The following is a 71,131-nucleotide window of genomic DNA, read 5'->3' as shown; positions in this document are numbered from 1 at the left end:
CTGGAGTCGATTCGGCCCTGGCGACGTCCCTGGACCGAACCCTAACCCTAGCTAAGGCTCCCTCCCCATGGGGACCCCATGCCAAAGTCTGACAAGACCACGCGCCTGGGGTCCAGAGGCGGTGCAGGCTGACTCGGCATGGAAGCTGCAAGCTCACCATGTGGTTTCCCAGGCCCGTGTGCAGCTGACCGAGAGGATTCCGGAGGCCTCCTCGAACAGGGGCCGAACGACGTCTGTGGCCTTGGCAGCCAAAGACGGATCCTGACCGGCACGGTCCCTTGTGCCCTCAACTCAGGCCTTCGGGAAGACCACTGCCCTGCTGTGGTTTCGGCGCCTGGAGCCTCCTGGGACCTAACCCTAACCCTAACCCCACACCGAACGGGGACCCTCCACCGAAACCTAAGCCGGCCTCGACCCCCAACCCTGCACTTGAGCCGCCTTGCCGCATGGGCCCTCACTTCAGCCCTCGAGGGAGATCACGAGACCGGAGTCGCTTCGGCCCTGGCCACGTCCCTGGACCGAACCCTAACCCTAGCTAAGGCTCTCTCCCCAAGAGGACCCAATGCCAACGTCTGACAACACCACGCGCCTGGGGTCCGGAAGAGGTGCAGGCTGACTCGGCATGGAACCTGGAAGCTCACCATGTGGTTTCCCAGGCCTGGCTGCAGCTGCCCAGAGGATTCCGGAGGCCTCCTCGACCAGGGGCCCAATCACGTGTGTGGCCTTGGCAGCCAAAGACGGATCCTGACCGGCACGGTCCCTTGTGCCCTCCACTCAGCCCTTCGGGGAGACCACTGCCCTGCTGTGGGTTGGGCGCCTGGAGCCTCCTGGGACCTAACCCTAACGCTAACCGTACCCCGAACCGGGACCCTCCACCGCAACGTAAGCCTGCCTCGAACCCTAACCCTGCAATGGAGCCGCCTTCTGGCATGGGCCCTCACTTCAGCCCTCCAGGGAGATCACGAGACTGGAGTCGATTCGGCCCTGGCGACGTCCCTGGACCGAACCCTAACCCTAGCTAAGGCTCCCTCCCCATGGGGACCCCATGCCAAAGTCTGACAAGACCACGCGCCTGGGGTCCAGAGGCGGTGCAGGCTGACTCGGCATGGAAGCTGCAAGCTCACCATGTGGTTTCCCAGGCCCGTGTGCAGCTGACCGAGAGGATTCCGGAGGCCTCCTCGAACAGGGGCCGATCGACGTCTGTGGCCTTGGCAGCCAAAGACGGATCCTGACCGGCACGGTCCCTTGTGCCCTCAACTCAGGCCTTCGCGAAGACCACTGCCCTGCTATGGGTTCGGCGCCTGGAGCCTCCTGGGACCTAACCCTAACCCTAACCCCACACCGAACGGGGACCCTCCACCGAAACCTAAGCCGGCCTCGACCCCTAACCCTGCACTGGAGCCGCCTTGCTGCATGGGCCCTCACTTCAGCCCTCGAGGGAGATCACGAGACCGGAGTCGCTTCGGCCCTGGCCACGTCCTAGACCGAACCCTAACCCTAGCTAAGGCTCTCTCCCCATGAGGACCCAATGCCAACGTCTGACAACACCACGCGCCTGGGGTCCGGAAGAGGTGCAGGCTGACTCGGCATGGAACCTGGAAGCTCACCATGTGGTTTCCCAGGCCCGGCTGCAGCTGCCCAGAGGATTCCGGAGGCCTCCTGGACCAGGGGCCCAATCACGTGTGTGGCCTTGGCAGCCAAAGACGGATCCTGACCGGCACGGTCCCTTGTGCCCTCTACTCAGCCCTTCGGGGAGACCACTGCCCTGCTGTGGGTTGGGCGCCTGGAGCCTCCTTGGACCTAACCCTAACCCTAACCGTACCCCGAACCGGGACCCTCCACCGCAACGTAAGCCTGCCTCGAACCCTAACCCTGCAATGGAGCTGCCTTCTGGCATGGGCCCTCACTTCAGCCCTCCAGGGAGATCACGAGACTGGAGTAGATTCGGCCCTGGCGACGTCCCTGGACCGAACCCTAACCCTAGCTAAGGCTCCCTCCCCATGGGGACCCCATGCCAAAGTCTGACAAGACCACGCGCCTGGGGTCCAGAGGCGGTGCAGGCTGACTCGGCATGGAAGCTGCAAGCTCACCATGTGGTTTCCCAGGCCCGTGTGCAGCTGACCGAGAGGATTCCGGAGGCCTCCTCGAACAGGGGCCGATCGACGTCTGTGGCCTTGGCAGCCAAAGACGGATCCTGACCGGCACGGTCCCTTGTGCCCTCAACTCAGGCCTTTGCGAAGACGACTGCCCTGCTGTGGGTTCGGCGCCTGGAGCCTCCTGGGACCTAACCCTAACCCTAACCCCACACCGAACGGGGACCCTCCACCGAAACCTAAGCCGGCCACGACCCCTAACCCTCACTGGGGCTGCCTTGCTGCATGGGCCCTCACTTCAGCCCTCGAGGGAGATCACGAGACCGGAGTCGCTTCGGCCCTGGCCACGTCCCTGGACCGAACCCTAACCCTAGCTAAGGCTCTCTCCCCAAGAGGACCCAATGCCAACGTCTGACAACACCACGCGCCTGGGGTCCGGTAGAGGTGCAGGCTGACTCGGCATGGAAACTGGAAGCTCACCATGTCGTTTGCCAGGCCCGGCTGCAGCTGCCCAGAGGATTCCGGGGGCCTCCTGGACCAGGGGCCCAATCACGTGTGTGGCCTTGGCAGCCAAAGACGGATCCTGACCGGCACGGTCCCTTGTGCCCTCCACTCAGCCCTTCGGGGAGACCACTGCCCTGCTGTGGGTTGGGCGCCTGGAGCCTCCTGGGACCTAACCCTAACCCTAACCGTACCCCGAACCGGGACCCTCCACCGCAACGTAAGCCTGCCTCGAACCCTAACCCTGCAATGGAGCCGCCTTCTGGCATGGGCCCTCACTTCAGCCCTCGAGGGAGATCACGAGACTGGAGTCGATTCGGCCCTGTCGACGTCCCTGGACCGAACCCTAACCCTAGCTAAGGCTCCCTCCCCATGGGGACCCCATGCCAAAGTCTGACAAGACCACGCGCCTGGGGTCCAGAGGCGGTGCAGGCTGACTCGGCATGGAAGCTGCAAGCTCACCATGTGGTTTCCCAGGCCCGTGTGCAGCTGACCGAGAGGATTCCGGAGGCCTCCTCGAACAGGGGCCTATCGACGTCTGTGGCCTTGGCAGCCAAAGACGGATCCTGACCGGCACGGTCCCTTGTGCCCTCAACTCAGGCCTTCGCGAAGACCACTGCCCTGCTGTGGGTTCGGCGCCTGGAGCCTCCTGGGACCTAACCCTAACCCTAAACCCACACCGAACGGGGACCCTCCACCGAAACCTAAGCCGGCCTCGACCCCTAACCCTGCACTTGAGCCGCCTTGCTGCATGGGCCCTCACTTCAGCCCTCGAGGGAGATCACGAGACCGGAGTCGCTTCGGCCCTGGCCACGTCCCTGGACCGAACCCTAACCCTAGCTAAGGCTCTCTCCCCAAGAGGACCCAATGCCAACGTCTGACAACACCACGCCCCTGGCGTCCGGAAGAGGTGCAGGCTGACTCGGCATGGAACCTGGAAGCTCACCATGTGGTTTCCCAGGCCCGGCTGCAGCTGCCCAGAGGATTCCGGAGGCCTCCTGGACCAGGGGCCCAATCACGTGTGTGGCCTTGGCAGCCAAAGACGGATCCTGACCGGCACGGTCCCTTGTGCCCTCCACTCAGCCCTTCGGGGAGACCACTGCCCTGCTGTGGGTTGGGCGCCTGGATCCTCCTGGGACCTAACCCTAACCCTAACCGTACCCCGAACCGGGACCCTCCACCGCAACGTAAGCCTGCCTCGAACCCTAACCCTGCAATGGAGCCGCCTTCTGGCATGGGCCCTCACTTCAGCCCTCCAGGGAGATCACGAGACTGGAGTCGATTCGGCCCTGGCGACGTCCCTGGACCGAACCCTAACCCTAGCTAAGGCTCCCTCCCCATGGGGACCCCATGCCAAAGTCTGACAAGACCACGCGCCTGGGGTCCAGAGGCGGTGCAGGCTGACTCGGCATGGAAGCTGCAAGCTCACCATGTGGTTTCCCAGGCCCGTGTGCAGCTGACCGAGAGGATTCCGGAGGCCTCCTCGAACAGGGGAAGATCGACGTCTGTGGCCTTGGCAGCCAAAGACGGATCCTGACCGGCACGGTCCCTTGTGCCCTCAACTCAGGCCTTCGCGAAGACCACTGCCCTGCTGTGGGTTCGGCGCCTGGAGCCTCCTGGGACCTAACCCTAACCCTAACCCCACACCGAACGGGGACCCTCCACCGAAACCTAAGTCGGCCTCGACCCCTAACCCTGCACTGGAACCGCCTTGCTGCATGGGCCCTCACTTCAGCCCTCCAGGGAGATCACGAGACTGGAGTCGATTCGGCCCTGGCGACGTCCCTGGACCGAACCCTAACCCTAGCTAAGGCTCCCTCCCCATGGGGACCCCATGCCAAAGTCTGACAAGACCACGCGCCTGGGGTCCAGAGGCGGTGCAGGCTGACTCGGCATGGAAGCTGCAAGCTCACCATGTGGTTTCCCAGGCCCGTGTGCAGCTGACCGAGAGGATTCCGGAGGCCTCCTCGAACAGGGGCCGAACGACGTCTGTGGCCTTGGCAGCCAAAGACGGATCCTGACCGGCACGGTCCCTTGTGCCCTCAACTCAGGCCTTCGCGAAGACCACTGCCCTGCTGTGGGTTCGGCGCCTGGAGCCTCCTGGGACCTAACCCTAACCCTAACCCCACACCGAACGGGGACCCTCCACCGAAACCTAAGCCGGCCTCGACCCCTAACCCTGCACTTGAGCCGCCTTGCCGCATGGGCCCTCACTTCAGCCCTCGAGGGAGATCACGAGACCGGAGTCGCTTCGGCCCTGGCCACGTCCCTGGACCGAACCCTAACCCTAGCTAAGGCTCTCTCCCCAAGAGGACCCAATGCCAACGTCTGACAACACCACGCGCCTGGGGTCCGGACGAGGTGCAGGCTGACTCGGCATGGAACCTGGAAGCTCACCATGTGGTTTGCCAGGCCCGGCTGCAGCTGCCCAGAGGATTCCGGAGGCCTCCTGGACCAGGGGCCCAATCACGTGTGTGCCCTTGGCAGTCAAAGACGGATCCTGACCGGCACGGTCCCTTGTGCCCTCCACTCAGCCCTTCGGGGAGACCACTGCCCTGCTGTGGGTTGGGCGCCTGAAGCCTCTTGGGACCAACCCTAACCCTAACCGTACCCCGAACGGGGACCCTCCACCGAAACCTAAGCCGGCCTCGACCCCTAACCCTGCACTGGAGCCGCCTTGCTGCATGGGCCCTCACTTCAGCCCTCGAGGGAGATCACGAGACCGGAGTCGCTTCGGCCCTGGCCACGTCCCTGGACCGAACCCTAACCCTAGCTAAGGCTCTCTCCCCAAGAGGACCCAATGTCAACGTCTGACAACACCACGCGCCTGGGGTCCGGTAGAGGTGCAGGCTGACTCGGCATGGAACCTGGAAGCTCACCATGTCGTTTGCCAGGCCCGGCTGCAGCTGCCCAGAGGATTCCGGAGTCCTCCTGGACCAGGGGCCCAATCACGTGTGTGGCCTTGGCAGCCAAAGACGGATCCTGACCGGCACGGTCCCTTGTGCCCTCCACTCAGCCCTTCGGGGAGACCACTGCCCTGCTGTGGGTTGGGCGCCTGGAGCCTCCTGGGACCTAACACTAACCCTAACCGTACCCCGAACCGGGACCCTCCACCGCAACGTAAGCCTGCCTCGAACCCTAACCCTGCAATGGAGCCGCCTTCTGGCATGGGCCCTCACTTCAGCCCTCGAGGGAGATCACGAGACTGGAGTCGATTCGGCCCTGGCGACGTCCCTGGACCGCACCCTAACCCTAACTAAGGCTCCCTCCCCATGGGGACCCCATGGCAAAGTCTGACAAGACCACGCGCCTGGGGTCCAGAGGTGGTGCAGGCTGACTCGTCATGGAAGCTGCAAGCTCACCATGTGGTTTCCCAGGCCCGTGTGCAGCTGACCGAGAGGATTCCGGAGGCCTCCTCGAACAGGGGCCGATCGACGTCTGTGGCCTTGGCAGCCAAAGATGGATCCTGACCGGCACTGACCCTTGTGCCCTCAACTCAGGCCTTCGCGAAGACCACTGCCCTGCTGTGGGTTCGGCGCCTGGAGCCTCCTGGGACCTAACCCTAACGCTAACCCCACACCGAACGGGGACCCTCCACCGAAACCTAAGCCGGCCTCGACCCCTAACCCTGCACTTGAGCCGCCTTGCCGCATGGGCCCTCACTTCAGCCCTCGAGGGAGATCACGAGACCGGAGTCGCATCGGCCCTGGCCACGTCCCTGGACCGAACCCTAACCCTAGCTAAGGCTCTCTCCCCAAGAGGACTCAATGCCAACGTCTGACAACACCACGCGCCTGGGGTCCGGAAGAGGTGCACACTGACTCGGCATGGAACCTGGAAGCTCACCATGTGGTTTCCCAGGCCCGGCTGCAGCTGCCCAGAGGATTCCGGAGGCCTCCTGGACCAGGGGCCCAATCACGTGTGTGGCCTTGGCAGCCAAAGACGGATCCTGACCGGCACGGTCCCTTGTGCCCTCCACTCAGCCCTTCGGGGAGACCACTGCCCTGCTGTGGGTTGGGCGCCTGGAGCCTCCTGGGACCTAACCCTAACCCTAAACGTACCCCGAACCGGGACCCTCCACCGCAACGTAAGCCTGCCTCGAACCCTAACCCTGCAATGGAGCCGCCTTCTGGCATGGGCCCTCACTTCAGCCCTCCAGGGAGATCACGAGACTGGAGTCGATTCGGCCCTGGCAACGTCCCTGGACCGAACCCTAACCCTAGCTAAGGCTCCCTCCCCATGGGGACCCCATGCCAAAGTCTGACAAGACCACGCGCCTGGGGTCCAGAGGCGGTGCAGGCTGACTCGGCATGGAAGCTGCAAGCTCACCATGTGGTTTCCCAGGCCCGGCTGCAGCTGCCCAGAGGATTCCGGAGACGTCCTCGACCAGGGGCCCAATCACGTGTGTGGCCTTGGCAGCCAAAGACGGATCCTGACCGGCACGGTCCCTTGTGCCCTCCACTCAGCCCTTCGGGGAGAACACTGCCCTGCTGTGGGTTGGGCGCCTGGAGCCTCCTGGGACCTAACACTAACCCTAACCGTACCCCGAACCGGGACCCTCCACCGCAACGTAAGCCTGCCTCAAACCCTAACCCTGCAATGGAGCCGCCTTCTGGCATGGGCCCTCACTTCAGCCCTCGAGGGAGATCACGAGACTGGAGTCGATTCAGCCCTGGCGACGTCCCTGGACCGAACCCTAACCCTAGCTAAGGCTCGCTCCCCATGGGGACCCCATGCCAAAGTCTGACAAGACCACGCGCCTGGGGTCCAGAGGCGGTGCAGGCTGACTCGGCATGGAAGCTGCCAGCTCACCATGTGGTTTCCCAGGCCCGTGTGCAGCTGACCGAGAGGATTCCGGAGGCCTCCTCGAACAGGGGCCGATCGACGTGTGTGGCCTTGGCAGCCAAAGACGGATCCTGACCGGCACGGTCCCTTGTGCCCTCAACTCAGGCCTTCGGGAAGACCACTGCCCTGCTGTGGGTTCGGCGCCTGGAGCCTCCTGGGACCTAACCCTAACCCTAACCCCACACCGAACGGGGACCCTCCACCGAAACCTAAGCCGGCCTCGACCCCTAACCCTGCACTGGAGCCGCCTTGCTGCATGGGCCCTCACTTCAGCCCTCGAGGTAGATCACGAGACCGGAGTCGCTTCGGCCCTGGCCACGTCCCTGGACCGAACCCTAACCCTAGCTAAGGCTCTCTCCCCAAGAGGACCCAATGCCAACGTCTGACAACACCACGCGCCTGGGGTCCGGAAGAGGTGCAGGCTGACTCGGCATGGAACCTGGAAGCTCACCAGGTCGTTTCCCAGGCCCGGCTGCAGCTGCCCAGAGGATTCCGGAGGGCTCCTCGACCAGGGGCCCAATCACGTGTGTGGCCTTGGCAGCCAAAGACGGATCCTGACCGGCACGGTCCCTTGTGCCCTCCACTCAGCCCTTCGGGGAGAACACTGCCCTGCTGTGGGTTGGGCGCCTGGAGCCTCCTGGGACCTAACCCTAACCCTAACCGTACCCCGAACCGGGACCCTCCACCGCAACGTAAGCCTGCCTCGAACCCTAACCCTGCAATGGAGCCGCCTTCTGGCATGGGCCCTCACTTCAGCCCTCGAGGGAGATCACGAGACTGGAGTCGATTCAGCCCTGGCGACGTCCCTGGACCAAACCCTAACCCTAGCTAAGGCTCCCTCCCCATGGGGACCCCATGCCAAAGTCTGACAAGACCACGCGCCTGGGGTCCAGAGGCGGTGCAGGCTGACTCGGCATGGAAGCTGCAAGCTCACCATGTGGTTTCCCAGGCCCGTGTGCAGCTGACCGAGAGGATTCCGGAGGCCTCCTCCAACAGGGGCCGATCGACGTGTGTGGCCTTGGCAGCCAAAGACGGATCCTGACCGGCACGGTCCCTTGTGCCCTCAACTCAGGCCTTCGCGAAGACCACTGCCCTGCTGTGGGTTCGGCGCCTGGAGCCTCCTGGGACCTAACCCTAACCCTAACCCCACACCGAACGGGGACCCTCCACCGAAACCTAAGCCGGCCTCGACCCCTAACCCTGCACTGGAGCCGCCTTGCTGCATGGGCCCTCACTTCAGCCCTCGAGGGAGATCACGAGACCGGAGTCGCTTCGGCCCTGGCCACGTCCCTGGACCGAACCCTAACCCTAGCTAAGGCTCTCTCCCCAAGAGGACCCAATGCCAACGTCTGAAAACACCACGCGCCTGGGGTCCGGAAGAGGTGCAGGCTGACTCGGCATGGAACCTGGAAGCTCACCAGGTCGTTTCCCAGGCCCGGCTGCAGCTGCCCAGAGGATTCCGGAGGCCTCCTGGACCAGGGGCCCAATCACGTGTGTGGCCTTGGCAGCCAAAGACGGATCCTGACCGGCACGGTCCCTTGTGCCCTCCACTCAGCCCTTCGGGGAGACCACTGCCCTGCTGTGGGTTGGGCGCCTGGAGCCTCCTGGGACCTAACCCTAACCCTAACCGTACCCCGAACCGGGACCCTCCACCGCAACGTAAGCCTGCCTCGAACCCTAACCCTGCAATGGAGCCGCCTTCTGGCATGGGCCCTCACTTCAGCCCTCGAGGGAGATCACGAGACTGGAGTCGATTCAGCCCTGGCGACGTCCCTGGACCAAACCCTAACCCTAGCTAAGGCTCCCTCCCCATGGGGACCCCATGCCAAAGTCTGACAAGACCACGCGCCTGGGGTCCAGAGGCGGTGCAGGCTGACTCGGCATGGAAGCTGCAAGCTCACCATGTGGTTTCCCAGGCCCGTGTGCAGCTGACCGAGAGGATTCCGGAGGCCTCCTCGAACAGGGGCCGATCGACGTGTGTGGCCTTGGCAGCCAAAGACGGATCCTGACCGGCACGGTCCCTTGTGCCCTCAACTCAGGCCTTCGGGAAGACCACTGCCCTGCTGTGGGTTCGGCGCCTGGAGCCTCCTGGGACCTAACCCTAACCCTAACCCCACACCGAACGGGGACCCTCCACCGAAACCTAAGCCGGCCTCGACCCCTAACCCTGCACTGGAGCCGCCTTGCCGCATGGGCCCTCACTTCAGCCCTCGAGGGAGATCACGAGACCGGAGTCGCTTCGGCCCTGGCCACGTCCCTGGACCGAACCCTAACCCTAGCTAAGGCTCTCTCCCCAAGAGGACCCAATGCCAACGTCTGACAACACCACGCGCCTGGGGTCCGGAAGAGGTGCAGGCTGACTCGGCATGGAACCTGAAAGCTCACCATGTCGTTTCCCAGGCCCGGCTGCAGCTGCCCAGAGGATTCCGGAGGCCTCCTCGACCAGGGGCCCAATCACGTGTGTGGCCTTGGCAGCCAAAGACGGATCCTGACCGGCACGGTCCCTTGTGCCCTCCACTCAGCCCTTCGGGGAGAACACTGCCCTGCTGTGGGTTGGGCGCCTGGAGCCTCCTGGGACCTAACCCTAACCCTAACCGTACCCCGAACCGGGACCCTCCACCGCAACGTAAGCCTGCCTCGAACCCTAAACCTGCAATGGAGCCGCCTTCTGGCATGGGCCCTCACTTCAGCCCTCGAGGGAGATCACGAGACTGGAGTCGATTCAGCCCTGGCGACGTCCCTGGACCAAACCCTAACCCTAGCTAAGGCTCCCTCCCCATGGGGACCCCATGCCAAAGTCTGACAAGACCACGCGCCTGGGGTCCAGAGGCGGTGCAGGCTGACTCGGCATGGAAGCTGCAAGCTCACCATGTGGTTTCCCAGGCCCGTGTGCAGCTGACCGAGAGGATTCCGGAGGCCTCCTCGACCAGGGGCCGATCGACGTCTGTGTCCTTGGCTGCCAAAGACGGATCCTGACCGGCACGGTCCCTTGTGCCCTCAACTCAGGCCTTCGGGAAGACCACTGCCCTGCTGTGGGTTCGGCGCCTGGAGCCTCCTGGGACCTAACCCTAACCCTAACCCCACACCGAACGGGGACCCTCCACCGAAACCTAAGCCGGCCTCGACCCCTAACCCTGCACTGGAGCCGCCTTGCTGCATGAGCCCTCACTTCAGCCCTCGAGGGAGATCACGAGACCGGAGTCGCTTCGGCCCTGGCCACGTCCCTGGACCGAACCCTAACCCTAGCTAAGGCTCTCTCCCCAAGACGACCCAACGCCAACGTCTGACAACACCACGCGCCTGGGGTCCGGAAGAGGTGCAGGCTGACTCGGCATGGAACCTGGAAACTCATCATGTCGTTTCCCAGGCCCGGCTGCAGCTGCCCAGAGGATTCCGGAGGCCTCCTCGACCAGGGGCCCAATCACGTGTGTGGCCTTGGCAGCCAAAGACGGATCCTGACCGGCACGGTCCCTTGTGCCCTCAACTCAGCCCTTCGGGGAGAACACTGCCCTGCTGTGGGTTGGGCGCCTGGAGCCTTCTGGGACCTAACCCTAACCCTAACCGTACCCCGAACCGGGACCCTCCACCGCAACGTAAGCCTGCCTCGAACCCTAACCCTGCAATGGAGCCGCCTTCTGGCATGGGCCCTCACTTCAGCCCTCGAGGGAGATCACGAGACTGGAGTCGATTCAGCCCTGGCGACGTCCCTGGACCAAACCCTAACCCTAGCTAAGGCTCGCTCCCCATGGGGACCCCATGCCAAAGTCTGACAAGACCACGCGCCTGGGGTCCAGAGGCGGTGCAGGCTGACTCGGCATGGAAGCTGCAAGCTCACCATGTGGTTTCCCAGGCCCGTGTGCACCTGACCGAGAGGATTCCGGAGACCTCCTCGAACAGGGGCCGATCGACGTGTGTGGCCTTGGCAGCCAAAGACGGATCCTGACCGGCACGGTCCCTTGTGCCCTCACCTCAGGCCTTCGGGAAGACCACTGCCCTGCTGTGGGTTCGGCGCCTGGAGCCTCCTGGGACCTAACCCTAACCCTAACCCCACACCGAACGGGGACCCTCCACCGAAACCTAAGCCGGCCTCGACCCCTAACCCTGCAGTTGAGCCGCCTTGCTGCATGGGCCCTCACTTCAGCCCTCGAGGGAGATCACGAGACCGGAGTCGCTTCGGCCCTGGCCACGTCCCTGGACCGAACCCTAACCCTAGCTGAGGCTCTCTCCCCAAGAGGACCCAACGCCAACGTCTGACAACACCACGCGCCTGGGGTCCGGAAGAGGTGCAGGCTGACTCGGCATGGAACCTGGAAGCTCACCATGTCGTTTCCCAGGCCCGGCTGCAGCTGCCCAGAGGATTCCGGAGGCCTCCTCGACCAGGGGCCCAGTCACGTGTGTGGCCTTGGCAGCCAAAGACGGATCCTGACCGGCACGGTCCCTTGTGCCCTCCACTCAGCCCTTCGGGGAGAACACTGCCCTGCTGTGGGTTGGGCGCCTGGAGCCTCCTGGGACCTAACCCTAACCCTAACCGTACCCGAACCGGGACCCTCCACCGCAACGTAAGCCTGCCTCGAACCCTAACCCTGCAATGGAGCCCCCTTCTGGCATGGGCCCTCACTTCAGCCCTCCAGGGAGATCACGAGACTGGAGTCGATTCGGCCCTGGCGACGTCCCTGGACCGAACCCTAACCCTAGCTAAGGCTCCCTCCCCATGGGGACCCCATGCCAAAGTCTGACAAGACCACGCGCCTGGGGTCCAGAGGCGGTGCAGGCTGACTCGGCATGGAAGCTCCAAGCTCACCATGTGGTTTCCCAGGCCCGTGTGCAGCTGACCGAGAGGATTCCGGACGCCTCCTCGAACAGGGGCCGATCGACGTCTGTGGCCTTGGCAGCCAAAGACGGATCCTGACCGGCACGGTCCCTTGTGCCCTCAACTCAGGCCTTCGCGAAGACCACTGCCCTGCTGTGGGTTCGGCGCCTGGAGCCTCCTGGGACCTAACCCTAACCCTAACCCCACACCGAACGGGGACCCTCCACCGAAACCTAAGCCGGCATCGACCCCTAACCCTCACTGGGGCCGCCTTGCTGCATCGGCCCTCACTTCAGCCCTCGAGGGAGATCACGAGACCGGAGTCGCTTCGGCCCTGGCCACGTCCCTGGACCGAACCCTAACCCTAGCTAAGGCTCTCTCCCCAAGAGGACCCAATGCCAACGTCTGACAACACCACGCGCCTGGGGTCCGGTAGAGGTGCAGGCTGACTCGGCATGGAACCTGGAAGCTCACCATGTCGTTTGCCAGGCCCGGCTGCAGCTGCCCAGAGGATTCCGGGGGCCTCCTGGACCAGGGGCCCAATCACTTGTGTGGCCTTGGCAGCCAAAGACGGATCCTGACCGGCACGGTCCCTTGTGCCCTCCACTCAGCCCTTCGGGGAGACCACTGCCCTGCTGTGGGTTGGGCGCCTGGAGCCTCCTGGGACCTAACCCTAACCCTAACCGTACCCCGAACCGGGACCCTCCACCGCAACGTAAGCCTGCCTCGAACCCTAACCCTGCAATGGAGCCGCCTTGTGGCATGGGCCCTCACTTCAGCCCTCCAGGGAGATCACGAGACTGGAGTCGATTCGGCCCTGGCGACGTCCCTGGACCGAACCCTAACCCTAGCTAAGGCTCCCTCCCCATGGGGACCCCATGCCAAAGTCTGACAAGACCACGCGCCTGGGGTCCAGAGGCGGTGCAGGCTGACTCGGCATGGAAGCTGCAAGCTCACCATGTGGTTTCCCAGGCCCGTGTGCAGCTGACCGAGAGGATTCCGGAGGCCTCCTCGAACAGGGGCCGATCGACGTCTGTGGCCTTGGCAGCCAAAGACGGATCCTGACCGGCACGGTCCCTTGTGCCCTCAACTCAGGCCTTCGCGAAGACCACTGCCCTGCTGTGGGTTCGGCGCCTGGAGCCTCCTGGGACCTAACCCTAACCCTAACCCCACACCGAACGGGGACCCTCCACCGAAACCTAAGCCGGCCTCGACCCCTAACCCTGCACTTGAGCCGCCTTGCCGCATGGGCCCTCACTTCAGCCCTCGAGGGAGATCACGAGACCGGAGTCGCTTCGGCCCTGGCCACGTCCCTGGACCGAACCCTAACCCTAGCTAAGGCTCTCTCCCCAAGAGGACCCAATGCCAACGTCTGACAACACCACGCGCCTGGGGTCCGGACGAGGTGCAGGCTGACTCGGCATGGAACCTGGAAGCTCACCATGTGGTTTCCCAGGCCCGGCTGCAGCTGCCCAGAGGATTCCGGAGGCCTCCTGGACCAGGGGCCCAATCACGTGTGTGGCCTTGGCAGCCAAAGACGGATCCTGACCGGCACGGTCCCTTGTGCCCTCCACTCAGCCCTTCGGGGAGACCACTGCCCTGCTGTGGGTTGGGCGCCTGGAGCCTCCTGGGACCTAACCCTAACCCTAACCGTACCCCGAACCAGGACCCTCCACCGCAACGTAAGCCTGCCTCGAACCCTAACCCTGCAATGGAGCCGCCTTCTGGCATGGGCCCTCACTTCAGCCCTCCAGGGAGATCACGAGACTGGAGTCGATTCGGCCCTGGCGACGTCCCTGGACCGAACCCTAACCCTAGCTAAGGCTCCCTCCCCATGGGGACCCCATGCCAAAGTCTGACAAGACCACGCGCCTGGGGTCCAGAGGCGGTGCAGGCTGACTCGGCATGGAAGCTGCAAGCTCACCATGTGGTTTCCCAGGCCCGTGTGCAGCTGACCGAGAGGATTCCGGAGGCCTCCTCGAACAGGGGCCGATCGACGTCTGTGGCCTTGGCAGCCAAAGACGGATCCTGACCGGCACGGTCCCTTGTGCCCTCAACTCAGGCCTTCGCGAAGACCACTGCCCTGCTGTGGGTTCGGCGCCTGGAGCCTCCTGGGACCTAACCCTAACCCTAACCCCACACCGAACGGGGACCCTCCACCGAAACCTAAGCCGGCCTCGACCCCTAACCCTGCACTGGAGCCGCCTTGCTGCATGGGCCCTCACTTCAGCCCTCGAGGGAGATCACGAGACCGGAGTCGCTTCTGCCCTGGCCACGTCCCTGGACCGAACCCTAACCCTAGCTAAGGCTCTCTCCCCAAGAGGACCCAATGCCAACGTCTGACAACACCACGCGCCTGGGGTCCGGACGAGGTGCAGGCTGACTCGGCATGGAACCTGGAAGCTCACCATGTGGTTTCCCAGGTCCGGCTGCAGCTGCCCAGAGGATTCCGGAGGCCTCCTGGACCAGGGGCCCAATCACGTGTGTGGCCTTGGCAGCCAAAGACGGATCCTGACCGGCACGGTCCCTTGTGCCCTCCACTCAGCTCTTCGGGGAGACCACTGCCCTGCTGTGGGTTGGGCGCCTGGAGCCTCCTGGGACCTAACCCTAACCCTAACCGTACCCCGAACCGGGACCCTCCACCGCAACGTAAGCCTGCCTCGAACCCTAACCCTGCAATGGAGCCGCCTTCTGGCATGGGCCCTCACTTCAGCCCTCCAGGGAGATCACGAGACTGGAGTCGATTCGGCCCTGGCGACGTCCCTGGACCGAACCCTAACCCTAGCTAAGGCTCCCTCCCCATGGGGACCCCATGCCAAAGTCTGACAAGACCACGCGCCTGGGGTCCAGAGGCGGTGCAGGCTGACTCGGCATGGAAGCTGCAAGCTCACCATGTGGTTTCCCAGGCCCGTGTGCAGCTGACCGAGAGGATTCCGGAGGCCTCCTCGAACAGGGGCCGAACGACGTCTGTGGCCTTGGCAGCCAAAGACGGATCCTGACCGGCACGGTCCCTTGTGCCCTCAACTCAGGCCTTCGCGAAGACCACTGCCCTGCTGTGGGTTCGGCGCCTGGAGCCTCCTGGGACCTAACCCTAACCCTAACCCCACACCGAACGGGGACCCTCCACCGAAACCTAAGCCGGCCTCGACCCCCAACCCTGCACTTGAGCCGCCTTGCCGCATGGGCCCTCACTTCAGCCCTCGAGGGAGATCACGAGACCGGAGTCGCTTCGGCCCTGGCCACGTCCCTGGACCGAACCCTAACCCTAGCTAAGGCTCTCTCCCCAAGAGGACCCAATGCCAACGTCTGACAACACCACGCCCCTGGCGTCCGGAAGAGGTGCAGGCTGACTCGGCATGGAACCTGGAAGCTCACCATGTGGTTTCCCAGGCCCGGCTGCAGCTGCCCAAAGGATTCCGGAGGCCTCCTGGACCAGGGGCCCAATCACGTGTGTGGCCTTGGCAGCCAAAGACGGATCCTGACCGGCACGGTCCCTTGTGCCCTCCACTCAGCCCTTCGGGGAGACCACTGCCCTGCTGTGGGTTGGGTGCCTGGAGCCTCCTGGGCCCTAACCCTAACCCTAACCGTACCCCGAACCGGGACCCTCCACCGCAACGTAAGCCTGCCTCGAACCCTAACCCTGCAATGGAGCCGCCTTCTGGCATGGGCCCTCACTTCAGCCCTCCAGGTAGATCACGAGACTGGAGTCGATTCGGCCCTGGCGACGTCCCTGGACCGAACCCTAACCCTAGCTAAGGCTCCCTCCCCATGGGGACCCCATGCCAAAGTCTGACAAGACCACGCGCCTGGGGTCCAGAGGCGGTGCAGGCTGACTCGGCATGGAAGCTGCAAGCTCACCATGTGGTTTCCCAGGCCCGTGTGCAGCTGACCGAGAGGATTCCGGAGGCCTCCTCGAACAGGGGCCGATCGACGTCTGTGGCCTTGGCAGCCAAAGACGGATCCTGACCGGCACGGTCCCTTGTGCCCTCAACTCAGGCCTTCGCGAAGACCACTGCCCTGCTGTGGGTTCGGCGCCTGGAGCCTCCTGGGACCTAATCCTAAACCTAACCCCACACCGAACGGGGACCCTCCACCGAAACCTAAGCCGGCCTCGACCCCTAACCCTGCACTTGAGCCGCCTTGCTGCAGGGGCCCTCACTTCATCCCTCGAGGGAGATCACGAGACCGGAGTCGCTTCGGCCCTGGCCACGTCCCTGGACCGAACCCTAACCCTGGCTAAGGCTCTCTCCCCAAGAGGACCCAATGCCAACGTCTGACAACACCACGCGCCTGGGGTCCGGAAGAGGTGCAGGCCGACTCGGCATGGAACCTGGAAGCTCACCATGTCGTTTGCCAGGCCCGGCTGCAGCTGCCCAGAGGATTCCGGAGTCCTCCTGGAACAGGGGCCCAATCACGTGTGTGGCCTTGGCAGCCAAAGACGGATCCTGACCGGCACGGTCCCTTGTGCCCTCCACTCAGCCCTTCGGGGAGACCACTGCCCTGCTGTGGGTTGGGCGCCTGGAGCCTCCTGGGACCTAACCCTAACCCTAACCGTACCCCGAACCGGGACCCTCCACCGCAACGTAAGCCTGCCTCGAACCCTAACCCTGCAATGGAGCCGCCTTCTGGCATGGGCCCTCACTTCAGCCCTCCAGGGAGATCACGAGACTGGAGTCGATTCGGCCCTGGCGACGTCCCTGGACCGAACCCTAACCCTAGCTAAGGCTCCCTCCCCATGGGGACCCCATGCCAAAGTCTGACAAGACCACGCGCCTGGGGTCCAGAGGCGGTGCAGGCTGACTCGGCATGGAAGCTGCAAGCTCACCATGTGGTTTCCCAGGCCCGTGTGCAGCTGACCGAGAGGATTCCGGAGGCCTCCTCGAACAGGGGCCGATCGACGTCTGTGGCCTTGGCAGCCAAAGACGGATCCTGACCGGCACGGTCCCTTGTGCCCTCAACTCAGGCCTTCGCGAAGACCACTGCCCTGCTGTGGGTTCGGCGCCTGGAGCCTCCTGGGACCTAACCCTAACCCTAACCCCACACCGAACGGGGACCCTCCACCGAAACCTAAGCCGGCCTCGACCCCTAACCCTGCACTGGAGCCGCCTTGCTGCATGGGCCCTCACTTCAGCCCTCGAGGGAGATCACGAGACCGGAGTCGCTTCTGCCCTGGCCACGTCCCTGGACCGAACCCTAACCCTAGCTAAGGCTCTCTCCCCAAGAGGACCCAATGCCAACGTCTGACAACACCACGCGCCTGGGGTCCGGACGAGGTGCAGGCTGACTCGGCATGGAACCTGGAAGCTCACCATGTGGTTTCCCAGGCCCTGCTGCAGCTGCCCAGTGGATTCCGGAGGCCTCCTGGACCAGGGGCCCAATCACGTGTGTGGCCTTGGCAGCCAAAGACGGATCCTGACCGGCACGGTCCCTTGTGCCCTCCACTCAGCCCTTCGGGGAGACCACTGCCCTGCTGTGGGTTGGGCGCCTGGAGCCTCCTGGGCCCTAACCCTAACCCTAACCGTACCCCGAACCGGGACACTCCACCGCAACGTAAGCCTGCCTCGAACCCTAACCCTGCAATGGAGCCGCCTTCTGGCATGGGCCCTCACTTCAGCCCTCCAGGGAGATCACGAGACTGGAGTCGATTCGGCCCTGGCGACGTCCCTGGACCGAACCCTAACCCTAGCTAAGGCTCCCTCCCCATGGGGACCCCATGCCAAAGTCTGACAAGACCACGCGCCTGGGGTCCAGAGGCGGTGCAGGCTGACTCGGCATGGAAGCTGCAAGCTCACCATGTGGTTTCCCAGGCCCGTGTGCAGCTGACCGAGAGGATTCCGGAGGCCTCCTCGAACAGGGGCCGAACGACGTCTGTGGCCTTGGCAGCCAAAGACGGATCCTGACCGGCACGGTCCCTTGTGCCCTCAACTCAGGCCTTCGCGAAGACCACTGCCCTGCTGTGGGTTCGGCGCCTGGAGCCTCCTGGGACCTAACCCTAACCCTAACCCCACACCGAACGGGGACCCTCCACCGAAACCTAAGCCGGCCTCGACCCCCAACCCTGCACTTGAGCCGCCTTGCCGCATGGGCCCTCACTTCAGCCCTCGAGGGAGATCACGAGACCGGAGTCGCTTCGGCCCTGGCCACGTCCCTGGACCGAACCCTAACCCTAGCTAAGGCTCTCTCCCCAAGAGGACCCAATGCCAACGTCTGACAACACCACGCCCCTGGCGTCCGGAAGAGGTGCAGGCTGACTCGGCATGGAACCTGGAAGCTCACCAGGTCGTTTCCCAGGCCCGGCTGCAGCTGCCCAAAGGATTCCGGAGGCCTCCTGGACCAGGGGCCCAATCACGTGTGTGGCCTTGGCAGCCAAAGACGGATCCTGACCGGCACGGTCCCTTGTGCCCTCCACTCAGCCCTTCGGGGAGACCACTGCCCTGCTGTGGGTTGGGTGCCTGGAGCCTCCTGGGACCTAACCCTAACCCTAACCGTACCCCGAACCGGGACCCTCCACCGCAACGTAAGCCTGCCTCGAACCCTAACCCTGCAATGGAGCCGCCTTCTGGCATGGGCCCTCACTTCAGCCCTCCAGGGAGATCACGAGACTGGAGTCGATTCGGCCCTGGCGACGTCCCTGGACCGAACCCTAACCCTAGCTAAGGCTCCCTCCCCATGGGGACCCCATGGCAAAGTCTGACAAGACCACGCGCCTGGGGTCCAGAGGCGGTGCAGGCTGACTCGGCATGGAAGCTGCAAGCTCACCATGTGGTTTCCCAGGCCCGTGTGCAGCTGACCGAGAGGATTCCGGAGGCCTCCTCGAACAGGGGCCGATCGACGTCTGTGGCCTTGGCAGCCAAAGACGGATCCTGACCGGCACGGTCCCTTGTGCCCTCAACTCAGGCCTTCGCGAAGACCACTGCCCTGCTGGGGGTTCGGCGCCTGGAGCCTCCTGGGACCTAACCCTAAACCTAACCCCACACCGAACGGGGACCCTCCACCGAAACCTAAGCCGGCCTCGACCCCTAACCCTGCACTTGAGCCGCCTTGCTGCAGGGGCCCTCACTTCATCCCTCGAGGGAGATCACGAGACCGGAGTCGCTTCGGCCCTGGCCACGTCCCTGGACCGAACCCTAACCCTAGCTAAGGCTCTCTCCCCAAGAGGACCCAATGCCAACGTCTGACAACACCACGCGCCTGGGGTCCGGTAGAGGTGCAGGCCGACTCGGCATGGAACCTGGAAGCTCACCATGTCGTTTGCCAGGCCCGGCTGCAGCTGCCCAGAGGATTCCGGAGTCCTCCTGGAACAGGGGCCCAATCACGTGTGTGGCCTTGGCAGCCAAAGACGGATCCTGACCGGCACGGTCCCTTGTGCCCTCCACTCAGCCCTTCGGGGAGACCACTGCCGTGCTGTGGGTTGGGCGCCTGGAGCCTCCTGGGACCTAACCCTAACCCTAACCGTACCCCGAACCGGGACCCTCCACCGCAACGTAAGCCTGCCTCGAACCCTAACCCTGCAATGGAGCGGCCTTCTGGCATGGGCCCTCACTTCAGCCCTCCAGGGAGATCACGAGACTGGAGTTGATTCGGCCCTGGCGACGTCCCTGGACCGAACCCTAACCCTAGCTAAGGCTCCCTCCCCATGGGGACCCCATGCCAAAGTCTGACAAGACCACGCGCCTGGGGTCCAGAGGCGGTGCAGGCTGACTCGGCATGGAAGCTGCAAGCTCACCATGTGGTTTCCCAGGCCCGTGTGCAGATGACCGAGAGGATTCCGGAGGCCTCCTCGAACAGGGGCCGATCGACGTCTGTGGCCTTGGCAGCCAAAGACGGATCCTGACCGGCACGGTCCCTTGTCCCCTCAACTCAGGCCTTCGCGAAGACCACTGCCCTGCTGTGGGTTCGGCGCCTGGAGCCTCCTGGGACCTAACCCTAACCCTAACCCCACACCAAACGGGGACCCTCCACCGAAATCTAAGCCGGCCTCGACCCCTAACCCTGCACTGGAGCCGCCTTGCTGCATGGGCCCTCACTTCAGCCCTCGAGGGAGATCACGAGACCGGAGTCGCTTCTGCCCTGGCCACGTCCCTGGACCGAACCCTAACCCTAGCTAAGGCTCTCTCCCCAAGAGGACCCAATGCCAACGTCTGACAACACCACGCACCTGGGGTCCGGTAGAGGTGCAGGCTGACTCGGCATGGAACCTGGAAGCTCACCATGTCGTTTGCCAGGCCCGGCTGCAGCTGCCCAGAGGATTCCGGGGGCCTCCTGGACCAGGGGCCCAATCACGTGTGTGGCCTTGGCAGCCAAAGACGGATCCTGACCGGCACGGTCCCTTGTGCCCTCCACTCAGCCCTTCGGGGAGACCACTGCCCTGCTGTGGGTTGGGCGCCTGGAGCCTCCTGGGACCTAACCCTAACCCTAACCGTACCCCGAACCGGGACCCTCCACCGCAACGTAAGCCTGCCTCGAACCCTAACCCTGCAATGGAGCCGCCTTCTGACATGGGCCCTCACTTCAGCCCTCCAGGGAGATCACGAGACTGGAGTCGATTCGGCCCTGGCGACGTCCCTGGACCGAACCCTAACCCTAGCTAAGGCTCCCTCCCCATGGGGACCCCATGCCAAAGTCTGACAAGACCACGCGCCTGGGGTCCAGAGGCGGTGCAGGCTGACTCGGCATGGAAGCTGCAAGCTCACCATGTGGTTTCCCAGGCCCGTGTGCAGCTGACCGAGAGGATTCCGGAGGCCTCCTCGAACAGGGGCCGATCGACGTCTGTGGCCTTGGCAGCCAAAGACGGATCCTGACCGGCACGGTCCCTTGTGCCCTCAACTCAGGCCTTCGCGAAGACCACTGCCCTGCTGTGGGTTCGGCGCCTGGAGCCTCCTGGGACCTAACCCTAACCCTAACCCCACACCGAACGGGGACCCTCCACCGAAACCTAAGCCGGCCTCGACCCCTAACCCTGCACTTGAGCCGCCTTGCTGCATGGGCCCTCACTTCAGCCCTCGAGGGAGATCACGAGACCGGAGTCGCTTCGGCCCTGGCCACGTCCCTGGACCGAACCCTAACCCTAGCTAAGGCTCTCTCCCCAAGAGGACCCAATGCCAACGTCTGACAACACCACGCGCCTGGGGTCCGGAAGAGGTGCAGGCTGACTCGGCATGGAACCTGGAAGCTCACCATGTCGTTTGCCAGGCCCGGCTGCAGCTGCCCAGAGGATTCCGGAGGCCTCCTGGACCAGGGGCCCAATCACGTGTGTGGCCTTGGCAGCCAAAGACGGATCCTGACCGGCACGGTCCCTTGTGCCCTCCACTCAGCCCTTCGGGGAGACCACTGCCCTGCTGTGGGTTGGGCGCCTGGAGCCTCCTTGGACCTAACCCTAACCCTAACCGTACCCCGAACCGGGACCCTCCACCGCAACGTAAGCCTGCCTCGAACCCTAACCCTGCAATGGAGCTGCCTTCTGGCATGGGCCCTCACTTCAGCCCTCCAGGGAGATCACGAGACTGGAGTCGATTCGGCCCTGGCGACGTCCCTGGACCGAACCCTAACCCTAGCTAAGGCTCCCTCCCCATGGGGACCCCATGCCAAAGTCTGACAAGACCACGCGCCTGGGGTCCAGAGGCGGTGCAGGCTGACTCGGCATGGAAGCTGCAAGCTCACCATGTGGTTTCCCAGGCCCGTGTGCAGCTGACCGAGAGGATTCCGGAGGCCTCCTCGAACAGGGGCCGATCGACGTCTGTGGCCTTGGCAGCCAAAGACGGATCCTGACCGGCACGGTCCCTTGTGCCCTCAACTCAGGCCTTTGCGAAGACCACTGCCCTGCTGTGGGTTCGGCGCCTGGAGCCTCCTGGGACCTAACCCTAACCCTAACCCCACACCGAACGGGGACCCTCCACCGAAACCTAAGCCGTCATCGACCCCTAACCCTCACTGGGGCCGCCTTGCTGCATGGGCCCTCACTTCAGCCCTCGAGGGAGATCACGAGACCGGAGTCGCTTCGGCCCTGGCCACGTCCCTGGACCGAACCCTAACCCTAGCTAAGGCTCTCTCCCCAAGAGGACCCAATGCCAACGTCTGACAACACCACGCGCCTGGGGTCCGGTAGAGGTGCAGGCTGACTCGGCATGGAACCTGGAAGCTCACCATGTCGTTTGCCAGGCCCGGCTGCAGATGCCCAGAGGATTCCGGGGGCCACCTGGACCAGGGGCCCAATCACCTGTGTGGCCTTGGCAGCCAAAGACGGATCCTGACCGGCACGGTCCCTTGTGCCCTCCACTCAGCCCTTCGGGGAGACCACTGCCCTGCTGTGGGTTGGGCGCCTGGAGCCTCCTGGGACCTAACCCTAACCCTAACCGTACCCCGAACCAGGACTCTCCACCGCAACGTAAGCCTGCCTCGAACCCTAACCCTGCAATGGAGCCGCCTTCTGGCATGGGCCCTCACTTCAGCCCTCCAGGGAGATCACGAGACTGGAGTCGATTCGGCCCTGGCGACGTCCCTGGACCGAACCCTAACCCTAGCTAAGGCTCCCTCCCCATGGGGACCCCATGCCAAAGTCTGACAAGACCACGCGCCTGGGGTCCAGAGGCGGTGCAGGCTGACTCGGCATGGAAGCTGCAAGCTCACCATGTGGTTTCCCAGGCCCGTGTGCAGCTGACCGAGAGGATTCCGGAGGCCTCCTCGAACAGGGGCCGATCGACGTCTGTGGCCTTGGCAGCCAAAGACGGATCCTGACCGGCACGGTCCCTTGTGCCCTCAACTCAGGCCTTTGCGAAGACGACTGCCCTGCTGTGGGTTCGGCGCCTGGAGCCTCCTGGGACCTAACCCTAACCCTAACCCCACACCGAACGGGGACCCTCCACCGAAACCTAAGCCGGCCTCGACCCCTAACCCTCACTGGGGCCGCCTTGCTGCATGGGCCCTCACTTCAGCCCTCGAGGGAGATCACGAGACCGGAGTCGCTTCGGCCCTGGCCACGTCCCTGGACCGAACCCTAACCCTAGCTAAGGCTCTCTCCCCAAGAGGACCCAATGCCAACGTCTGACAACACCACGCGCCTGGGGTCCGGTAGAGGTGCAGGCTGACTCGGCATGGAACCTGGAAGCTCACCATGTCGTTTGCCAGGCCCGGCTGCAGCTGCCCAGAGGATTCCGGGGGCCTCCTGGACCAGGGGCACAATCACGTGTGTGGCCTTGGCAGCCAAAGACGGATCCTGACCGGCACGGTCCCTTGTGCCCTCCACTCAGCCCTTCGGGGAGACCACTGCCCTGCTGTGGGTTGGGCGCCTGGAGCCTCCTGGGACCTAACCCTAACCCTAACCGACCCCGAACCGGGACCCTCCACCGCAACGTAAGCCTGCCTCGAACCCTAACCCTGCAATGGAGCCGCCTTCTGGCATGGGCCCTCACTTCAGCCCTCGAGGGAGATCACGAGACTGGAGTCGATTCGGCCCTGGCGACGTCCCTGAACCGAACCCTAACCCTAGCTAAGGCTCCCTCCCCATGGGGACCCCATGCCAAAGTCTGACAAGACCACGCGCCTGGGGTCCAGAGGCGGTGCAGGCTTACTCGGCATGGAAGCTGCAAGCTCACCATGTGGTTTCCCAGGCCCGTGTGCAGCTGACCGAGAGGATTCCGGAGGCCTCCTCGAACAGGGGCCGATCGACGTCTGTGGCCTTGGCAGCCAAAGACGGATCCTGACCAGCACGGTCCCTTGTGCCCTCAACTCAGGCCTTCGCGAAGACCACTGCCCTGCTGTGGGTTCGGCGCCTGGAGCCTCCTGGGACCTAACCCTAACCCTAACCCCACACCGAACGGGGACCCTCCACCGAAACCTAAGCCGGCCTCGACCCCTAACCCTGCACTTGAGCCGCCTTGCCGCATGGGCCCTCACTTCAGCCCTCGAGGGAGATCACGAGACCGGAGTCGCTTCGGCCCTGGCCACGTCCCTGGACCGAACCCTAACCCTAGCTAAGGCTCTCTCCCCAAGAGGACCCAATGCCAACGTCTGACAACACCACGCGCCTGGGGTCCGGAAGAGGTGCAGGCTGACTCGGCATGGAACCTGGAAGCTCACCATGTGGTTTCCCAGGCCCGGCTGCAGCTGCCCAGAGGATTCCGGAGGCCTCCTGGACCAGGGGCCCAATCACGTGTGTGGCCTTGGCAGTCAAAGACGGATCCTGACCGGCACGGTCCCTTGTGCCCTCCACTCAGCCCTTCGGGGAGACCACTGCCCTGCTGTGGGTTGGGCGCCTGGAGCCTCCTGGGACCTAACCCTAACCCTAACCGTACCCCGAACCGGGACCCTCCACCGCAACGTAAGCCTGCCTCGAACCCTAACCCTGCAATGGAGCCGCCTTCTGGCATGGGCCCTCACTTCAGCCCTCCAGGGAGATCACGAGACTGGAGTCGATTCGGCCCTGGCGACGTCCCTGGACCGAACCCTAACCCTAGCTAAGGCTCCCTCCCCATGGGGACCCCATGCCAAAGTCTGACAAGACCACGCGCCTGGGGTCCAGAGGCGGTGCAGGCTGACTCGGCATGGAAGGTGCAAGCTCACCATGTGGTTTCCCAGGCCCGTGTGCAGCTGACCGAGAGGATTCCGGAGGCCTCCTCGAACAGGGGCCGAACGACGTCTGTGGCCTTGGCAGCCAAAGACGGATCCTGACCGGCACGGTCCCTTGTGCCCTCAACTCAGGCCTTCGCGAAGACCACTGCCCTGCTGTGGGTTCGGCGCCTGGAGCCTCCTGGGACCTAACCCTAACCCTAACCCCACACCGAACGGGGACCCTCCACCGAAACCTAAGCCGGCCTCGACCCCTAACCCTGCACTTGAGCCGCCTTGCCGCATGGGCCCTCACTTCAGCCCTCGAGGGAGATCACGAGACCGGAGTCGCTTCGGCCCTGGCCACGTCCCTGGACCGAACCCTAACCCTAGCTAAGGCTCTCTCCCCAAGAGGACCCAATGCCAACGTCTGACAACACCACGCGCCTGGGGTCCGAAAGAGGTGCAGGCTGACTCGGCATGGAACCTGGAAGCTCACCATGTGGTTTCCCAGGCCCGGCTGCACCTGCCCAGAGGATTCCGGAGGCCTCCGGGACCAGGGGCCCAATCACGTGTGTGGCCTTGGCAGCCAAAGACGGATACTGACCGGCACGGTCCCTTGTGCCCTCCACTCAGCCCTTCGGGGAGACCACTGCCCTGCTGTGGGTTGGGCGCCTGGAGCCTCCTGGGACCTAACCCTAACCCTAACCGTACCCCGAACCGGGACCCTCCACCGCAACGTAAGCCTGCCTCGAACCCTAACCCTGCAATGGAGCCGCCTTCTGGCATGGGCCCTCACTTCAGCCCTCCGGGGAGATCACGAGACTGGAGTCGATTCGGCCCTGGCGACGTCCCTGGACCGAACCCTAACCCTAGCTAAGGCTCCCTCCCCATGGGGACCCCATGCCAAAGTCTGACAAGACCACGCGCCTGGGGTCCAGAGGCGGTGCAGGCTGACTCGGCATGGAAGCTGCAAGCTCACCATGTGGTTTCCCAGGCCCGTGTGCAGCTGACCGAGAGGATTCCGGAGGCCTCCTCGAACAGGGGCCGATCGACGTCTGTGGCCTTGGCAGCCAAAGACGGATCCTGACCGGCACGGTCCCTTGTGCCCTCAACTCAGGCCTTCGCGAAGACCACTGCCCTGCTGTGGGTTCGGCGCCTGGAGCCTCCTGGGACCTAACCCTAACCCTAACCCCACACCGAACGGGGACCCTCCACCGAAACCTAAGCCGGCCTCGACCCCTAACCCTGCACTTGAGCCGCCTTGCCGCATGGGCCCTCACTTCAGCCCTCGAGGGAGATCACGAGACCGGAGTCGCTTCGGCCCTGGCCACGTCCCTGGACCGAACCCTGACCCTAGCTAAGGCTCTCTCCCCAAGAGGACCCAATGCCAACGTCTGACAACACCACGCGCCTGGGGTCCGGAAGAGGTGCAGGCTGACTCGGCATGGAACCTGGAAGCTCACCATGTGGTTTCCCAGGCCCGGCTGCAGCTGCCCAGAGGATTCCGGAGGCCTCCTGGACCAGGGGCCCAATCACGTGTGTGGCCTTGGCAGCCAAAGACGGATCCTGACCGGCACGGTCCCTTGTGCCCTCCACTCAGCCCTTCGGGGAGACCACTGCCCTGCTGTGGGTTGGGCGCCTGGAGCCTCCTGGGACCTAACCCTAACCCTAACCGTACCCCGAACCGGGACCCTCCACCGCAACGTAAGCCTGCCTCGAACCCTAACCCTGCAATGGAGCCGCCTTCTGGCATGGGCCCTCACTTCAGCCCTCCAGGGAGATCACGAGACTGGAGTCGATTCGGCCCTGGCGACGTACCTGGACCGAACCCTAACCCTAGCTAAGGCTCCCTCCCCATGGGGACCCCATGCCAAAGTCTGACAAGACCACGCGCCTGGGGTCCAGAGGCGGTGCAGGCTGACTCGGCATGGAAGCTGCAAGCTCACCATGTGGTTTCCCAGGCCCGTGTGCAGCTGACCGAGAGGATTCCGGAGGCCTCCTCGAACAAGGGCCGATCGACGTCTGTGGCCTTGGCAGCCAAAGACGGATCCTGACTGGCACGGTCTTCTGTGACCTCAACTCAGGCCTTCGCGAAGACCACTGCCCTGCTGTGGGTTCGGCGCCTGGAGCCTCCTGGGACCTAACCCTAACCCTAACCCCACACCGAACGGGGACCCTCCACCGAAACCTAAGCCGGCCTCGACCCCTAACCCTGCACTTGAGCCGCCTTGCCGCATGGGCCCTCACTTCAGCCCTCGAGGGAGATCACGAGACCGGAGTCGCTTCGGCCCTGGCCACGTCCCTGGACCGAACCCTAACCCTAGCTAAGGCTCTCTCCCCAAGAGGACCCAATGCCAACGTCTGACAACACCACGCGCCTGGGGTCCGAAAGAGGTGCAGGCTGACTCGGCATGGAACCTGGAAGCTCACCATGTGGTTTCCCAGGCCCGGCTGCACCTGCCCAGAGGATTCCGGAGGCCTCCGGGACCAGGGGCCCAATCACGTGTGTGGCCTTGGCAGCCAAAGACGGATACTGACCGGCACGGTCCCTTGTGCCCTCCACTCAGCCCTTCGGGGAGACCACTGCCCTGCTGTGGGTTGGGCGCCTGGAGCCTCCTGGGACCTAACCCTAACCCTAACCGTACCCCGAACCGGGACCCTCCACCGCAACGTAAGCCTGCCTCGAACCCTAACCCTGCAATGGAGCCGCCTTCTGGCATGGGCCCTCACTTCAGCCCTCCGGGGAGATCACGAGACTGGAGTCGATTCGGCCCTGGCGACGTCCCTGGACCGAACCCTAACCCTAGCTAAGGCTCCCTCCCCATGGGGACCCCATGCCAAAGTCTGACAAGACCACGCGCCTGGGGTCCAGAGGCGGTGCAGGCTGACTCGGCATGGAAGCTGCAAGCTCACCATGTGGTTTCCCAGGCCCGTGTGCAGCTGACCGAGAGGATTCCGGAGGCCTCCTCGAACAGGGGCCGATCGACGTCTGTGGCCTTGGCAGCCAAAGACGGATCCTGACCGGCACGGTCCCTTGTGCCCTCAACTCAGGCCTTCGCGAAGACCACTGCCCTGCTGTGGGTTCGGCGCCTGGAGCCTCCTGGGACCTAACCCTAACCCTAACCCCACACCGAACGGGGACCCTCCACCGAAACCTAAGCCGGCCTCGACCCCTAACCCTGCACTTGAGCCGCCTTGCCGCATGGGCCCTCACTTCAGCCCTCGAGGGAGATCACGAGACCGGAGTCGCTTCGGCCCTGGCCACGTCCCTGGACCGAACCCTGACCCTAGCTAAGGCTCTCTCCCCAAGAGGACCCAATGCCAACGTCTGACAACACCACGCGCCTGGGGTCCGGAAGAGGTGCAGGCTGACTCGGCATGGAACCTGGAAGCTCACCATGTGGTTTCCCAGGCCCGGCTGCAGCTGCCCAGAGGATTCCGGAGGCCTCCTGGACCAGGGGCCCAATCACGTGTGTGGCCTTGGCAGCCAAAGACGGATCCTGACCGGCACGGTCCCTTGTGCCCTCCACTCAGCCCTTCGGGGAGACCACTGCCCTGCTGTGTGTTGGGCGCCTGGAGCCTCCTGGGACCTAACCCTAACCCTAACCGTACCCTGAACCGGGACCCTCCACCGCAACGTAAGCCTGCCTCGAACCCTAACCCTGCAATGGAGCCGCCTTCTGGCATGGGCCCTCACTTCAGCCCTCCAGGGAGATCACGAGACTGGAGTCGATTCGGCCCTGGCGACGTCCCTGGACGGAACCCTAACCCTAGCTAAGGCTCCCTCCCCATGGGGACCCCATGCCAAAGTCTGACAAGACCACGCGCCTGGGGTCCAGATGCGGTGCAGGCTGACTCGGCATGGAAGCTGCAAGCTCACCATGTGGTTTCCCAGGCCCGTGTGCAGCTGACCGAGAGGATTCCGGAGGCCTCCTCGAACAGGGGCCGATCGACGTCTGTGGCCTTGGCAGCCAAAGACGGATCCTGACCGGCACGGTCCCTTGTGCCCTCAACTCAGGCCTTCGGGAAGACCACTGCCCTGCTGTGGGTTCGGCGCCTGGAGCCTCCTGGGACCTAACCCTAACCCTAACCCCACACCGAACGGGGACCCTCCACCGAAACCTAAGCCGGCCTCGACCCCTAACCCTGCACTGGAGCCGCCTTGCTACATGGGCCCTCACTTCAGCCCTCGAGGGAGATCACGAGACCGGAGTCGCTTCGGCCCTGGCCACGTCCCTGGACCGAACCCTAACCCTAGCTAAGGCTCTCTCACCAAGAGGACCCAATGCCAACGTCTGACAACACCACGCGCCTGGGGTCCGGAAGAGGTGCAGGCTGACTCGGCATGGAACCTGGAAGCTCACCATGTGGTTTCCCAGGCCCGGCTGCAGCTGCCCAGAGGATTCCGGAGGCCTCCTGGACCAGGGGCCCAATCACGTGTGTGGCCTTGGCAGCCAAAGACGGATCCTGACCGGCACGGTCCCTTGTGCCCTCCACTCAGCCCTTCGGGGAGACCACTGCCCTGCTGTGGGTTGGGCGCCTGGAGCCTCCTGGGACCTAACCCTAACGCTAACCGTACCCCGAACCGGGACCCTCCACCGCAACGTAAGCCTGCCTCGAACCCTAACCCTGCAATGGAGCCGCCTTCTGGCATGGGCCCTCACTTCAGCCCTCCAGGGAGATCACGAGACTGGAGTCGATTCGGCCCTGGCGACGTCCCTGGACCGAACCCTAACCCTAGCTAAGGCTCCCTCCCCATGGGGACCCCATGCCAAAGTCTGACAAGACCACGCGCCTGGGGTCCAGAGGCGGTGCAGGCTGACTCGGCATGGAAGCTGCAAGCTCACCATGTGGTTTCCCAGGCCCGTGTGCAGCTGACCGAGAGGATTCCGGAGGCCTCCTCGAACAGGGGCCGATCGACGTGTGTGGCCTTGGCAGCCAAAGACGGATCCTGACCGGCACGGTCCCTTGTGCCCTCAACTCAGGCCTTCGCGAAGACCACTGCCCTGCTGTGGGTTCGGCGCCTGGAGCCTCCTGGGACCTAACCCTAACCCTAACCCCACACCGAACGGGGACCCTCCACCGCAACGTAAGCCGGCCTCGACGCCTAACCCTGCACTTGAGCCGCCTTGCTGCATGGGCCCTCACTTCAGCCCTCGAGGGAGATCACGAGACCGGAGTCGCTTCGGCCCTGGCCACGTCCCTAGACCGAACCCTAACCCTAGCTAAGGCTCTCTCCCCATGAGGACCCAATGCCAACGTCTGACAACACCACGCGCCTGTGGTCCGGAAGAGGTGCAGGCTGACTCGGCATGGAAGCTGCAAGCTCACCATGTGGTTTCCCAGGCCCGTGTGCAGCTGACCGAGAGGATTCCGGAGGCCTCCTCGAACAGGGGCCGATCGACGTCTGTGGCCTTGGCAGCCAAAGACGGATCCTGATCGGCACGGTCCCTTGTGCCCTCAACTCAGGCCTTTGCGAAGACGACTGCCCTGCTGTGGGTTGGGCGCCTGGAGCCTCCTGGGACCTAACCCTAACCCTAACCCCACACCGAACGGGGACCCTCCACCGAAACCTAAGCCGGCCTCGACCCCTAACCCTCACTGGGGCTGCCTTGCTGCATGGGCCCTCACTTCAGCCCTCGAGGGAGATCACGAGACCGGAGTCGCTTCGGCCCTGGCCACGTCCCTGGACCGAACCCTAACCCTAGCTAAGGCTCTCTCCCCAAGAGGACCCAATGCCAACGTCTGACAACACCACGCGCCTGGGGTCCGTTAGAGGTGCAGGCTGACTCGGCATGGAACCTGGAAGCTCACCATGTCGTTTGCCAGGCCCGGCTGCAGCTGCCCAGAGGATTCCGGGGGCCTCCTGGACCAGGGGCCCAATCACGTGTGTGGCCTTGGCAGCCAAAGACGGATCCTGACCGGCACGTTCCCTTGTGCCCTCCACTCAGCCCTTCGGGGAGACCACTGCCCTGCTGTGGGTTGGGCGCCTGGAGCCTCCTGGGACCTAACCCTAACCCTAACCGTACCCCGAACCGGGACCCTCCACCGCAACGTAAGCCTGCCTCGAACCCTAACCCTGCAATGGAGCCGCCTTCTGGCATGGGCCCTCACTTCAGCCCTCCAGGGAGATCACGAGACTGGAGTCGATTCGGCCCTGGCGACGTCCCTGGACCGAACCCTAACCCTAGCTAAGGCTCCCTCCCCATGGGGACCCCATGCCAAAGTCTGACAAGACCACGCGCCTGGGGTCCAGAGGCGGTGCAGGCTGACTCGGCATGGAAGCTGCAAGCTCACCATGTGGTTTTCCAGGCCCGTGTGCAGCTGACCGAGAGGATTCCGGAGGCCTCCTCGAACAGGGGCCGATCGACGTCTGTGGCCTTGGCAGCCAAAGACGGATCCTGACCGGCACGGTCCCTTGTGCCCTCAACTCAGGCCTTCGCGAAGACCACTGCCCTGAGGTGGGTTCGGCGCCTGGAGCCTCCTGGGACCTAACCCTAACCCTAACCCCACACCGAACGGGGACCCTCCACCGAAACCTAAGCCGGCCTCGACCCCTAACCCTGCACTTGAGCCGCCTTGCTGCATGGGCCCTCACTTCAGCCCTCGAGGGAGATCACGAGACCGGAGTCGCTTCGGCCCTGGCCACGTCCCTGGACCGAACCCTAACCCTAGCTAAGGCTCTGTCCCCAAGAGGACCCAATGCCAACGTCTGACAACACCACGCGCCTGGGGTCCGGAAGAGGTGCAGGCTGACTCGGCATGGAACCTGGAAGCTCACCATGTGGTTTCCCAGGCCCGGCTGCAGCTGCCCAGAGGATTCCGGAGGCCTCCTGGACCATGGGCCCAATCACGTGTGTGCCCTTGGCAGTCAAAGACGGATCCTGACCGGCACGGTCCCTTGTGCCCTCCACTCAGCCCTTCGGGGAGACCACTGCCCTGCTGTGGGTTGGGCGCCTGGAGCCTCCTGGGACCAACCCTAACCCTAACCGTACCCCGAACGGGGACCCTCCACCGAAACCTAAGCCGGCCTCGACCCCTAACCCTGCACTGGAGCCGCCTTGCTGCATGGGCCCTCACTTCAGCCCTCGAGGGAGATCACGAGACCGGAGTCGCTTCGGCCCTGGCCACGTCCCTGGACCGAACCCTAACCCTAGCTAAGGCTCTCTCCCCAAGAGGACCCAATGCCAACGTCTGACAACACCACGCGCCTGGGGTCCGGACGAGGTGCAGGCTGACTCGGCATGGAACCTGGAAGCTCACCATGTCGTTTGCCAGGCCCGGCTGCAGCTGCCCAGAGGATTCCGGAGTCCTCCTGGACCAGGGGCCCAATCACGTGTGTGGCCTTGGCAGCCAAAGACGGATCCTGACCGGCACGGTCCCTTGTGCCCTCCACTCAGCCCTTCGGGGAGACCACTGCCCTGCTGTGGGTTGGGCGCCTGGAGCCTCCTGGGACCTAACCCTAACCCTAACCGTACCCCGAACCGGGACCCTCCACCGCAACGTAAGCCGGCCTCGAACCCTAACCCTGCAATGGAGCCGCCTTCTGGCATGGGCCCTCACTTCAGCCCTCCAGGGAGATCACGAGACTGGAGTCGATTCGGCCCTGGCGACGTCCCTGGACGGAACCCTAACCCTAGCTAAGGCTCCCTCCCCATGGGGACCCCATGCCAAAGTCTTACAAGACCACGCGCCTGGGGTCCAGAGGCGGTGCAGGCTGACTCGGCATGGAAGCTGCAAGCTCACCATGTGGTTTCCCAGGCCCGTGTGCAGCTGACCGAGAGGATTCCGGAGGCCTCCTCGAACAGGGGCCGATCGACGTCTGTGGCCTTGGCAGCCAAAGACGGATCCTTACCGGCACGGTCTCTTGTGCCCTCAACTCAGGCCTTCGCGAAGACCACTGCCCTGCTGTGGGTTCGGCGCCTGGAGCCTCCTGGGACCTAACCCTAACCCTAACCCCACACCGAACGGGGACCCTCCACCGAAACCTAAGCCGGCCTCGACCCCTAACCCTGCACTGGAGCCGCCTTGCTGCATGGGCCCTCACTTCAGCCCTCGAGGGAGATCACGAGACCGGAGTCGCTTCGGCCCTGGCCACGTCCCTGGACCGAACCCTAACCCTAGCTAAGGCTCTCTCCCCAAGAGGACCCAATGCCAACGTCTGACAACACCACGCGCCTGGGGTCCGGAAGAGGTGCAGACTGACTCGGCATGGAACCTGGAAGCTCACCATGTGGTTTCCCAGGCCCGGCTGCAGCTGCCCAGAGGATTCCGGAGGCCTCCTGGACCAGGGGCCCAATCACGTGTGTGGCCTTGGCAGCCAAATCGGATCCTGACCGGCACGGTCCCTTGTGCCCTCCACTCAGCCCTTCGGGGAGACCACTGCCCTGCTGTGGGTTGGGCGCCTGGAGCCTCCTGGGACCTAACCCTAACCCTAACCGTACCCCGAACCGGGACCCTCCACCGCAACGTAAGCCTGCCTCGAACCCTAACCCTGCAATGGAGCCGCCTTCTGGCATGGGCCCTCACTTCAGCCCTCCAGGGAGATCACGAGACTGGAGTCGATTCGGCCCTGGCGACGTCCCTGGACCGAACCCTAACCCTAGCTAAGGCTCCCTCCCCATGGGGACCCCATGCCAAAGTCTGACAAGACCACGCGCCTGGGGTCCAGAGGCGGTGCAGGCTGACTCGGCATGGAAGCTGCAAGCTCACCATGTGGTTTCCCAGGCCCGTGTGCAGCTGACCGAGAGGATTCCGGAGGCCTCCTCGAACAAGGGCCGATCGACGTCTGTGGCCTTGGCAGCCAAAGACGGATCCTGACTGGCACGGTCTTCTGTGCCCTCAACTCAGGCCTTCGCCAAGACCACTGCCCTGCTGTGGGTTCGGCGCCTGGTGCCTCCTGGGACCTAACCCTAACCCTAACCACACACCGAACGGGGACCCTCCACCGAAACCTAAGCCGGCCTCGACCCCTAACCCTGCACTTGAGCCGCCTTGCCGCATGGGCCCTCACTTCAGCCCTCGAGGGAGATCACGAGACCGGAGTCGCTTCGGCCCTGGCCACGTCCCTGGACCGAACCCTAACCCTAGCTAAGGCTCTCTCCCCAAGAGGACCCAATGCAAACGTCTGACAACACCACGCGCCTGGGGTCCGGAAGAGGTGCAGGCTGACTCGGCATGGAACCTGGAATCTCACCATGTGGTTTCCCTGGCCCGGCTGCACCTGCCCAGAGGATTCCGGAGGCCTCCTGGACCATGGGCCCATTCACGTGTGTGGCCTTGGCAGCCAAAGACAGATACTGACCGGCACGGTCCCTTGTGCCCTCCACTCAGCCCTTCGGGGAGACCACTGCCCTGCTGTGGGTTGGGCGCCTGGAGCCTCCTGGGACCTAACCCTAACCCTAACCGTACCCCGAACCGGGACCCTCCACCGCAACGTAAGCCTGCCTCGAACCCTAACCCTGCAATGGAGCCGCCTTCTGGCATGGGCCCTCACTTCAGCCCTCCGGGGAGATCACGAGACTGGAGTCGATTCGGCCCTGGCGACGTCCCTGGACCGAACCCTAACCCTAGCTAAGGCTCCCTCCCCATGGGGACCCCATGCCAAAGTCTGACAAGACCACGCGCCTGGGGTCCAGAGGCGGTGCAGGCTGACTCGGCATGGAAGCTGCAAGCTCACCATGTGGTTTCCCAGGCCCGTGTGCAGCTGACCGAGAGGATTCCGGAGGCCTCCTCGAACAGGGGCCGATCGACGTCTGTGGCCTTGGCAGCCAAAGACGGATCCTGACCGGCACGGTCCCTTGTGCCCTCAACTCAGGCCTTCGCGAAGACCACTGCCCTGCTGTGGGTTCGGCGCCTGGAGCCTCCTGGGACCTAACCCTAACCCTAACCCCACACCGAACGGGGACCCTCCACCGAAACCTAAGCCGGCCTCGACCCCTAACCCTGCACTGGAGCCGCCTTGCTGCATGGGCCCTCACTTCAGCCCTCGAGGGAGATCACGAGACCGGAGTCGCTTCGGCCCTGGCCACGTCCCTGGACCGAACCCTAACCCTAGCTAAGGCTCTCTCCCCAAGAGGACCCAATGCCAACGTCTGACAACACCACGCGCCTGGGGTCCGGAAGAGGTGCAGGCTGACTCGGCATGGAACCTGGAAGCTCACCATGTGGTTTCCCAGGCCCGGCTGCAGATGCCCAGAGGATTCCGGAGGCCTCCTGGACCAGGGGCCCAATCACGTGTGTGGCCTTGGCAGCCAAAGACGGATCCTGACCGGCACGGTCCCTTGTGCCCTCCACTCAGCCCTTCGGGGAGACCACTGCCCTGCTGTGGGTTGGGCGCCTGGAGCCTCCTTGGACCTAACCCTAACCCTAACCGTACCCCGAACCGGGACCCTCCACCGCAACGTAAGCCTGCCTCGAACCCTAACCCTGCAATGGAGCTGCCTTCTGGCATGGGCCCTCACTTCAGCCCTCCGGGGAGATCACGAGACTGGAGTCGATTCGGCCCTGGCGACGTCCCTGGACCGAACCCTAACCCTAGCTAAGGCTCCCTCCCCATGGGGACCCCATGCCAAAGTCTGACAAGACCACGCGCCTGGGGTCCAGAGGCGGTGCAGGCTGACTCGGCATGGAAGCTGCAAGCTCACCATGTGGTTTCCCAGGCCCGTGTGCAGCTGACCGAGAGGATTCCGGAGGCCTCCTCGAACAGGGGCCGATCGACGTCTGTGGCCTTGGCAGCCAAAGACGGATCCTGACCGGCACGGTCCCTTGTGCCCTCAACTCAGGCCTTCGCGAAGACCACTGCCCTGCTGTGGGTTCGGCGCCTGGAGCCTCCTGGGACCTAACCCTAACCCTAACCCCACACCGAACGGGGACCCTCCACCGAAACCTAAGCCGGCCTCGACCCCTAACCCTGCACTGGAGCCGCCTTGCTGCATGGGCCCTCACTTCAGCCCTCGAGGGAGATCACGAGACCGGAGTCGCTTCGGCCCTGGCCACGTCCCTGGACCGAACCCTAACCCTAGCTAAGGCTCTCTCCCCAAGAGGACCCAATGCCAACGTCTGACAACACCACGCGCCTGGGGTCCGGTGGAGGTGCAGGCTGACTCGGCATGGAACCTGGAAGCTCACCATGTCGTTTGCCAGGCCCGGCTGCAGCTGCCCAAAGGATTCCGGGGGCCTCCTGGACCAGGGGCCCAATCACGTGTGTGGCCTTGGCAGCCAAAGACGGATCCTGACCGGCACGGTCCCTTGTGCCCTCAACTCAGGCCTTCGCGAAGACCACTGCCCTGCTGTGGGTTCGGCGCCTGGAGCCTCCTGGGACCTAACCCTAACCCTAACCCCACACCGAACGGGGACCCTCCACCGAAACCTAAGCCGGCCTCGACCCCTAACCCTGCACTTGAGCCGCCTTGCCGCATGGGCCCTCACTTCAGCCCTCGAGGGAGATCACGAGACCGGAGTCGCTTCGGCCCTGGCCACGTCCCTGGACCGAACCCTGACCCTAGCTAAGGCTCTCTCCCCAAGAGGACCCAATGCCAACGTCTGACAACACCACGCGCCTGGGGTCCGGAAGAGGTGCAGGCTGACTCGGCATGGAACCTGGAAGCTCACCATGTGGTTTCCCAGGCCCGGCTGCAGCTGCCCAGAGGATTCCGGAGGCCTCCTGGACCAGGGGCCCAATCACGTGTGTGGCCTTGGCAGCCAAAGACGGATCCTGACCGGCACGGTCCCTTGTGCCCTCCACTCAGCCCTTCGGGGAGACCACTGCCCTGCTGTGGGTTGGGCGCCTGGAGCCTCCTGGGACCTAACCCTAACCCTAACCGTACCCCGAACCGGGACCCTCCACCGCAACGTAAGCCTGCCTCGAACCCTAACCCTGCAATGGAGCCGCCTTCTGGCATGGGCCCTCACTTCAGCCCTCCAGGGAGATCACGAGACTGGAGTCGCTTCGGCCCTGGCCACGTCCCTGGACCGAACCCTAACCCTAGCTAAGGCTCCCTCCCTATGGGGACCCCATGCCCAAGTCTGACAAGACCACGCGCCTGGGGTCCAGAGACGGTGCAGGCTGACTCGGCATGGAAGCTGCAAGCTCACCATGTGGTTTCCCAGGCCCGTGTGCAGCTGACCGAGAGGATTCCGGAGGCCTCCTCGAACAGGGGCCGATCGACGTCTGTGGCCTTGGCAGCCAAAGACGGATCCTGACCGGCACGGTCCCTTGTGCCCTCAACTCAGGCCTTCGCGAAGACCACTGCCCTGCTGTGGGTTCGGCGCCTGGAGCCTCCTGGGACCTAACCCTAACCCTAACCCCACACCGAACGGGGACCCTCCACCGAAACCTAAGCCGGCCTCGACCCCTAACCCTGCACTGGAGCCGCCTTGCCGCATGGGCCCTCACTTCAGCCCTCGAGGGAGATCACGAGACCGGAGTCGCTTCGGCCCTGGCCACGTCCCTGGACCGAACCCTAACCCTAGCTAAGGCTCTCTCCCCAAGAGGACCCAATGCCAACGTCTGACAACACCACGCGCCTGGGGTCCGGAAGAGGTGCAGGCTGACTCGGCATGGAACCTGGAAGCTCACCATGTGGTTTCCCAGGCCCGGCTGCAGCTGCCGAGAGGATTCCGGAGGCCTCCTGGACCAGGGGCCCAATCACGTGTGTGGCCTTGGCAGCCAAAGACGGATCCTGACCGGCACGGTCCCTTGTGCCCTCCACTCAGCCCTTCGGGGAGACCACTGCCCTGCTGTGTGTTGGGCGCCTGGAGCCTCCTGGGACCTAACCCTAACCCTAACCGTACCCTGAACCGGGACCCTCCACCGCAACGTAAGCCTGCCTCGAACCCTAACCCTGCAATGGAGCCGCCTTCTGGCATGGGCCCTCACTTCAGCCCTCCAGGGAGATCACGAGACTGGAGTCGATTCGGCCCTGGCGACGTCCCTGGACGGAACCCTAACCCTAGCTAAGGCTCCCTCCCCATGGGGACCCCATGCCAAAGTCTGACAAGACCACGCGCCTGGGGTCCAGAGGCGGTGCAGGCTGACTCGGCATGGAAGCTGCAAGCTCACCATGTGGTTTCCCAGGCCCGTTTGCAGCTGACCGAGAGGATTCCGGAGGCCTCCTCGAACAAGGGCCGATCGACGTCTGTGGCCTTGGCAGCCAAAGACGGATCCTGACTGGCACGGTCTTCTGTGCCCTCAACTCAGGCCTTCGCGAAGACCACTGCCCTGCTGTGGGTTCGGCGCCTGGAGCCTCCTGGGACCTAACCCTAACCCTAACCGTAACCCGAACCGGGACCCTCCACCGCAACGTAAGCCTGCCTCGAACCCTAACCCTGCAATGGAGCCGCCTTCTGGCATGGACCCTCACTTCAGCCCTCCGGGGAGATCACGAGACTGGAGTCGATTCGGCCCTGGCGACGTCCCTGGACCGAACCCTAACCCTAGCTAATGCTCCCTCCCCATGGGGACCCAATGCCAACGTCTGACAACACCACGCGCCTGGGGTCCGTTAGAGGTGCAGGCTGACTCGGCATGGAACCTGGAAGCTCACCATGTCGTTTGCCAGGCCCGGCTGCAGCTGCCCAGAGGATTCCGGAGGCCTCCTGGACCAGGGGCCCAATCACGTGTGTGGCCTTGGCAGCCAAAGACGGATCCTGACCGGCACGTTCCCTTGTGCCCTCCACTCAGCCCTTCGGGGAGACCACTGCCCTGCTGTGGGTTGGGCGCCTGGAGCCTCCTGGGACCTAACCCTAACCCTAACCGTACCCCGAACCGGGACCCTCCACCGCAACGTAAGCCTGCCTCGAACCCTAACCCTGCAATGGAGCCGCCTTCTGGCATGGGCCCTCACTTCAGCCCTCCAGGGAGATCACGAGACTGGAGTCGATTCGGCCCTGGCGACGTCCCTGGACCGAACCCTAACCCTAGCTAAGGCTCCCTCCCCATGGGGACCCCATGCCAAAGTCTGACAAGACCACGCGCCTGGGGTCCAGAGGCGGTGCAGGCTGACTCGGCATGGAAGCTGCAAGCTCACCATGTGGTTTTCCAGGCCCGTGTGCAGCTGACCGAGAGGATTCCGGAGGCCTCCTCGAACAGGGGCCGATCGACGTCTGTGGCCTTGGCAGCCAAAGACGGATCCTGACCGGCACGGTCCCTTGTGCCCTCAACTCAGGCCTTCGGGAAGACCACTGCCCTGCTGTGGGTTCGGCGCCTGGAGCCTCCTGGGACCTAAACCTAACCCTAACCCCACACCGAACGGGGACCCTCCACCGAAACCTAAGCCGGCCTCGACCCCCAACCCTGCACTTGAGCCGCCTTGCCGCATGGGCCCTCACTTCAGCCCTCGAGGGAGATCACGAGACCGGAGTCGCTTCGGCCCTGGCCACGTCCCTGGACCGAACCCTAACCCTAGCTAAGGCTCTCTCCCCAAGAGGACCCAATGCCAACGTCTGACAACACCACGCGCCTGGGGTCCGGAAGAGGTGCAGGCTGACTCGGCATGGAACCTGGAAGCTCACCATGTGGTTTCCCAGGCCCGGCTGCAGATGCCCAGAGGATTCCGGAGGCCTCCTGGACCAGGGGCCCAATCACGTGTGTGGCCTTGGCAGCCAAAGACGGATCCTGACCGGCACGGTCCCTTGTGCCCTCCACTCAGCCCTTCGGGGAGACCACTGCCCTGCTGTGGGTTGGGCGCCTGGAGCCTCCTGGGACCTAACCCTAACCCTAACCGTACCCCGAACCGGGACCCTCCACCGCAACGTAAGCCTGCCTCGAACCCTAACCCTGCAATGGAGCCGCCTTCTGGCATGGGCCCTCACTTCAGCCCTCCAGGGAGATCACGAGACTGGAGTCGATTCGGCCCTGGCGACGTCCCTGGAGCGAACCCTAACCCTAGCTAAGGCTCCCTCCCCATGGGGACCCCATGCCAAAGTCTGACAAGACCACGCGCCTGGGGTCCAGATGCGGTGCAGGCTGACTCGGCATGGAAGCTGCAAGCTCACCATGTGGTTTCCCAGGCCCGTGTGCAGCTGACCGAGAGGATTCCGGAGGCCTCCTCGAACAGGGGCCGATCGACGTCTGTGGCCTTGGCAGCCAAAGACGGATCCTGACCGGCACGGTCCCTTGTGCCCTCAACTCAGGCCTTCGGGAAGACCACTGCCCTGCTGTGGGTTCGGCGCCTGGAGCCTCCTGGGACCTAACCCTAACCCTAACCCCACACCGAACGGGGACCCTCCACCGAAACCTAAGCCGGCCTCGACCCCTAACCCTGCACTGGAGCCGCCTTGCTACATGGGCCCTCACTTCAGCCCTCGAGGGAGATCACGAGACCGGAGTCGCTTCGGCCCTGGCCACGTCCCTGGACCGAACCCTAACCCTAGCTAAGGCTCTCTCCCCAAGAGGACCCAATGCCAACGTCTGACAACACCACGCGCCTGGGGTCCGGAAGAGGTGCAGGCTGACTCGGCATGGAACCTGGAAGCTCACCATGTGGTTTCCCAGGCCCGGCTGCAGCTGCCCAGAGGATTCCGGAGGCCTCCTGGACCAGGGGCCCAATCACGTGTGTGGCCTTGGCAGCCAAAGACGGATCCTGACCGGCACGGTCCCTTGTGCCCTCCACTCAGCCCTTCGGGGAGACCACTGCCCTGCTGTGTGTTGGGCGCCTGGAGCCTCCTGGGACCTAACCCTAACGCTAACCGTACCCCGAACCGGGACCCTCCACCGCAACGTAAGCCTGCCTCGAACCCTAACCCTGCAATGGAGCCGCCTTCTGGCATGGGCCCTCACTTCAGCCCTCCAGGGAGATCACGAGACTGGAGTCGATTCGGCCCTGGCGACGTCCCTGGACCGAACCCTAACCCTAGCTAAGGCTCCCTCCCCATGGGGACCCCATGCCAAAGTCTGACAAGACCACGCGCCTGGGGTCCAGAGGCGGTGCAGGCTGACTCGGCATGGAAGCTGCAAGCTCACCATGTGGTTTCCCAGGCCCGTGTGCAGCTGACCGAGAGGATTCCGGAGGCCTCCTCGAACAGGGGCCGATCGACGTGTGTGGCCTTGGCAGCCAAAGACGGATCCTGACCGGCACGGTCCCTTGTGCCCTCAACTCAGGCCTTCGCGAAGACCACTGCCCTGCTGTGGGTTCGGCGCCTGGAGCCTCCTGGGACCTAACCCTAACCCTAACCCCACACCGAACGGGGACCCTCCACCGCAACGTAAGCCGGCCTCGACGCCTAACCCTGCACTTGAGCCGCCTTGCTGCATGGGCCCTCACTTCAGCCCTCGAGGGAGATCACGAGACCGGAGTCGCTTCGGCCCTGGCCACGTCCCTAGACCGAACCCTAACCCTAGCTAAGGCTCTCTCCCCATGAGGACCCAATGCCAACGTCTGACAACACCACGCGCCTGGGGTCCGGAAGAGGTGCAGGCTGACTCGGCATGGAACCTGGAAGCTCACCATGTGGTTTCCCAGGCCCGGCTGCAGCTGCCCAGAGGATTCCGGAGGCCTCCTGGACCAGGGGCCCAATCACGTGTGTGGCCTTGGCAGCCAAAGACGGATCCTGACCGGCACGGTCCCTTGTGCCCTCCACTCAGCCCTTCGGGGAGACCACTGCCCTGCTGTGGGTTGGGCGCCTGGAGCCTCCTTGGACCTAACCCTAACCCTAACCGTACCCCGAACCGGGACCCTCCACCGCAACGTAAGCCTGCCTCGAACCCTAACCCTGCAATGGAGCTGCCTTCTGGCATGGGCCCTCACTTCAGCCCTCCAGGGAGATCACGAGACCTGAGTAGATTCGGCCCTGGAGACGTCCCTGGACCGAACCCTAACCCTAGCTAAGGCTCCCTCCCCATGGGGACCCCATGCCAAAGTCTGACAAGACCACGCGCCTGGGGTCCAGAGGCGGTGCAGGCTGACTCGGCATGGAAGCTGCAAGCTCACCATGTGGTTTCCCAGGCCCGTGTGCAGCTGACCGAGAGGATTCCGGAGGCCTCCTCGAACAGGGGCCGATCGACGTCTGTGGCCTTGGCAGCCAAAGACGGATACTGACCGGCACGGTCCCTTGTGCCCTCAACTCAGGCCTTTGCGAAGACGACTGCCCTGCTGTGGGTTCGGCGCCTGGAGCCTCCTGGGACCTAACCCTAACCCTAACCCCACACCGAACGGGGACCCTCCACCGAAACCTAAGCCGGCCTCGACCCCTAACCCTCACTGGGGCTGCCTTGCTGCATGGGCCCTCACTTCAGCCCTCGAGGGAGATCACGAGACCGGAGTCGCTTCGGCCCTGGCCACGTCCCTGGACCGAACCCTAACCCTAGCTAAGGCTCTCTCCCCAAGAGGACCCAATGCCAACGTCTGACAACACCACGCGCCTGGGGTCCGTTAGAGGTGCAGGCTGACTCGGCATGGAACCTGGAAGCTCACCATGTCGTTTGCCAGGCCCGGCTGCAGCTGCCCAGAGGATTCCGGGGGCCTCCTGGACCAGGGGCCCAATCACGTGTGTGGCCTTGGCAGCCAAAGACGGATCCTGACCGGCACGTTCCCTTGTGCCCTCCACTCAGCCCTTCGGGGAGACCACTGCCCTGCTGTGGGTTGGGCGCCTGGAGCCTCCTGGGACCTAACCCTAACCCTAACCGTACCCCGAACCGGGACCCTCCACCGCAACGTAAGCCTGCCTCGAACCCTAACCCTGCAATGGAGCCGCCTTCTGGCATGGGCCCTCACTTCAGCCCTCCAGGGAGATCACGAGACTGGAGTCGATTCGGCCCTGGCGACGTCCCTGGACCGAACCCTAACCCTAGCTAAGGCTCCCTCCCCATGGGGACCCCATGCCAAAGTCTGACAAGACCACGCGCCTGGGGTCCAGAGGCGGTGCAGGCTGACTCGGCATGGAAGCTGCAAGCTCACCATGTGGTTTCCCAGGCCCGTGTGCAGCTGACCGAGAGGATTCCGGAGGCCTCCTCGAACAGGGGCCGATCGACGTCTGTGGCCTTGGCAGCCAAAGACGGATCCTGACCGGCACGGTCCCTTGTGCCCTCAACTCAGGCCTTCGGGAAGACCACTGCCCTGCTGTGGGTTCGGCGCCTGGAGCCTCCTGGGACCTAAACCTAACCCTAACCCCACACCGAACGGGGACCCTCCACCGAAACCTAAGCCGGCCTCGACCCCCAACCCTGCACTTGAGCCGCCTTGCCGCATGGGCCCTCACTTCAGCCCTCGAGGGAGATCACGAGACCGGAGTCGCTTCGGCCCTGGCCACGTCCCTGGACCGAACCCTAACCCTAGCTAAGGCTCTCTCCCCAAGAGGACCCAATGCCAACGTCTGACAACACCACGCGCCTGGGGTCCGGACGAGGTGCAGGCTGACTCGGCATGGAACCTGGAAGCTCACCATGTGGTTTCCCAGGCCCGGCTGCAGCTGCCCAGAGGATTCCGGAGGCCTCCTGGACCAGGGGACCAATCACGTGTGTGGCCTTGGCAGCCAAAGACGGATACTGACCGGCACGGTCCCTTGTGCCCTCCACTCAGCCCTTCGGGGAGACCACTGCCCTGCTGTGGGTTGGGCGCCTGGAGCCTCCTGGGACCTAACCCTAACCCTAACCGTACCCCGAAACGGGACCCTCCACCGCAACGTAAGCCTGCCTCGAACCCTAACCCTGCAATGGAGCCGCCTCTGGCATGGGCCCTCACTTCAGCCCTCCAGGGAGATCACAAGACTGAAGTCGATTCGGTCCTGGCGACGTCCCTGGACCGAACCCTAACCCTAGCTAAGGCTCCCTCCCCATGGGGACCCCATGCCAAAGTCTGACAAGACCACGCGCCTGGGGTCCAGAGGCGGTGCAGGCTGACTCGGCATGGAAGCTGCAAGCTCACCATGTGGTTTCCCAGGCCCGTGTGCAGCTGACCGAGAGGATTCCGGAGGCCTCCTCGAACAGGGGCCGATCGACGTCTGTGGCCTTGGCAGCCAAAGACGGATCCTGACCGGCACGGTCCCTTGTGCCCTCAACTCAGGCCTTCGCGAAGACCACTGCCCTGCTGTGGGTTCGGCGCCTGGAGCCTCCTGGGACCTAACCCTAACCCTAACCCCACACCGAACGGGGACCCTCCACCGAAACCTAAGCCGGCCTCGACCCCTAACCCTGCACTGGAGCCGCCTTGCTGCATGGGCCCTCACTTCAGCCCTCGAGGGAGATCACGAGACCGGAGTCGCTTCGGCCCTGGCCACGTCCCTGGACCGAACCCTAACCCTAGCTAAGGCTCTCTCCCCAAGAGGACAAAATGCCAACGTCTGACAACACCACGCGCCTGGGGTCCGGAAGAGGTGCAGGCTGACTCGGCATGGAACCTGGAAGCTCACCATGTGGTTTCCCAGGCCCGGCTGCAGCTGCCCAGAGGATTCCGGAGGCCTCCTGGACCAGGGGCCCAATCACGTGTGTGGCCTTGGCAGCCAAATCGGATCCTGACCGGCACGGTCCCTTGTGCCCTCCACTCAGCCCTTCGGGGAGAACACTGCCCTGCTGTGGGTTGGGCGCCTGGAGCCTCCTTGGACCTAACCCTAACCCTAACCGTACCCCGAACCGGGACCCTCCACCGCAACGTAAGCCTGCCTCGAACCCTAACCCTGCAATGGAGCCGCCTTCTGGCATGGGCCCTCACTTCAGCCCTCCAGGGAGATCACGAGACTGGAGTCGATTCGGCCCTGGCGACGTCCCTGGACGGAACCCTAACCCTAGCTTAGGCTCCCTCCCCATGGGGACCCCATGCCAAAGTCTGACAAGACCACGCGCCTGGGGTCCAGAGGCGGTGCAGGCTGACTCGGCATGGAAGCTGCAAGCTCACCATGTGGTTTCCCAGGCCCGTGTGCAGCTGACCGAGAGGATTCCGGAGGCCTCCTCGAACAAGGGCCGATCGACGTCTGTGGCCTTGGCAGCCAAAGACGGATCCTGACTGGCACGGTCTTCTGTGCCCTCAACTCAGGCCTTCGCGAAGACCACTGCCCTGCTGTGGGTTCGGCGCCTGGAGCCTCCTGGGACCTAACCCTAACCCTAACCCCACACCGAACGGGGACCCTCCACCGAAACCTAAGCCGGCCTCGACCCCTAACCCTGCACTTGAGCCGCCTTGCCGCATGGGCCCTCACTTCAGCCCTCGAGGGAGATCACGAGACCGGAGTCGCTTCGGCCCTGGCCACGTCCCTGGACCGAACCCTAACCCTAGCTAAGGCTCTCTCCCCAAGAGGACCCAATGCCAACGTCTGACAACACCACGCGCCTGGGGTCCGGAAGAGGTGCAGGCTGACTCGGCATGGAACCTGGAAGCTCACCATGTGGTTTCCCAGGCCCGGCTGCAGCTGCCCAGAGGATTCCGGAGGCCTCCTGGACCAGGGGCCCAATCACGTGTGTGGCCTTGGCAGCCAAAGACGGATCCTGACCGGCACGGTCCCTTGTGCCCTCCACTCAGCCCTTCGGGGAGACCACTGCCCTGCTGTGGGTTGGGCGCCTGGAGCCTCCTGGGACCTAACCCTAACCCTAACCGTACCCCGAACCGGGACCCTCCACCGCAACGTAAGCCTGCTTCGAACCCTAACCCTGCAATGGAGCCGCCTTCTGGCATGGGCCCTCACTTCAGCCCTCCAGGGAGATCACGAGACTGGAGTCGATTCGGCCCTGGCGACGTCCCTGGACGGAACCCTAACCCTAGCTAAGGCTCCCTCCCCTTGGGGACCCCATGCCAAAGTCTGACAAGACCACGCGCCTGGGGTCCAGAGGCGGTGCAGGCTGACTCGGCATGGAAGCTGCAAGCTCACCATGTGGTTTCCCAGGCCCGTGTGCAGCTGACCGAGAGGATTCCGGAGGCCTCCTCGAACAGGGGCCGATCGACGTCTGTGGCCTTGGCAGCCAAAGACGGATCCTGACCGGCACGGTCCCTTGTGCCCTCAACTCAGGCCTTCGCGAAGACCACTGCCCTGCTGTGGGTTCGGCGCCTGGAGCCTCCTGGGACCTAACCCTAACCCTAACCCCACACCGAACGGGGACCCTCCACCGAAACCTAAGCCGGCCTCGACCCCTAACCCTGCACTTGAGCCGCCTTGCTGCATGGGCCCTCACATCAGCCCTCGAGGGAGATCACGAGACCGGAGTCGCTTCGGCCCTGGCCACGTCCCTGGACCGAACCCTAACCCTAGCTAAGGCTCTCTCCCCAAGAGGACCCAATGCCAACGTCTGACAACACCACGCGCCTGGGGTCCGGAAGAGGTGCAGGCTGACTCGGCATGGAACCTGGAAGCTCACCATGTGGTTTACCAGGCCCGGCTGCAGCTGCCCAGAGGATTCCGGAAGCCTCCTGGACCAGGGGCCCAATCACGTGTGTGGCCTTGGCAGCCAAAGACGGATCCTGACCGGCACGGTCCCTTGTGCCATCCACTCAGCCCTTCGGGGAGACCACTGCCCTGCTGTGGGTTGGGCGCCTGGAGCCTCCTTGGACCTAACCCTAACCCTAACCGTACCCCGAACCGGGACCCTCCACCGCAACGTAAGCCTGCCTCGAACCCTAACCCTGCAATGGAGCTGCCTTCTGGCATGGGCCCTCACTTCAGCCCTCCAGGGAGATCACGAGACTGGAGTAGATTCGGCCCTGGCGACGTCCCTGGACCGAACCCTAACCCTAGCTAAGGCTCCCTCCCCATGGGGACCCCATGCCAAAGTCTGACAAGACCACGCGCCTGGGGTCCAGAGGCGGTGCAGGCTGACTCGGCATGGAAGCTGCAAGCTCACCATGTGGTTTCCCAGGCCCGTGTGCAGCTGACCGAGAGGATTCCGGAGGCCTCCTCGAACAGGGGCCGATCGACGTCTGTGGCCTTGGCAGCCAAAGACGGATCCTGACCGGCACGGTCCCTTGTGCCCTCAACTCAGGCCTTTGCGAAGACCACTGCCCTGCTGTGGGTTCGGCGCCTGGAGCCTCCTGGGACCTAACCCTAACCCTAACCCCACACAGAACGGGGACCCTCCACCGAAACCTAAGCCGGCCTCGACCCCTAACCCTGCACTGGAGCCGCCTTGCTGCATGGGCCCTCACTTCAGCCCTCGAGGGAGATCACGAGACCGGAGTCGCTTCTGCCCTGGCCACGTCCCTGGACCGAACCCTAACCCTAGCTAAGGCTCTCTCCCCAAGAGGACCCAATGCCAACCTCTGACAACACCACGCGCCTGGGGTCCGGAAGAGGTGCAGGCTGACTCGGCATGGAACCTGGAAGCTCACCATGTCGTTTGCCAGGCCCGGCTGCAGCTGCCCAGAGGATTCCGGGGGCCTCCTGGACCAGGGGCCCAATCACGTGTGTGGCCTTGGCAGCCAAAGACGGATCCTGACCGGCACGGTCCCTTGTGCCCTCCACTCAGCCCTTCGGGGAGACCACTGCCCTGCTGTGGGTTGGGCGCCTGGAGCCTCCTGGGACCTAACCCTAACCCTAACCGTACCCTGAACCGGGACCCTCCACCGCAACGTAAGCCTGCCTCGAACCCTAACCCTGCAATGGAGCCGCCTTGTGGCATGGGCCCTCACTTCAGCCCTCCAGGGAGATCACGAGACTGGAGTCGATTCGGCCCTGGCGACGTCCTTGGACCGAACCCTAACCCTAGCTAAGGCTCCCTCCCCATGGGGACCCCATGCCAAAGTCTGACAAGACCACGCGCCTGGGGTCCAGAGGCGGTGCAGGCTGACTCGGCATGGAAGCTGCAAGCTCACCATGTGGTTTCCCAGGCCCGTGTGCAGCTGACCGAGAGGATTCCGGAGGCCTCCTCGAACAGGGGCCGATCGACGTCTGTGGCCTTGGCAGCCAAAGACGGATCCTGACCGGCACGGTCCCTTGTGCCCTCAACTCAGGCCTTCGCGAAGACCACTGCCCTGCTGTGGGTTCGGCGCCTGGAGCCTCCTGGGACCTAACCCTAACCCTAACCCCACACCGAACGGGGACCCTCCACCGAAACCTAAGCCGGCCTCGACCCCTAACCCTGCACTTGAGCCGCCTTGCTGCATGGGCCCTCACTTCAGCCCTCGAGGGAGATCACGAGACCGGAGTCGCTTCGGCCCTGGCCACGTCCCTGGACCGAACCCTAACCCTAGCTAAGGCTCTCTCCCCAAGAGGACCCAATGCCAACGTCTGACAACACCACGCGCCTGGGGTCCGGAAGAGGTGCAGGCTGACTCGGCATGGAACCTGGAAGCTCACCATGTGGTTTCCCAGGCCCGGCTGCAGATGCCCAGAGGATTCCGGAGGCCTCCTGGACCAGGGGCCCAATCACGTGTGTGGCCTTGGCAGCCAAAGACGGATCCTGACCGGCACGGTCCCTTGTGCCCTCCACTCAGCCCTTCGGGGAGACCACTGCCCTGCTGTGGGTTGGGCGCCTGAAGCCTCCTGGGACCTAACCCTAACGCTAACCGTACCCCGAACCGGGACCCTCCACCGCAACGTAAGCCTGCCTCGAACCCTAACCCTGCAATGGAGCCGCCTTCTGGCATGGGCCCTCACTTCAGCCCTCCAGGGAGATCACGAGACTGGAGTCGATTCGGCCCTGGCGACGTCCCTGGACCGAACCCTAACCCTAGCTAAGGCTCCCTCCCCATGGGGACCCCATGCCAAAGTCTGACAAGACCACGCGCCTGGGGTCCAGAGGCGGTGCAGGCTGACTCGGCATGGAAGCTGCAAGCTCACCATGTGGTTTCCCAGGCCCGTGTGCAGCTGACCGAGAGGATTCCGGAGGCCTCCTCGAACAGGGGCCGATCGACGTCTGTGGCCTTGGCAGCCAAAGACGGATCCTGACCGGCACGGTCCCTTGTGCCCTCAACTCAGGCCTTCGCGAAGACCACTGCCCTGCTGTGGGTTCGGCGCCTGGAGCCTCCTGGGACCTAACCCTAACCCTAACCCCACACCGAACGGGGACCCTCCACCGAAACCTACGCCGGCCTCGACGCCTAACCCTGCACTTGAGCCGCCTTGCTGCATGGGCCCTCACTTCAGCCCTCGAGGGAGATCACGAGACCGGAGTCGCTTCGGCCCTGGCCACGTCCCTAGACCGAACCCTAACCCTAGCTAAGGCTCTCTCCCCATGAGGACCCAATGCCAACGTCTGACAACACCACGCGCCTGGGGTCCGGAAGAGGTGCAGGCTGACTCGGCATGGAACCTGGAAGCTCACCATGTGGTTTCCCAGGCCCGGCTGCAGCTGCCCAGAGGATTCCGGAGGCCTCCTGGACCAGGGGCCCAATCACGTGTGTGGCCTTGGCAGCCAAAGACGGATCCTGACCGGCACGGTCCCTTGTGCCCTCCACTCAGCCCTTCGGGGAGACCACTGCCCTGCTGTGGGTTGGGCGCCTGGAGCCTCCTTGGACCTAACCCTAACCCTAACCGTACCCCGAACCGGGACCCTCCACCGCAACGTAAGCCTGCCTCTAACCCTAACCCTCCAATGGAGCTGCCTTCTGGCATGGGCCCTCACTTCAGCCCTCCAGGGAGATCACGAGACTGGAGTAGATTCGGCCCTGGAGACGTCCCTGGACCGAACCCTAACCCTAGCTAAGGCTCCCTCCCCATGGGGACCCCATGCCAAAGTCTGACAAGACCACGCGCCTGGGGTCCAGAGGCGGTGCAGGCTGACTCGGCATGGAAGCTGCAAGCTCACCATGTGGTTTCCCAGGCCCGTGTGCAGCTGACCGAGAGGATTCCGGAGGCCTCCTCGAACAGGGGCCGATCGACGTCTGTGGCCTTGGCAGCCAAAGACGGATCCTGACCTGCACGGTCCCTTGTGCCCTCAACTCAGGCCTTTGCGAAGACGACTGCCCTGCTGTGGGTTCGGCGCCTGGAGCCTCCTGGGACCTAACCCTAACCCTAACCCCACACCGAACGGGGACCCTCCACCGAAACCTAAGCCGGCCTCGACCCCTAACCCTCACTGGGGCTGCCTTGCTGCATGGGCCCTCACTTCAGCCCTCGAGGGAGATCACGAGACCGGAGTCGCTTCGGCCCTGGCCACGTCCCTGGACCGAACCCTAACCCTAGCTAAGGCTCTCTCCCCAAGAGGACCCAATGCCAACGTCTGACAACACCACGCGCCTGGGGTCCGTTAGAGGTGCAGGCTGACTCGGCATGGAACCTGGAAGCTCACCATGTCGTTTGCCAGGCCCGGCTGCAGCTGCCCAGAGGATTCCGGGGGCCTCCTGGACCAGGGGCCCAATCACGTGTGTGGCCTTGGCAGCCAAAGACGGTTCCTGACCGGCACGGTCCCTTGTGCCCTCCACTCAGCCCTTCGGGGAGACCACTGCCCTGCTGTGGGTTGGGCGCCTGGAGCCGCCTGGGACCTAACCCTAACCCTAACCGTACCCCGAACCGGGACCCTCCACCGCAACGTAAGCCTGCCTCGAACCCTAACCCTGCAATGGAGCCGCCTTCTGGCATGGGCCCTCACTTCAGCCCTCCAGGGAGATCACGAGACTGGAGTCGATTCGGCCCTGGCGACGTCCCTGGACCGAACCCTAACCCTAGCTAAGGCTCCCTCCCCATGGGGACCCCATGCCAAAGTCTGACAAGACCACGCGCCTGGGGTTCAGAGGCGGTGCAGGCTGACTCGGCATGGAAGCTGCAAGCTCACCATGTGGTTTCCCAGGCCCGTGTGCAGCTGACCGAGAGGATTCCGGAGGCCTCCTCGAACAGGGGCCGATCGACGTCTGTGGCCTTGGCAGCCAAAGACGGATCCTGACCGGAACGGTCCCTTGTGCCCTCAACTCAGGCCTTCCCGAAGACCACTGCCCTGCTGTGGGTTCGGCGCCTGGAGCCTCCTGGGACCTAACCCTAACCCTAACCCCACACCGAACGGGGACCCTCCACCGAAACCTAAGCCGGCCTCGACCCCTAACCCTGCACTGGAGCCGCCTTGCTGCATGGGCCCTCACTTCAGCCCTCGAGGGAGATCACGAGACCGGAGTCGCTTCGGCCCTGGCCACGTCCCTGGACCGAACCCTAACCCTAGCTAAGGCTCTCTCCCCAAGAGGACCCAATGCCAACGTCTGACAACACCACGCGCCTGGGGTCCGGAAGAGGTGCAGGCTGACTCGGCATGGAACCTGGAAGCTCACCATGTCGTTTGCCAGGCCCGGCTGCAGCTGCCCAGAGGATTCCGGGGGCCTCCTGGACCAGGGGCCCAATCACGTGTGTGGCCTTGGCAGCCAAAGACGGATCCTGACCTGCACGGTCCCTTGTGCCCTCCACTCAGCCCTTCGGGGAGACCACTGCCCTGCTGTGGGTTGGGCGCCTGGAGCCTCCTTGGACCTAACCCTAACCCTAACCGTACCCCGAACCGGGACCCTCCACCGCAACGTAAGCCTGCCTCGAACCCTAACCCTGCAATGGAGCTGCATTCTGGCATGGGCCCTCACTTCAGCCCTCCAGGGAGATCACGAGACTGGAGTCGATTCGGCCCTGGCGACGTCCCTGGACCGAACCCTAACCCTAGCTAAGGCTCCCTCCCCATGGGGACCCCATGCCAAAGTCTGACAAGACCACGCGCCTGGGGTCCAGAGGCGGTGCAGGCTGACTCGGCATGGAAGCTGCAAGCTCACCATGTGGTTTCCCAGGCCCGTGTGCAGCTGACCGAGAGGATTCCGGAGGCCTCCTCGAACAGGGGCCGATCGACGTCTGTGGCCTTGGCAGCCAAAGACGGATCCTGACCGGCACGGTCCCTTGTGCCCTCAACTCAGGCCTTCGCGAAGACCACTGCCCTGCTGTGGGTTCGGCGCCTGGAGCCTCCTGGGACCTAACCCTAACCCTAACCCCACACCGAACGGGGACCCTCCACCGAAACCTAAGCCGGCCTCGACCCCTAACCCTGCACTTGAGCCGCCTTGCTGCATGGGCCCTCACTTCAGCCCTCGAGGGAGATCACGAGACCGGAGTCGCTTCGGCCCTGGCCACGTCCCTGGACCGAACCCTAACCCTAGCTAAGGCTCTCTCCCCAAGAGGACCCAATGCCAACGTCTGACAACACCACGCGCCTGGGGTCCGGAAGAGGTGCAGGCTGACTCGGCATGGAACCTGGAAGCTCACCATGTGGTTTCCCAGGCCCGGCTGCAGATGCCCAGAGGATTCCGGAAGCCTCCTGGACCAGGGGCCCAATCACGTGTGTGGCCTTGGCAGCCAAAGACGGATCCTGACCGGCACGGTCCCTTGTGCCCTCCACTCAGCCCTTCGGGGAGACCACTGCCCTGCTGTGGGTTGGGCGCCTGGAGCCTCCTTGGACCTAACCCTAACCCTAACCGTACCCCGAACCGGGACCCTCCACCGCAACGTAAGCCTGCCTCGAACCCTAACCCTGCAATGGAGCTGCCTTCTGGCATGGGCCCTCACTTCAGCCCTCCAGGGAGATCACGAGACTGGAGTCGATTCGGCCCTGGCGACGTCCCTGGACCGAACCCTAACCCTAGCTAAGGCTCCCTCCCCATGGGGACCCCATGCCAAAGTCTGACAAGACCACGCGCCTGGGGTCCAGAGGCGGTGCAGGCTGACTCGGCATGGAAGCTGCAAGCTCACCATGTGGTTTCCCAGGCCCGTGTGCAGCTGACCGAGAGGATTCCGGAGGCCTCCTCGAACAGGGGCCGATCGACGTCTGTGGCCTTGGCAGCCAAAGACGGATCCTGACCGGCACGGTCCCTTGTGCCCTCAACTCAGGCCTTTGCGAAGACCACTGCCCTGCTGTGGGTTCGGCGCCTGGAGCCTCCTGGGACCTAACCCTAACCCTAACCCCACACCGAACGGGGACCCTCCACCGAAACCTAAGCCGGCCTCGACCCCTAACCCTGCACTGGAGCCGCCTTGCTGCATGGGCCCTCACTTCAGCCCTCGAGGGAGATCACGAGACCGGAGTCGCTTCGGCCCTGGCCACGTCCCTGGACCGAACCCTAACCCTAGCTAAGGCTCTCTCCCCAAGAGGACCCAATGCCAACGTCTGACAACACCACGCGCCTGGGGTCCGGTGGAGGTGCAGGCTGACTCGGCATGGAACCTGGAAGCTCACCATGTCGTTTGCCAGGCCCGGCTGCAGCTGCCCAAAGGATTCCGGGGGCCTCCTGGACCAGGGGCCCAATCACGTGTGTGGCCTTGGCAGCCAAAGACGGATCCTGACCGGCACGGTCCCTTGTGCCCTCCACTCAGCCCTTCGGGGAGACCACTGCCCTGCTGTGGGTTGGGCGCCTGGAGCCTCCTGGGACCTAACCCTAACCCTAACCGTACCCTGAACCGGGACCCTCCACCGCAACGTAAGCCTGCCTCGAACCCTAACCCTGCAATGGAGCCGCCTTGTGGCATGGGCCCTCACTTCAGCCCTCGAGGGAGATCACGAGACTGGAGTCGATTCGGCCCTGGCGACGTCCTTGGACCGAACCCTAACCCTAGCTAAGGCTCCCTCCCCATGGGGACCCCATGCCAAAGTCTGACAAGACCACGCGCCTGGGGTCCAGAGGCGGTGCAGGCTGACTCGGCATGGAAGCTGCAAGCTCACCATGTGGTTTCCCAGGCCCGTGTGCAGCTGACCGAGAGGATTCCGGAGGCCTCCTCGAACAGGGGCCGATCGACGTCTGTGGCCTTGGCAGCCAAAGACGGATCCTGACCGGCACGGTCCCTTGTGCCCTCAACTCAGGCCTTCGCGAAGACCACTGCCCTGCTGTGGGTTCGGCGCCTGGAGCCTCCTGGGACCTAACCCTAACCCTAACCCCACACCGAACGGGGACCCTCCACCGAAACCTAAGCCGGCCTCGACCCCTAACCCTGCACTTGAGCCGCCTTGCTGCATGGGCCCTCACTTCAGCCCTCGAGGGAGATCACGAGACCGGAGTCGCTTCGGCCCTGGCCACGTCCCTGGACCGAACCCTAACCCTAGCTAAGGCTCTCTCCCCAAGAGGACCCAATGCCAACGTCTGACAACACCACGCCCCTGGCGTCCGGAAGAGGTGCAGGCTGACTCGGCATGGAACCTGGAAGCTCACCATGTGGTTTCCCAGGCCCGGCTGCAGCTGCCCAGAGGATTCCGGAGGCCTCCTGGACCAGGGGCCCAATCACGTGTGTGGCCTTGGCAGCCAAAGACGGATCCTGACCGGCACGGTCCCTTGTGCCCTCCACTCAGCCCTTCGGGGAGACCACTGCCCTGCTGTGGGTTGGGCGCCTGGAGCCTCCTTGGACCTAACCCTAACCCTAACCGTACCCCGAACCGGGACCCTCCACCGCAACGTAAGCCTGCCTCGAACCCTAACCCTGCAATGGAGCTGCCTTCTGGCATGGGCCCTCACTTCAGCCCTCCAGGGAGATCACGAGACTGGAGTAGATTCGGCCCTGGAGACGTCCCTGGACCGAACCCTAACCCTAGCTAAGGCTCCCTCCCCATGGGGACCCCATGCCAAAGTCTGACAAGACCACGCGCCTGGGGTCCAGAGGCGGTGCAGGCTGACTCGGCATGGAAGCTGCAAGCTCACCATGTGGTTTCCCAGGCCCGTGTGCAGCTGACCGAGAGGATTCCGGAGGCCTCCTCGAACAGGGGCCGATCGACGTCTGTGGCCTTGGCAGCCAAAGACGGATCCTGACCTGCACGGTCCCTTGTGCCCTCAACTCAGGCCTTTGCGAAGACGACTGCCCTGCTGTGGGTTCGGCGCCTGGAGCCTCCTGGGACCTAACCCTAACCCTAACCCCACACCGAACGGGGACCCTCCACCGAAACCTAAGCCGGCCTCGACCCCTAACCCTCACTGGGGCTGCCTTGCTGCATGGGCCCTCACTTCAGCCCTCGAGGGAGATCACGAGACCGGAGTCGCTTCGGCCCTGGCCACGTCCCTGGACCGAACCCTAACCCTAGCTAAGGCTCTCTCCCCAAGAGGACCCAATGCCAACGTCTGACAACACCACGCGCCTGGGGTCCGGAAGAGGTGCAGGCTGACTCGGCATGGAACCTGGAAGCTCACCATGTCGTTTGCCAGGCCCGGCTGCAGCTGCCCAGAGGATTCCGGGGGCCTCCTGGACCAGGGGCCCAATCACGTGTGTGGCCTTGGCAGCCAAAGACGGATCCTGACCTGCACGGTCCCTTGTGCCCTCCACTCAGCCCTTCGGGGAGACCACTGCCCTGCTGTGGGTTGGGCGCCTGGAGCCTCCTTGGACCTAACCCTAACCCTAACCGTACCCCGAACCGGGACCCTCCACCGCAACGTAAGCCTGCCTCGAACCCTAACCCTGCAATGGAGCTGCATTCTGGCATGGGCCCTCACTTCAGCCCTCCAGGGAGATCACGAGACTGGAGTCGATTCGGCCCTGGCGACATCCCTGGACCGAACCCTAACCCTAGCTAAGGCTCCCTCCCCATGGGGACCCCATGCCAAAGTCTGACAAGACCACGCGCCTGGGGTCCAGAGGCGGTGCAGGCTGACTCGGCATGGAAGCTGCAAGCTCACCATGTGGTTTCCCAGGCCCGTGTGCAGCTGACCGAGAGGATTCCGGAGGCCTCCTCGAACAGGGGCCGATCGACGTCTGTGGCCTTGGCAGCCAAAGACGGATCCTGACCGGCACGGTCCCTTGTGCCCTCAACTCAGGCCTTCGCGAAGACCACTGCCCTGCTGTGGGTTCGGCGCCTGGAGCCTCCTGGGACCTAACCCTAACCCTAACCCCACACCGAACGGGGACCCTCCACCGAAACCTAAGCCGGCCTCGACCCCTAACCCTGCACTTGAGCCGCCTTGCTGCATGGGCCCTCACTTCAGCCCTCGAGGGAGATCACGAGACCGGAGTCGCTTCGGCCCTGGCCACGTCCCTGGACCGAACCCTAACCCTAGCTAAGGCTCTCTCCCCAAGAGGACCCAATGCCAACGTCTGACAACACCACGCGCCTGGGGTCCGGAAGAGGTGCAGGCTGACTCGGCATGGAACCTGGAAGCTCACCATGTGGTTTCCCAGGCCCGGCTGCAGATGCCCAGAGGATTCCGGAAGCCTCCTGGACCAGGGGCCCAATCACGTGTGTGGCCTTGGCAGCCAAAGACGGATCCTGACCGGCACGGTCCCTTGTGCCCTCCACTCAGCCCTTCGGGGAGACCACTGCCCTGCTGTGGGTTGGGCGCCTGGAGCCTCCTTGGACCTAACCCTAACCCTAACCGTACCCCGAACCGGGACCCTCCACCGCAACGTAAGCCTGCCTCGAACCCTAACCCTGCAATGGAGCCGCCTTCTGGCATGGGCCCTCACTTCAGCCCTCCAGGGAGATCACGAGACTGGAGTCGATTCGGCCCTGGCGACGTCCCTGGACCGAACCCTAACCCTAGCTAAGGCTCCCTCCCCATGGGGACCCCATGCCAAAGTCTGACAAGACCACGCGCCTGGGGTCCAGAGGCGGTGCAGGCTGACTCGGCATGGAAGCTGCAAGCTCACCATGTGGTTTCCCAGGCCCGTGTGCAGCTGACCGAGAGGATTCCGGAGGCCTCCTCGAACAGGGGCCGATCGACGTCTGTGGCCTTGGCAGCCAAAGACGGATCCTGACCGGCACGGTCCCTTGTGCCCTCAACTCAGGCCTTTGCGAAGACCACTGCCCTGCTGTGGGTTCGGCGCCTGGAGCCTCCTGGGACCTAACCCTAACCCTAACCCCACACCGAACGGGGACCCTCCACCGAAACCTAAGCCGGCCTCGACCCCTAACCCTGCACTGGAGCCGCCTTGCTGCATGGGCCCTCACTTCAGCCCTCGAGGGAGATCACGAGACCGGAGTCGCTTCGGCCCTGGCCACGTCCCTGGACCGAACCCTAACCCTAGCTAAGGCTCTCTCCCCAAGAGGACCCAATGCCAACGTCTGACAACACCACGCGCCTGGGGTCCGGTGGAGGTGCAGGCTGACTCGGCATGGAACCTGGAAGCTCACCATGTCGTTTGCCAGGCCCGGCTGCAGCTGCCCAAAGGATTCCGGGGGCCTCCTGGACCAGGGGCCCAATCACGTGTGTGGCCTTGGCAGCCAAAGACGGATCCTGACCGGCACGGTCCCTTGTGCCCTCCACTCAGCCCTTCGGGGAGACCACTGCCCTGCTGTGGGTTGGGCGCCTGGAGCCTCCTGGGACCTAACCCTAACCCTAACCGTACCCTGAACCGGGACCCTCCACCGCAACGTAAGCCTGCCTCGAACCCTAACCCTGCAATGGAGCCGCCTTGTGGCATGGGCCCTCACTTCAGCCCTCGAGGGAGATCACGAGACTGGAGTCGATTCGGCCCTGGCGACGTCCTTGGACCGAACCCTAACCCTAGCTAAGGCTCCCTCCCCATGGGGACCCCATGCCAAAGTCTGACAAGACCACGCGCCTGGGGTCCAGAGGCGGTGCAGGCTGACTCGGCATGGAAGCTGCAAGCTCACCATGTGGTTTCCCAGGCCCGTGTGCAGCTGACCGAGAGGATTCCGGAGGCCTCCTCGAACAGGGGCCGATCGACGTCTGTGGCCTTGGCAGCCAAAGACGGATCCTGACCGGCACGGTCCCTTGTGCCCTCAACTCAGGCCTTCGCGAAGACCACTGCCCTGCTGTGGGTTCGGCGCCTGGAGCCTCCTGGGACCTAACCCTAACCCTAACCCCACACCGAACGGGGACCCTCCACCGAAACCTAAGCCGGCCTCGACCCCTAACCCTGCACTTGAGCCGCCTTGCTGCATGGGCCCTCACTTCAGCCCTCGAGGGAGATCACGAGACCGGAGTCGCTTCGGCCCTGGCCACGTCCCTGGACCGAACCCTAACCCTAGCTAAGGCTCTCTCCCCAAGAGGACCCAATGCCAACGTCTGACAACACCACGCCCCTGGCGTCCGGAAGAGGTGCAGGCTGACTCGGCATGGAACCTGGAAGCTCACCATGTGGTTTCCCAGGCCCGGCTGCAGCTGCCCAGAGGATTCCGGAGGCCTCCTGGACCAGGGGCCCAATCACGTGTGTGGCCTTGGCAGCCAAAGACGGATCCTGACCGGCACGGTCCCTTGTGCCCTCCACTCAGCCCTTCGGGGAGACCACTGCCCTGCTGTGGGTTGGGCGCCTGGAGCCTCCTTGGACCTAACCCTAACCCTAACCGTACCCCGAACCGGGACCCTCCACCGCAACGTAAGCCTGCCTCGAACCCTAACCCTGCAATGGAGCTGCCTTCTGGCATGGGCCCTCACTTCAGCCCTCCAGGGAGATCACGAGACTGGAGTAGATTCGGCCCTGGAGACGTCCCTGGACCGAACCCTAACCCTAGCTAAGGCTCCCTCCCCATGGGGACCCCATGCCAAAGTCTGACAAGACCACGCGCCTGGGGTCCAGAGGCGGTGCAGGCTGACTCGGCATGGAAGCTGCAAGCTCACCATGTGGTTTCCCAGGCCCGTGTGCAGCTGACCGAGAGGATTCCGGAGGCCTCCTCGAACAGGGGCCGATCGACGTCTGTGGCCTTGGCAGCCAAAGACGGATCCTGACCTGCACGGTCCCTTGTGCCCTCAACTCAGGCCTTTGCGAAGACGACTGCCCTGCTGTGGGTTCGGCGCCTGGAGCCTCCTGGGACCTAACCCTAACCCTAACCCCACACCGAACGGGGACCCTCCACCGAAACCTAAGCCGGCCTCGACCCCTAACCCTCACTGGGGCTGCCTTGCTGCATGGGCCCTCACTTCAGCCCTCGAGGGAGATCACGAGACCGGAGTCGCTTCGGCCCTGGCCACGTCCCTGGACCGAACCCTAACCCTAGCTAAGGCTCTCTCCCCAAGAGGACCCAATGCCAACGTCTGACAACACCACGCGCCTGGGGTCCGTTAGAGGTGCAGGCTGACTCGGCATGGAACCTGGAAGCTCACCATGTCGTTTGCCAGGCCCGGCTGCAGCTGCCCAGAGGATTCCGGGGGCCTCCTGGACCAGGGGCCCAATCACGTGTGTGGCCTTGGCAGCCAAAGACGGATCCTGACCGGCACGGTCCCTTGTGCCCTCCACTCAGCCCTTCGGGGAGACCACTGCCCTGCTGTGGGTTGGGCGCCTGGAGCCGCCTGGGACCTAACCCTAACCCTAACCGTACCCCGAACCGGGACCCTCCACCGCAACGTAAGCCTGCCTCGAACCCTAACCCTGCAATGGAGCCGCCTTCTGGCATGGGCCCTCACTTCAGCCCTCCAGGGAGATCACGAGACTGGAGTCGATTCGGCCCTGGCGACGTCCCTGGACCGAACCCTAACCCTAGCTAAGGCTCCCTCCCCATGGGGACCCCATGCCAAAGTCTGACAAGACCACGCGCCTGGGGTTCAGAGGCGGTGCAGGCTGACTCGGCATGGAAGCTGCAAGCTCACCATGTGGTTTCCCAGGCCCGTGTGCAGCTGACCGAGAGGATTCCGGAGGCCTCCTCGAACAGGGGCCGATCGACGTCTGTGGCCTTGGCAGCCAAAGACGGATCCTGACCGGCACGGTCCCTTGTGCCCTCAACTCAGGCCTTCCCGAAGACCACTGCCCTGCTGTGGGTTCGGCGCCTGGAGCCTCCTGGGACCTAACCCTAACCCTAACCCCACACCGAACGGGGACCCTCCACCGAAACCTAAGCCGGCCTCGACCCCTAACCCTGCACTGGAGCCGCCTTGCTGCATGGGCCCTCACTTCAGCCCTCGAGGGAGATCACGAGACCGGAGTCGCTTCGGCCCTGGCCACGTCCCTGGACCGAACCCTAACCCTAGCTAAGGCTCTCTCCCCAAGAGGACCCAATGCCAACGTCTGACAACACCACGCGCCTGGGGTCCGGAAGAGGTGCAGGCTGACTCGGCATGGAACCTGGAAGCTCACCATGTCGTTTGCCAGGCCCGGCTGCAGCTGCCCAGAGGATTCCGGGGGCCTCCTGGACCAGGGGCCCAATCACGTGTGTGGCCTTGGCAGCCAAAGACGGATCCTGACCTGCACGGTCCCTTGTGCCCTCCACTCAGCCCTTCGGGGAGACCACTGCCCTGCTGTGGGTTGGGCGCCTGGAGCCTCCTTGGACCTAACCCTAACCCTAACCGTACCCCGAACCGGGACCCTCCACCGCAACGTAAGCCTGCCTCGAACCCTAACCCTGCAATGGAGCTGCATTCTGGCATGGGCCCTCACTTCAGCCCTCCAGGGAGATCACGAGACTGGAGTCGATTCGGCCCTGGCGACGTCCCTGGACCGAACCCTAACCCTAGCTAAGGCTCCCTCCCCATGGGGACCCCATGCCAAAGTCTGACAAGACCACGCGCCTGGGGTCCAGAGGCGGTGCAGGCTGACTCGGCATGGAAGCTGCAAGCTCACCATGTGGTTTCCCAGGCCCGTGTGCAGCTGACCGAGAGGATTCCGGAGGCCTCCTCGAACAGGGGCCGATCGACGTCTGTGGCCTTGGCAGCCAAAGACGGATCCTGACCGGCACGGTCCCTTGTGCCCTCAACTCAGGCCTTCGCGAAGACCACTGCCCTGCTGTGGGTTCGGCGCCTGGAGCCTCCTGGGACCTAACCCTAACCCTAACCCCACACCGAACGGGGACCCTCCACCGAAACCTAAGCCGGCCTCGACCCCTAACCCTGCACTTGAGCCGCCTTGCTGCATGGGCCCTCACTTCAGCCCTCGAGGGAGATCACGAGACCGGAGTCGCTTCGGCCCTGGCCACGTCCCTGGACCGAACCCTAACCCTAGCTAAGGCTCTCTCCCCAAGAGGACCCAATGCCAACGTCTGACAACACCACGCGCCTGGGGTACGGAAGAGGTGCAGGCTGACTCGGCATGGAACCTGGAAGCTCACCATGTGGTTTCCCAGGCCCGGCTGCAGATGCCCAGAGGATTCCGGAAGCCTCCTGGACCAGGGGCCCAATCACGTGTGTGGCCTTGGCAGCCAAAGACGGATCCTGACCGGCACGGTCCCTTGTGCCCTCCACTCAGCCCTTCGGGGAGACCACTGCCCTGCTGTGGGTTGGGCGCCTGGAGCCTCCTTGGACCTAACCCTAACCCTAACCGTACCCCGAACCGGGACCCTCCACCGCAACGTAAGCCTGCCTCGAACCCTAACCCTGCAATTGAGCTGCCTTCTGGCATGGGCCCTCACTTCAGCCCTCCAGGGAGATCACGAGACTGGAGTCGATTCGGCCCTGGCGACGTCCCTGGACCGAACCCTAACCCTAGCTAAGGCTCCCTCCCCATGGGGACCCCATGCCAAAGTCTGACAAGACCACGCGCCTGGGGTCCAGAGGCGGTGCAGGCTGACTCGGCATGGAAGCTGCAAGCTCACCATGTGGTTTCCCAGGCCCGTGTGCAGCTGACCGAGAGGATTCCGGAGGCCTCCTCGAACAGGGGCCGATCGACGTCTGTGGCCTTGGCAGCCAAAGACGGATCCTGACCGGCACGGTCCCTTGTGCCCTCAACTCAGGCCTTTGCGAAGACCACTGCCCTGCTGTGGGTTCGGCGCCTGGAGCCTCCTGGGACCTAACCCTAACCCTAACCCCACACCGAACGGGGACCCTCCACCGAAACCTAAGCCGGCCTCGACCCCTAACCCTGCACTGGAGCCGCCTTGCTGCATGGGCCCTCACTTCAGCCCTCGAGGGAGATCACGAGACCGGAGTCGCTTCGGCCCTGGCCACGTCCCTGGACCGAACCCTAACCCTAGCTAAGGCTCTCTCCCCAAGAGGACCCAATGCCAACGTCTGACAACACCACGCGCCTGGGGTCCGGTGGAGGTGCAGGCTGACTCGGCATGGAACCTGGAAGCTCACCATGTCGTTTGCCAGGCCCGGCTGCAGCTGCCCAAAGGATTCCGGGGGCCTCCTGGACCAGGGGCCCAATCACGTGTGTGGCCTTGGCAGCCAAAGACGGATCCTGACCGGCACGGTCCCTTGTGCCCTCCACTCAGCCCTTCGGGGAGACCACTGCCCTGCTGTGGGTTGGGCGCCTGGAGCCTCCTGGGACCTAACCCTAACCCTAACCGTACCCTGAACCGGGACCCTCCACCGCAACGTAAGCCTGCCTCGAACCCTAACCCTGCAATGGAGCCGCCTTGTGGCATGGGCCCTCACTTCAGCCCTCGAGGGAGATCACGAGACTGGAGTCGATTCGGCCCTGGCGACGTCCTTGGACCGAACCCTAACCCTAGCTAAGGCTCCCTCCCCATGGGGACCCCATGCCAAAGTCTGACAAGACCACGCGCCTGGGGTCCAGAGGCGGTGCAGGCTGACTCGGCATGGAAGCTGCAAGCTCACCATGTGGTTTCCCAGGCCCGTGTGCAGCTGACCGAGAGGATTCCGGAGGCCTCCTCGAACAGGGGCCGATCGACGTCTGTGGCCTTGGCAGCCAAAGACGGATCCTGACCGGCACGGTCCCTTGTGCCCTCAACTCAGGCCTTCGCGAAGACCACTGCCCTGCTGTGGGTTCGGCGCCTGGAGCCTCCTGGGACCTAACCCTAACCCTAACCCCACACCGAACGGGGACCCTCCACCGAAACCTAAGCCGGCCTCGACCCCTAACCCTGCACTTGAGCCGCCTTGCTGCATGGGCCCTCACTTCAGCCCTCGAGGGAGATCACGAGACCGGAGTCGCTTCGGCCCTGGCCACGTCCCTGGACCGAACCCTAACCCTAGCTAAGGCTCTCTCCCCAAGAGGACCCAATGCCAACGTCTGACAACACCACGCCCCTGGCGTCCGGAAGAGGTGCAGGCTGACTCGGCATGGAACCTGGAAGCTCACCATGTGGTTTCCCAGGCCCGGCTGCAGCTGCCCAGAGGATTCCGGAGGCCTCCTGGACCAGGGGCCCAATCACGTGTGTGGCCTTGGCAGCCAAAGACGGATCCTGACCGGCACGGTCCCTTGTGCCCTCCACTCAGCCCTTCGGGGAGACCACTGCCCAGCTGTGGGTTGGGCGCCTGGAGCCTCCTGGGACCTAACCCTAACCCTAACCGTACCCCGAACCGGGACCCTCCACCGCAACGTAAGCCTGCCTCGAACCCTAACCCTGCAATGGAGCCGCCTTCTGGCATGGGCCCTCACTTCAGCCCTCCAGGGAGATCACGAGACTGGAGTCGATTCGGCCCTGGCGACGTCCCTGGAGCGAACCCTAACCCTAGCTAAGGCTCCCTCCCCATGGGGACCCCATGCCAAAGTCTGACAAGACCACGCGCCTGGGGTCCAGATGCGGTGCAGGCTGACTCGGCATGGAAGCTGCAAGCTCACCATGTGGTTTCCCAGGCCCGTGTGCAGCTGACCGAGAGGATTCCGGAGGCCTCCTCGAACAGGGGCCGATCGACGTCTGTGGCCTTGGCAGCCAAAGACGGATCCTGACCGGCACGGTCCCTTGTGCCCTCAACTCAGGCCTTCGCGAAGACCACTGCCCTGCTGTGGGTTCGGCGCCTGGAGCCTCCTGGGACCTAACCCTAACCCTAACCCCACACCGAACGGGGACCCTCCACCGAAACCTAAGCCGGCCTCGACCCCTAACCCTGCACTGGAGCCGCCTTGCTGCATGGGCCCTCACTTCAGCCCTCGAGGGAGATCACGAGACCGGAGTCGCTTCGGCCCTGGCCACGTCCCTGGACCGAACCCTAACCCTAGCTAAGGCTCTCTCCCCAAGAGGACCCAATGCCAATGTCTGACAACACCACGCGCCTGGGGTCCGGTGGAGGTGCAGGCTGACTCGGCATGGAACCTGGAAGCTCACCATGTCGTTTGCCAGGCCCGGCTGCAGCTGCCCAAAGGATTCCGGGGGCCTCCTGGACCAGGGGCCCAATCACGTGTGTGGCCTTGGCAGCCAAAGACGGATCCTGACCGGCACGGTCCCTTGTGCCCTCCACTCAGCCCTTCGGGGAGACCACTGCCCTGCTGTGGGTTGGGCGCCTGGAGCCTCCTGGGACCTAACCCTAACCCTAACCGTACCCTGAACCGGGACCCTCCACCGCAACGTAAGCCTGCCTCGAACCCTAACCCTGCAATGGAGCCGCCTTGTGGCATGGGCCCTCACTTCAGCCCTCGAGGGAGATCACGAGACTGGAGTCGATTCGGCCCTGGCGACGTCCTTGGACCGAACCCTAACCCTAGCTAAGGCTCCCTCCCCATGGGGACCCCATGCCAAAGTCTGACAAGACCACGCGCCTGGGGTCCAGAGGCGGTGCAGGCTGACTCGGCATGGAAGCTGCAAGCTCACCATGTGGTTTCCCAGGCCCGTGTGCAGCTGACCGAGAGGATTCCGGAGGCCTCCTCGAACAGGGGCCGATCGACGTCTGTGGCCTTGGCAGCCAAAGACGGATCCTGACCGGCACGGTCCCTTGTGCCCTCAACTCAGGCCTTCGCGAAGACCACTGCCCTGCTGTGGGTTCGGCGCCTGGAGCCTCCTGGGACCTAACCCTAACCCTAACCCCACACCGAACGGGGACCCTCCACCGAAACCTAAGCCGGCCTCGACCCCTAACCCTGCACTTGAGCCGCCTTGCTGCATGGGCCCTCACTTCAGCCCTCGAGGGAGATCACGAGACCGGAGTCGCTTCGGCCCTGGCCACGTCCCTGGACCGAACCCTAACCCTAGCTAAGGCTCTCTCCCCAAGAGGACCCAATGCCAACGTCTGACAACACCACGCCCCTGGCGTCCGGAAGAGGTGCAGGCTGACTCGGCATGGAACCTGGAAGCTCACCATGTGGTTTCCCAGGCCCGGCTGCAGCTGCCCAGAGGATTCCGGAGGCCTCCTGGACCAGGGGCCCAATCACGTGTGTGGCCTTGGCAGCCAAAGACGGATCCTGACCGGCACGGTCCCTTGTGCCCTCCACTCAGCCCTTCGGGGAGACCACTGCCCAGCTGTGGGTTGGGCGCCTGGAGCCTCCTGGGACCTAACCCTAACCCTAACCGTACCCCGAACCGGGACCCTCCACCGCAACGTAAGCCTGCCTCGAACCCTAACCCTGCAATGGAGCTGCCTTCTGGCATGGGCCCTCACTTCAGCCCTCCAGGGAGATCACGAGACTGGAGTAGATTCGGCCCTGGAGACGTCCCTGGACCGAACCCTAACCCTAGCTAAGGCTCCCTCCCCATGGGGACCCCATGCCAAAGTCTGACAAGACCACGCGCCTGGGGTCCAGAGGCGGTGCAGGCTGACTCGGCATGGAAGCTGCAAGCTCACCATGTGGTTTCCCAGGCCCGTGTGCAGCTGACCGAGAGGATTCCGGAGGCCTCCTCGAACAGGGGCCGATCGACGTCTGTGGCCTTGGCAGCCAAAGACGGATCCTGACCTGCACGGTCCCTTGTGCCCTCAACTCAGGCCTTTGCGAAGACGACTGCCCTGCTGTGGGTTCGGCGCCTGGAGCCTCCTGGGACCTAACCCTAACCCTAACCCCACACCGAACGGGGACCCTCCACCGAAACCTAAGCCGGCCTCGACCCCTAACCCTCACTGGGGCTGCCTTGCTGCATGGGCCCTCACTTCAGCCCTCGAGGGAGATCACGAGACCGGAGTCGCTTCGGCCCTGGCCACGTCCCTGGACCGAACCCTAACCCTAGCTAAGGCTCTCTCCCCAAGAGGACCCAATGCCAACGTCTGACAACACCACGCGCCTGGGGTCCGTTAGAGGTGCAGGCTGACTCGGCATGGAACCTGGAAGCTCACCATGTCGTTTGCCAGGCCCGGCTGCAGCTGCCCAGAGGATTCCGGGGGCCTCCTGGACCAGGGGCCCAATCACGTGTGTGGCCTTGGCAGCCAAAGACGGATCCTGACCGGCACGGTCCCTTGTGCCCTCCACTCAGCCCTTCGGGGAGACCACTGCCCTGCTGTGGGTTGGGCGCCTGGAGCCGCCTGGGACCTAACCCTAACCCTAACCGTACCCCGAACCGGGACCCTCCACCGCAACGTAAGCCTGCCTCGAACCCTAACCCTGCAATGGAGCCGCCTTCTGGCATGGGCCCTCACTTCAGCCCTCCAGGGAGATCACGAGACTGGAGTCGATTCGGCCCTGGCGACGTCCCTGGACCGAACCCTAACCCTAGCTAAGGCTCCCTCCCCATGGGGACCCCATGCCAAAGTCTGACAAGACCACGCGCCTGGGGTTCAGAGGCGGTGCAGGCTGACTCGGCATGGAAGCTGCAAGCTCACCATGTGGTTTCCCAGGCCCGTGTGCAGCTGACCGAGAGGATTCCGGAGGCCTCCTCGAACAGGGGCCGATCGACGTCTGTGGCCTTGGCAGCCAAAGACGGATCCTGACCGGCACGGTCCCTTGTGCCCTCAACTCAGGCCTTCCCGAAGACCACTGCCCTGCTGTGGGTTCGGCGCCTGGAGCCTCCTGGGACCTAACCCTAACCCTAACCCCACACCGAACGGGGACCCTCCACCGAAACCTAAGCCGGCCTCGACCCCTAACCCTGCACTGGAGCCGCCTTGCTGCATGGGCCCTCACTTCAGCCCTCGAGGGAGATCACGAGACCGGAGTCGCTTCGGCCCTGGCCACGTCCCTGGACCGAACCCTAACCCTAGCTAAGGCTCTCTCCCCAAGAGGACCCAATGCCAACGTCTGACAACACCACGCGCCTGGGGTCCGGAAGAGGTGCAGGCTGACTCGGCATGGAACCTGGAAGCTCACCATGTCGTTTGCCAGGCCCGGCTGCAGCTGCCCAGAGGATTCCGGGGGCCTCCTGGACCAGGGGCCCAATCACGTGTGTGGCCTTGGCAGCCAAAGACGGATCCTGACCTGCACGGTCCCTTGTGCCCTCCACTCAGCCCTTCGGGGAGACCACTGCCCTGCTGTGGGTTGGGCGCCTGGAGCCTCCTTGGACCTAACCCTAACCCTAACCGTACCCCGAACCGGGACCCTCCACCGCAACGTAAGCCTGCCTCGAACCCTAACCCTGCAATGGAGCTGCATTCTGGCATGGGCCCTCACTTCAGCCCTCCAGGGAGATCACGAGACTGGAGTCGATTCGGCCCTGGCGACGTCCCTGGACCGAACCCTAACCCTAGCTAAGGCTCCCTCCCCATGGGGACCCCATGCCAAAGTCTGACAAGACCACGCGCCTGGGGTCCAGAGGCGGTGCAGGCTGACTCGGCATGGAAGCTGCAAGCTCACCATGTGGTTTCCCAGGCCCGTGTGCAGCTGACCGAGAGGATTCCGGAGGCCTCCTCGAACAGGGGCCGATCGACGTCTGTGGCCTTGGCAGCCAAAGACGGATCCTGACCGGCACGGTCCCTTGTGCCCTCAACTCAGGCCTTCGCGAAGACCACTGCCCTGCTGTGGGTTCGGCGCCTGGAGCCTCCTGGGACCTAACCCTAACCCTAACCCCACACCGAACGGGGACCCTCCACCGAAACCTAAGCCGGCCTCGACCCCTAACCCTGCACTTGAGCCGCCTTGCTGCATGGGCCCTCACTTCAGCCCTCGAGGGAGATCACGAGACCGGAGTCGCTTCGGCCCTGGCCACGTCCCTGGACCGAACCCTAACCCTAGCTAAGGCTCTCTCCCCAAGAGGACCCAATGCCAACGTCTGACAACACCACGCGCCTGGGGTACGGAAGAGGTGCAGGCTGACTCGGCATGGAACCTGGAAGCTCACCATGTGGTTTCCCAGGCCCGGCTGCAGATGCCCAGAGGATTCCGGAAGCCTCCTGGACCAGGGGCCCAATCACGTGTGTGGCCTTGGCAGCCAAAGACGGATCCTGACCGGCACGGTCCCTTGTGCCCTCCACTCAGCCCTTCGGGGAGACCACTGCCCTGCTGTGGGTTGGGCGCCTGGAGCCTCCTTGGACCTAACCCTAACCCTAACCGTACCCCGAACCGGGACCCTCCACCGCAACGTAAGCCTGCCTCGAACCCTAACCCTGCAATTGAGCTGCCTTCTGGCATGGGCCCTCACTTCAGCCCTCCAGGGAGATCACGAGACTGGAGTCGATTCGGCCCTGGCGACGTCCCTGGACCGAACCCTAACCCTAGCTAAGGCTCCCTCCCCATGGGGACCCCATGCCAAAGTCTGACAAGACCACGCGCCTGGGGTCCAGAGGCGGTGCAGGCTGACTCGGCATGGAAGCTGCAAGCTCACCATGTGGTTTCCCAGGCCCGTGTGCAGCTGACCGAGAGGATTCCGGAGGCCTCCTCGAACAGGGGCCGATCGACGTCTGTGGCCTTGGCAGCCAAAGACGGATCCTGACCGGCACGGTCCCTTGTGCCCTCAACTCAGGCCTTTGCGAAGACCACTGCCCTGCTGTGGGTTCGGCGCCTGGAGCCTCCTGGGACCTAACCCTAACCCTAACCCCACACCGAACGGGGACCCTCCACCGAAACCTAAGCCGGCCTCGACCCCTAACCCTGCACTGGAGCCGCCTTGCTGCATGGGCCCTCACTTCAGCCCTCGAGGGAGATCACGAGACCGGAGTCGCTTCGGCCCTGGCCACGTCCCTGGACCGAACCCTAACCCTAGCTAAGGCTCTCTCCCCAAGAGGACCCAATGCCAACGTCTGACAACACCACGCGCCTGGGGTCCGGTGGAGGTGCAGGCTGACTCGGCATGGAACCTGGAAGCTCACCATGTCGTTTGCCAGGCCCGGCTGCAGCTGCCCAAAGGATTCCGGGGGCCTCCTGGACCAGGGGCCCAATCACGTGTGTGGCCTTGGCAGCCAAAGACGGATCCTGACCGGCACGGTCCCTTGTGCCCTCCACTCAGCCCTTCGGGGAGACCACTGCCCTGCTGTGGGTTGGGCGCCTGGAGCCTCCTGGGACCTAACCCTAACCCTAACCGTACCCTGAACCGGGACCCTCCACCGCAACGTAAGCCTGCCTCGAACCCTAACCCTGCAATGGAGCCGCCTTGTGGCATGGGCCCTCACTTCAGCCCTCGAGGGAGATCACGAGACTGGAGTCGATTCGGCCCTGGCGACGTCCTTGGACCGAACCCTAACCCTAGCTAAGGCTCCCTCCCCATGGGGACCCCATGCCAAAGTCTGACAAGACCACGCGCCTGGGGTCCAGAGGCGGTGCAGGCTGACTCGGCATGGAAGCTGCAAGCTCACCATGTGGTTTCCCAGGCCCGTGTGCAGCTGACCGAGAGGATTCCGGAGGCCTCCTCGAACAGGGGCCGATCGACGTCTGTGGCCTTGGCAGCCAAAGACGGATCCTGACCGGCACGGTCCCTTGTGCCCTCAACTCAGGCCTTCGCGAAGACCACTGCCCTGCTGTGGGTTCGGCGCCTGGAGCCTCCTGGGACCTAACCCTAACCCTAACCCCACACCGAACGGGGACCCTCCACCGAAACCTAAGCCGGCCTCGACCCCTAACCCTGCACTGGAGCCGCCTTGCTGCATGGGCCCTCACTTCAGCCCTCGAGGGAGATCACGAGACCGGAGTCGCTTCGGCCCTGGCCACGTCCCTGGACCGAACCCTAACCCTAGCTAAGGCTCTCTCCCCAAGAGGACCCAATGCCAATGTCTGACAACACCACGCGCCTGGGGTCCGGTGGAGGTGCAGGCTGACTCGGCATGGAACCTGGAAGCTCACCATGTCGTTTGCCAGGCCCGGCTGCAGCTGCCCAAAGGATTCCGGGGGCCTCCTGGACCAGGGGCCCAATCACGTGTGTGGCCTTGGCAGCCAAAGACGGATCCTGACCGGCACGGTCCCTTGTGCCCTCCACTCAGCCCTTCGGGGAGACCACTGCCCTGCTGTGGGTTGGGCGCCTGGAGCCTCCTGGGACCTAACCCTAACCCTAACCGTACCCTGAACCGGGACCCTCCACCGCAACGTAAGCCTGCCTCGAACCCTAACCCTGCAATGGAGCCGCCTTGTGGCATGGGCCCTCACTTCAGCCCTCGAGGGAGATCACGAGACTGGAGTCGATTCGGCCCTGGCGACGTCCTTGGACCGAACCCTAACCCTAGCTAAGGCTCCCTCCCCATGGGGACCCCATGCCAAAGTCTGACAAGACCACGCGCCTGGGGTCCAGAGGCGGTGCAGGCTGACTCGGCATGGAAGCTGCAAGCTCACCATGTGGTTTCCCAGGCCCGTGTGCAGCTGACCGAGAGGATTCCGGAGGCCTCCTCGAACAGGGGCCGATCGACGTCTGTGGCCTTGGCAGCCAAAGACGGATCCTGACCGGCACGGTCCCTTGTGCCCTCAACTCAGGCCTTCGCGAAGACCACTGCCCTGCTGTGGGTTCGGCGCCTGGAGCCTCCTGGGACCTAACCCTAACCCTAACCCCACACCGAACGGGGACCCTCCACCGAAACCTAAGCCGGCCTCGACCCCTAACCCTGCACTTGAGCCGCCTTGCTGCATGGGCCCTCACTTCAGCCCTCGAGGGAGATCACGAGACCGGAGTCGCTTCGGCCCTGGCCACGTCCCTGGACCGAACCCTAACCCTAGCTAAGGCTCTCTCCCCAAGAGGACCCAATGCCAACGTCTGACAACACCACGCCCCTGGCGTCCGGAAGAGGTGCAGGCTGACTCGGCATGGAACCTGGAAGCTCACCATGTGGTTTCCCAGGCCCGGCTGCAGCTGCCCAGAGGATTCCGGAGGCCTCCTGGACCAGGGGCCCAATCACGTGTGTGGCCTTGGCAGCCAAAGACGGATCCTGACCGGCACGGTCCCTTGTGCCCTCCACTCAGCCCTTCGGGGAGACCACTGCCCAGCTGTGGGTTGGGCGCCTGGAGCCTCCTGGGACCTAACCCTAACCCTAACCGTACCCCGAACCGGGACCCTCCACCGCAACGTAAGCCTGCCTCGAACCCTAACCCTGCAATGGAGCCGCCTTCTGGCATGGGCCCTCACTTCAGCCCTCCAGGGAGATCACGAGACTGGAGTCGATTCGGCCCTGGCGACGTCCCTGGACCGAACCCTAACCCTAGCTAAGGCTCCCTCCCCATGGGGACCCCATGCCAAAGTCTGACAAGACCACGCGCCTGGGGTCCAGATGCGGTGCAGGCTGACTCGGCATGGAAGCTGCAAGCTCACCATGTGGTTTCCCAGGCCCGTGTGCAGCTGACCGAGAGGATTCCGGAGGCCTCCTCGAACAGGGGCCGATCGACGTCTGTGGCCTTGGCAGCCAAAGACGGATCCTGACCGGCACGGTCCCTTGTGCCCTCAACTCAGGCCTTCGCGAAGACCACTGCCCTGCTGTGGGTTCGGCGCCTGGAGCCTCCTGGGACCTAACCCTAACCCTAACCCCACACCGAACGGGGACCCTCCACCGAAACCTAAGCCGGCCTCGACCCCTAACCCTGCACTGGAGCCGCCTTGCTGCATGGACCCTCACTTCAGCCCTCGAGGGAGATCATGAGACCGGAGTCGCTTCGGCCCTGGCCACGTCCCTGGACCGAACCCTAACCCTAGCTAAGGCTCTCTCCCCAAGAGGAC

This window comes from Panthera pardus, unplaced genomic scaffold, assembly GCF_024362965.1.
Source record: "Panthera pardus isolate Hobbes unplaced genomic scaffold, ASM2436296v1 HiC_scaffold_316, whole genome shotgun sequence".
Classification (NCBI taxonomy): Eukaryota; Metazoa; Chordata; class Mammalia; order Carnivora; family Felidae; genus Panthera; species Panthera pardus.
Note: the sequence above shows the minus strand (reverse complement) of the source record.